Raw genomic sequence first — 72,089 nt, 5'->3', positions numbered from 1 at the left:
CCAATGCCTTTCATGACATTATTTCTGTTTATTAGGACCCACACAACCAGTGGATACTGCTATCACACTCCACAGCCCACCATCCCACCCAATTACCATGAAGTGTGCTCCTTCTCCAAAACTGCTAACGTGGCCCGTGGAGCTGTTGGGGTCCTGACCTACCAGATCCTCACAGAGGAACAGGAGTGTGTTAGGGAACTGGGCATAATGTTCTCCGTACCTTTCAACTACAACCATTACACAAACTGGTTTGCTCTTGGCTTTTTTAAACCCGATGTTCCATGTGATGATGCTCTGTTTAATCAGATGTATTATGAAGGGGGTCTATTCCAGAGGCAGAAAGGAACAGGGTGTTGCTTGTCATACTCTGACAAACAATTTGTTGTGAAGGGGACAATGTCTCCTCAAGGCAAAGCAGTGATGAAGTTGGAATTTAGAAATGTGTAGTCCTCAGTGAAACAGGCTTGTGTCCAACACGTCCTTATACCTTTATTAAAATAAACCTCAGAAATATATTGGGGTAGAAACCTACAGTAAAAATGTATTTAAAATCATCTTCTCATATTTCCAAAACTAGTTTTTGGTAATTTAGTGAAAGCTGTGGGTCAGTAAAGCAATGCAGTGGGAATTTACAGCAGAATGTACAGTATCTGCAGAACATTACATGATCAGTTCAGTGATCAAGTACATCACACCCAGTTACAGAAGAAACAACATGGGGAATGTGTGCTAAAGCAGGTACTGAGAGTTGCTTTTATATTCCAGGCTACGGTGAGGACCTGAAATAGGTCGTTTCCAAATTGCTAAATATTTCACAAGTAGTCCACACTCCCCTTAACCCAGAGTGGATGGTCTGACTGAAGTCCTTGGGGAAATAGGGAAATTAATTTTGGAGTTTATTGAGTTAGGTGCTGTGGGTCTTGTCATCCTGATTCTAGTGATTGTAAAGGTGCAGTTCATCATCAAATTTTGAGGCAATTGGTACCTAAACACCAAGTTGCATATTTACTTCATATAATCATATTTTTCTCATATACATACTCTATTTATTGCAACTGCAGTTTTTCATTTCTGTTTCTTTATTTGTAATCACTCTTGATCAAATTTATCTAACCATATTCACACTGATGTAGTTGTAACTGCTGTTTGCAAGAGCCTCCTCTGTTTTTAGAACTCAGAGTTTTAAGCTCAGCTTAGAAACATTAGTAGTTTTATTATATGTTACTAATCAAATCCTATATGCTCTTGATTATTCTCTTTGTATGATCACAGGAGGATTGTTGAAAAATGTTTTTTTTTTACTTGACAAATTTTGACTAAGGTCACTGAAACATTTCAGAGTTGTTTGTCACTTCTCTGTGTTATAACTGGTCTATAACTTGATGCTTGGGGGCATGGTGGGAGAGACTGAACAAAATGAACCTGGTAACATTTGTGTCAATAAATCCAGCTCTTTATCCTCACACTCGTGTGACTCTGTCTATTTAATTTTCAATAATTTCTTAAGTCAAACTGAGCAGAACAGGCCCCAGGACTGAACCTTGCAGGACACTTTTTGCAGTTTGAACAAATTCAGATTAAACAGTCACACACACTTCTCTCCATGAGGCATCTTCTGAAACTCTCTAAAGTGTCAGATTAGCAAGACTACCAAGAGACTCAACTACGCCATCTGCTGAATTTCACTATTAGATATGTTATATTAAACCTCATTAAACACACAGGTAAGTTTATACAATTCAGAGTTGTGAGTTTCAGTTCATTAACGATTTGAAAACCCTTACCAGTCATTTTAAAACCGTTAATGCCTGTCAGTCAGCAAACAAACATTCATAGGGTAATTTAATGATATACAATTTATCTATGAGTGTAAACATTAGAACATGAATTTCATCCAGGTACTATTGAAATATGAAAGGGAGGGACAGGTATACTGACTGTGCAGGTCTCCAGACATGGGACAGTTACAAATTCGTCAAGATAGAACTCCAATCGCACCTGCACCTGGTCCTACACACACTGCATCATTTAGCAAACTTTGGTCACCTGCAACCACTGGCTTTCAACATTCAACTTCCTGATTCCCAATTAGTTTCACTCATGCTGTACCTATACACATTCAACTGGGAAAAGACTTTGATTGTGCATATAAACATAGTATTGTAAATGCTGTTTTGGGACAGCTTCACTTCACTAAATGAAAATAAATTAAAAAAAAGATTTTCCACACTCATATGCATTTGAAAATGTAACATGCCTCTTAACAGTTTTTCCCCAAAAGTTTCCACACATTTCCAGAGACTTGGCTCAGTTTATCAAAACTCTAAACACAAGCTCAAAAGAGTTTATTAAAAACCTACAAATCTCTGGCAAAATGAAACATAGCACTCAAAACGATGTTCTCTCTCCTCAAAATGGATTCCTTTCACTAAAACACTACACAGTTGCTATATGCTTATCTCTTCAATAGAGCATCAAATATACACGTATACAACAAATTCGAAACTCCATCAAACCTTTATATGTATGCTTTTGCTTAATGAAGCCATGTTACATATTCAAATGCATGAGTGTGTCACGCCTTTGTCCTGTTGTGTCTGTTTTCTCCGCCATGTGCTCTCTCAGTTTGTTTGTTATTGTCATGCCCATGTCCCTGACAGAGTGTGTGGAAATTCCTTTTATTTTCTCATTTTAGTGAAGTGTAGGCTTCTTTATTGTATATGTAACACAAAAGTGACCCATTTTACATAGTATGTGGCAGAACAATTGAGGAACATTTCAAAAAATTTTTATTGCAAAATTCATGAAACAGGTCACGCTGCATCCTGCCTCTTTTATACTGTTACAAATGATCAGAGTCTTCTCCCAGTTGAATGTGTACAGGTGCAGCATGAGTGAGACTAGTTGGGAATCAGGAAGTTGAATGTTGAAGGCCAGTGTTTTCAGGTGACCGTAGTTTACTAAATGATGCAGTGTGTGTTTAGAGATTTGTAAAACTGTGATGTAGTGTGATATTTCAGGGAAGACAAATGGAATTGTGCTTGGAGCTTAGCAGTTAGAGTCATGTTGTTGATACATGAACTTCAAGTTTTCAGAATTTTGTTCACAGTATCATAGAATATCAAAGAATACATATACATGTTTTGAATTTGTCATATCAGTGTATATTTGATGCTCTGTAAGAGAAGCATATAACAGCTGTGTGTATTGTTTTAGTGAAAGGAATCAGTTTTGAGGAAAAAGAACATTGTTTTTAGTGCTGTGTTTCGTTTTGCCAGAAATTGTTAGGTTTTTAATAAACTGTTTTGAGTTTGTGTTTAGAGTTTTGATACATTTCTGGAAATGTGTTTAAACATTTGGTAAAAACTGTAATATCTGGCTGTAGCTAAACAGCCAAAACTCCAATGAGTAGAAAATAATCCATGAGCAAATATAAAGTAGGCTGTATGACCCCTAAACTCCTCAAGACCAAACACACAGAGAAACACAGGCAAGAAAAAGGACTCTTTACGCAACATCAGTGCCTCTTTACTAAGCTTCACACATCAAGGGATGGAGCAGTTAAGGCTAGCTCTGTGATACCCCACAAAATTACAAGACACAGGAAGCCATTCTCTGACAATTAACCACAGGCAACAATGTTTTAAAATGCTGTACAGAATGTCTTACCCATACCGGCCACTAGGTGTCAGTATGATTGTTTCATTACATAATTATTGGACTGTAATGGAGTTTTTGCAGCGTAATGTTTTGCACTTTACACTAACAACCCAACTGCTTTAAAACTGTCTGAATATAAAACACTTTTAAAACTTTTATTGTTCTTTTACATCTTTTATTTCCCATTCACTTTTTTATTCATAATTTTTACAGTCACACTGTGCAGAAGAAAATTATATAATACTACTTCAGAAAATTTAATAAAATTACTTTTATAACGTAAACAAAAGACCAGTTAAGAGTCTTTCCCTGAGGTAACTTTCAGTGGCAGGGTTTGAAGATGAATGGATTACTGCCACCTCTCACACAGCACCTGCACAGTCAAACAGAAGCAGACTTCTGCTGAAGCACTGATCATGAATTTGATAAATATATATGAGTTATTATAGCAGTAATCCACTTATTTGACCTCACCTTTAAACCAGGGGGTAGCTGGATGCTGTTGCGATACCACACTGGTTATGCTTGTTCCTGGACATCTGGATGTAGCCATTGTTTCCCCAGTCCAGACCCCAGCTACAAAACAATTTAGTTCAAAATAAGTCTTCTATAAAAGTCTGGTTAAATATCCTGTTGATTTCCTAAAAGACATGTTACAGAGACTCTGTGTATGGTCTTATTTATTAATTAATAGGTACCATTTAAATCACAAATCTAACAAATATTAAATGTAAAAAATGGCATAAGTATTGCTCAGGCTATATTTTATGTTTTATTTTATTAAATTCCACCAATAAATTGGTTAAGAAATGTGTTCTTTGCAGAAAGTTTGTTCCCATATTTTCATTCAGAAAGTCTACAAACTAAATTCATTTGTACGTCAGTACATTAAAGGAACACTATGTAATAATTTTATCTTAAAATAACAGCTTCAAAATCATTGTGATACCTTACTGACTAGTAATAGGGAGAACAGAGTCTCTGCTGTTACTACTCTGGGCTCAGCACTGTAGAAACTGCACTATGTAACTTTTGCCTGTGGGTAGGAAACCACCCCCCTCTCTCCCTCTCCCCATTGATTTCAGTACAGTGCTGTTACACTGAGTTACACTAGAGGGAGCGCCATGACCAAAAAATCTATTCCTTTAATGTATCTGTAATTCTATAAATTCTTGATTTTATGATTTTTTTTTACCTGTTCTTGACCATCCAGTAGTCCTTCCCCCCCTCAGAGCCATAACCAACAGCCAGAACCCCGTGGTCGAGGTCACTGCTGCTGCACTCTGGCTCATTGTAGATACCTGCAATCAATAATCCATCAGCCAGTTAATTAATGAAATATTTAACAATCCGTTATTTATGACTTACCTAATAACATCATTGCCTTTTCTAGAAAGATGTGAATAACTTTCCCAGCAGTGAGATTTTAACCCCTCCCTGTAACCCTCATTGCTCTCTAGCAGCTCAACAGCAGTTGTCCTGTTAATCTAACTACACTGCTACAGGGTAATAATCTATTCATCAATATATCACTAAATATAAAAGGTTTCATGATTAAGATGTACGACAAATCTATATAAATTTTTACATTAAAAACACATTTAAAAGTAATATTTAGTCTTATTAAAGAGTAATATTTTCATGTGAGTGAAGTATGATTATTGACCATCATGTACAGAAATGTAATACGTCGTAATATGAGAATCATTTTCTAATGACTTTCTATAACTTATTCTATTAAATTTAGACTTAACATCACATAATTATGAGTTAATCTTCTGTAACTGCTGCATCATGATCAGGTGCATGATGAGTTAATGCACTCACCCAGTCAGTTTCACACTCTGTGGTGTAGTATTTCAATTATAATAAAGGAGAGCACATGCTGTGTCATAGTCTAGTTTGTGATTGGTGGGTGATATTTACCAGACTCGTAGAGCTGGAAGGAGTAGTGTCCAGCATCTATAGCCACAGACACAGGTCCAACAGTGGCCACAGCTTCCTGTAGTGCCTTCTCGTCTCCACTGGGAATGTCCACATATCCAGTACAGGTGGCTCCCACAGTGGACGGATTAAACCTGCACTTTCCGTCCTGCACAGCGGTGACAGGGAAGAGTTGCAATTAATGTCCACATGGTGTAAAAAAAAGAGTATTTTTTAAAATTCTTCCTTTCTAATTTTGCAAAAACTCACACAATTCAAAACAAGCCAAACCTGGTTATTGTGGGTCCCTGTACTTTTCATTATTTTGTTTTCTGTTTCTAACCCTGCAACAGAAAAATAGAGAACCGATTCCCCATTCTGAATAATATAACCAAAGGTAAACGGACCTTTGTGTGACTTAAGCTGCACTTACTTTCTCAGTTCACAGAGCTGCAATTCAGCAGGATAACTATGGAATTTTGGTCAATTCTCTGTGTTTTTCTCTTAAAAAGAAACCATCTTTCTTACTCACTGCTGTGCCACATGGGGCAGATACTGCTGTGAAATATCCAAAATTATTTTTAGAGTGTGGTTCCAAATCCATCCTGTTGTCCAATGTCTCTCTGCACAGTGAGAGCTGTGTCTAACATACTTATCGATTAGGAATCGACTCTCAAGAAATGATTCTTTGAGCGTAGGAATCGAGATCAACACTTAGCCAATGATTCAGAGAGTCAGAACTCTGAGAGCCGCCCTGTACAGTGCACCTTAAACTTAAAGCAAACAAAGCTCTGAATCTTTTCTATAGGTATCATATCTCACTCGGATCTGACTGCACTGGAAACAGTGGATAAACCATGACTCTCTACGGAATATATCCGTTAATCTGCAGCTCTGGTTCTGTCCTGGTTAAAACACACAACAGCTCTGTAAACAAAGAGAGCCAAGTGAACACAGCTTGAACTCAGCCACAGAAAGGTCAGGGCACCTTTCATCATTAAAAACTGGGAAATGGGTCTTTCTCTGGTTTTCTGTTGCAGGATTTGAAACCAAACCATTGGGCAATCCAGCGCTTGTCTGTTTCAATCTGGTGTTTGTTTGAGGAAAACGTGAAAGTAAAGACTTGTATTAATACATTATCCTCAAGGCCACACAAAGGCAGGAGAAAAAACAAACAAATTAAAGTGAAGCCACTACATGAGGATATTCCAGAAACATTCAGAGTAACTCACGACGGCCTCATATGGGTAGGATTCCTCTGTGTCAATGCCTTGATTGTCCTTGATGTAATTAAACGCCTGGTCCATCAGTCCACCTCCACAGCCAAAGTTCCCATAGTCCCCAGAGCAGTCCACCAGCTGCTGTTCACTGAGAGACACCAGCTTTCCTGTCTTCCTGAAGGTCTGACCCTCCAGAGATCCAGTCTGAAAGCAGGAGGAAGAGTGAGAAAGGAACAAGTGGAAAAAGGAGGAGAGAAAAAGATGGTTATGGGACTTCTTTCACCGTTTCATTCACACCTTTCAACAGCTCAAAACAGAATCATTTCATAAAATGTCTGGCAAACAGACATTACAGCAAACATTCAGGGGAAAATATTGTGGGAATAATAATAATAATTTGCCAACTATTTTCTGCCACTAGGAAGTTTATAAAAAAAACCCCAGCTGCCTCTAAGTTCAGTCCTGCACAGCTTTAGAGAAAGTAACTTTCAAATTGAATATATTTTCAAATATTATAAATCAATCAGCCCCTTTCTCTTACCGCACTAAAAGCCCAACAAGAGCCACAGTTCTTCTGGTCCTTAATGTCTGTCACATAGCCCTTGTCCCTCCAGTCCACAGTGTCAGGGAGTGGAGCGCCCCCTGTCTGTCGGAGGAATGTAGTTGCACTCTGGGCCTTAGTCCTGTTGAAGGATCCCAGACATCCCTTAAACATCTCCCTGTACTCCTGGTTGTCCTGTTGGAAAGGGAGATGGCTGTGGATACAGTCACTGCACAAGGTTTATTATATAGAATCACCCAGATTCTATAAGTAATAATAAGAAACACCCAGGTGAAATGTGGATGAATATCCAGTCAGATTTTTTCTCTGTGGCATCTGAATATGGAGATAGGAAACAACCAGCTTTTCAAATTATTAACATCTGATCACCTTCAGTACAACATTAGCTGTTTTCTGTGGAGACTGTTGCGTTCAGCTACACAGTAAAAATTTTGTTGTTCTTTATAGTTCACAGTAAATTTTATTTTGTTTTAAACTACACCAAGAAGTCTGTGCCACATTAATAAAGAGATGCATGTGGTTTGAGAAGCTAAGAGAAGTTTCAGAGAGGTACCTACAGAAATCTCAGTCTCTTCTCTCCAGATACAATCTAAAGAGTAAGTGTGAAATGTTTTATGATTTTTCTCACATCTCTCCTTTTAGGTATAAACACTATCATTTAAAACATGTCTTTCTCTCACCATGTCTGCGAAGAAGTTCATGCCAAGTCTGTAGCCCTTGATTCCTTGGTCAGCCAGCATGTTGTGGACAAGGACATTTTTGCGGTTTTCCAGCCAGGTCGTTTTACGCTGAGACTCCTCTTCTGAAGAGCGATAGATTTTACCTAAGAGGAAAGATCAGGTACATAGTTAATGTTTGAATGGCACTGAAACACCAGCCTTGGCACCATCACTGTTTGGACGCAAGATTCATTCAGTTTAATGGGCTCTTATTTCCAGAAAGACAGATAAATCCAGACTCTGTGCACTGTTAACAATAACTAATCTGTCAAAGACCAGTGTAAATGTGGTGGCCCCCCAATAGGGAGCAGTGAAATGTAATGAGTGAGTAGGTGGAGTGTTTTTTGACTATGTGTGAGATTGAAAGTTTGGGTTAAAAACCAATTCCATAATGTAGTTTATCTGTTAAAAATATTATATATTGATGTAATGTGTATTTGGGCGGCACGGTGGCGCAGCAGGTAGTGTCGCAGTCACACAGCTCCAGGGGCCTGGAGGTTGTGGGTTCGATTCCCGCTCCGGGTGACTGGCTGTGAGGAGTTGGTGTGTTCTCCCCGTGTCCGCGTGTGTTTCCTCCGGGTACTCCGGTTTCCTCCCACAGTCCAAAAACACACGTTGCAGGTGGATTGGCGACTCGAAAGTGTCCGTAGGTGTGAGTGAATGTGTGTGTGTCTGTGTTGCCCTGTGAAGGACTGGCGTCCCCTCCGGGGTGTATTCCCGCCTTGCGCCCGATGATTCCAGGTAGGCTCTGGACCCCCCGTGACCCTAAATTGGATAAGCGGTTACAGATAATGGATGGATGGATGGTAATGTGTATTTATAGTCTCTTTACCAAACTTCAGTTTCCAGGCATGGAACTCCAGGTCTTCCAGAGAGACTCTGGCTGCACTGGCCATGGCCACAATGGCAGCGACAGCAAGAATCACCCTCATTCTGAAAAGAGAGAGGAAAGATGTGTGAGAATTTAGAGGTAATGTTTTGTTATTGATGTATCTGTTCCAAACATAAAAAAGTAATAAATATAATACAATTACAGCGGATTTACCTTATATTATAGAACAACTAAAAACTAATTTTACATATTGCTACAGCTTTTAGAGTTTGTGGTAATGCCTAAAAGCTTAAGAGGTTGCCAGATTTCAGCCCAGTCAGTGCTACAGTGTCATGAGATTTACACATACAGTATATGTATAAATATTATTTCAACTGCTCACCTGTCTATGTTCTCCCGGAGCTCTGATGTCCCCTGTATATGTGTCTGAGAGAGAGTTTAGAACAGAGGACTGTGTGAATGCTGTGATGTTTTATACTCCTCTACAGTCACTCTGATCAGCTGCTTGTCACACAAACACAATCATAAAGTCATCCCACACTGATTAACAACACAATTACACTCATTTATTTTACTGTAAGAGAACTGCATGGAAATTTAGTTTTTTTTTTCTTAGGTAAGAAAACACCTGACTGTAATCCAGAGATTAGGTCATTTACAAATTTTAAAATAACACATATTTAACAAGTAATTGTTATCCTACATTTTCAGCATTTAATATTTCACAAAAACCACTCATACCTCATACCTGAGGTGTTTAAAGGAGCTCCATCACTACGGAAAACACAGTTCCACTGCTCCACAGCCCAGGGCAGTGCTCTGAACCCCACTGGCAAACATTCAGCTTTGGGAATGGTGAGTTACTACTCAGGTGCAGCTGCTTCCATTTCAGTGTATTTATTGGGTTATCAGTGTTCACAGTGTGTGCTCGCTAGACCACACTTGTAGACCATTGTCTACAAACAACCTACCAACATTTCAGTTTATGTATGATTCATTTCCATAATTAATTTAAATAATGAAATGCTTACACAGCTGTTGGAAAATTTTCATGCTTTTATTATGATGCTTATCACGAGACCTGTGTGATGTAATGATGGTGCTGGTGATGGTCAGCTGTCTGCGTATAAAGTAAATAATACAGATGTGACATCCTAGCACTTAAGCCATAAAATGCAGAGGTCAGTATGACCACTGGTTCTGCAGCTGTGTTTGGTCAGTAGATGGCATTAGTCAAAGACAAAGAAGCTTTTCTTTTTTTATTTATTTTTGTATTTTAAATATTAAATTAGTTACATAATGTGTGCCACATTTACAATAAAATTTAGATATGTTTGGTTTTGTTGTTTTTTAAAACGTAAAAACTTGTTAATGTAAATAGTGAAACAGGAGTTAACAAATCTCTGTGTGTATGTATTTACCAATAAATTCATTACATTTTAAAATGTACCATGTCTTTTGCGGTGGACACATTCCTTCTTATATTTTATATCTTAACTGTAAACTAGTTAATGTCCAGAAGTGCATTTGAACACAAATGTATATGTATAGTTCATAACAACCCTGTAAATGAATCGTCAATCATTCATTCATCTTCTGTATGTGCTCACTGGCTCTGGAGTCTACATATAATTGCTGGCCACAGGGCAGGAGCACACCCTGGACACAGCACCAGTCCATCCCAGAATACCTAACACACAGAGTATAGTTTCAGTGAGAAATCAATTAAATCTAGTATGTTATTTTGGGCAAAATGACCATAGAACATTTAAAGCATAGGCAGCAGCCACCTGAACTCATGACCTCTGTCCATTCTGTGCTCCATATTTGGATTAAATTCTACTGAATACCACACCGTGAGATCTGATTTATTGAGTATCAATTAAAATCCTGTATTCCCATGATTTAGTTTACTGCATTATTTGAACTCAGGAGCTGTTCTTCAAGCTGTGTGTAAATCTCATGATGAATGGCTAATAGAAACACTCATAAATTACTCTGAATATAATATTTTTACATTGATTTCCATTGAACTTTAAGAAGGTTTTGGGTGATATAGGCTTTTCATTGGACAGAGGTGATATGTTAGCATTGCTGGATGACTTTGCATATTTCAGTGGCTGGTGTGGTCATGTGACAAGAACAGAGATAAGAACCAAATATGTTACAGTTTAGTGACTTCTGCTTTGCTGTTTGTCTTGTGATGCTTTATGGTCAGAGATGGACAATCTCAGCAATGGCACGCTATTTGACCAAAAGGGAGACAAGTTAGACGCCTATTTGTCAAAATAAATGAATACAGTGCTGTAAAATAAGGATATTAATGTACAGTTTGTCTTTCTTTGCTTCTTTACTCTTCTGGCATTCAGTCACACTAACATCAGTAAGGTCATTTATTTATGGATCACAAACACCATTCCAGCTCATCCCAAAGACACGGAATGGCATGTCATTATTTCAGATAAGACACTTACCTCTCTAGCCCATGTTTGGCACTAAGAACAACACACACAAACTAAAATCTGTCAGATTTTATTGGATAAACACAAGTCTTTACTTTAATGGGTCGTTTAACGACACTGACTTTCCTTTACATTTCAACCAGGCTCTGAAACCATACAAATACAAACCTCCTGCAGCCTAACTTTAGTACTGTGTTCTTATTTGTTCAGTTTGAGTGCTGATCTCCTGCCCTATCCTTTGCTATATCTCACTGTATGACCCTATTTATGAAACATGTAAAAGCACAAGCCTGACCTGCATCAGAAAAAACAGCTGAGTGTGCGTAACCTTGCACATGTTCCTTATTCTCTGTTCAGTTTTCCTCCTCAGTTTGGCTGTGCTCTTCTATAAGTGACAATTTTTCTCTCTGTAGGATCCCAACAAAGCTGACAGAAACTGAATACGACAAATGTAAAACATTCAGCTTTAATTTAGTACTCCTCTACTGTTCTGTACATCACTAAAGTGTATGTTTCTCTCCCAATCAAAAATCAGCCAGAAATACCTCTGCATTTTTTTTCCATTGAATTTATCAGAAACATTAACCACATATAAACTAAGTATAGTTAGTATTTATCTAGAAAATATTTTGTGCTTTTCCCCTTGATTTACAAAATTGAAAATACATTTTTAACTAAACATAAGTTGAAACATTTTATTTCAACTTCCTCAGCAGGTGTAGGCACTTATAATAGACAAAATTATTTGTATAGCGCTTTTCACAACTTATGTTGTCACAAAGCAGCTTCACAGAATTCCAGTAAGGGAAATATTTGACATGAAATGTAAAAAGAAATGTAAAAACCCTCAAGTGAGCAAGCCAGTAATAGTCTTTTGTGGAAATTTAACTCAGCATTGAACAGGGACAATCATTACACCTTTACTTATTTATGTAAAATATGTCTAATTTAGAAGAAAACACAATAAAACAAACTGACTGCAAAGCTCAATTTGTATAAAATGTGTGTGACCAGCTCTATCTTGTTTCTCTGTTCTTAAAATCACTGGGGTTTAGTAGAGGAGCAGGGAAATCTAAGTCAGTGTGTAACACTAAATCTATTGTTATACTATGTTCTTGTCTGTTAACTAATCTAATATTATTAAATAAAGAACTCTACCTATTTTAAGCTTAGTGTAATATGCAACAGTGGTTTAACAGTGGCTAAACATTATTTGAAAGATTATAACAACCTCATAAACTGGGATAGTGCCTGTTTAGTGCCTCTTTTCTCCAAATATTGATTTGTGTTTTGGGTTAAGGTGTAGGTGTGTTCTTAAGCCATTTTTGATATAGAAGTTAGCAATTTATTAATGAATTATTTATTTCAGATTATTTTATAATTTACATGATAATGCTGATTAAACTTTGTTAAACATTTGTAATTTTATTTCTCCACTTACACACATTCTTGTACATCACATTATTCTTTCCATTCATTCATTTAAAAGTGCTCAAGGGTTATTCTCAGCTACAATAGTCAGTTTTACAAACATGTAAAAGCTCATGTAGTTGTTTCTCAGGTTTCCAAGTAGAGTTAGGTCCCCACCAATCTGAAAAATAAAAAAAAATAAAAAAATAATATACCTGTATCCAAACATTTAATCTCGTAGTTGTACGACAAATTAAGCCCTGTGTTGTGGCGTTTAGACCGTGATTCTTATTTCTTATTGGTGTGTTATTTTCACTGGTATATTTTCAACTGCTTGTATTTTAACACAGTTTCATCTCTTCCAAAAGTATCTTAGAGCCAGGCTCTCCCTCTCCCTCCCTCCTAGTTAACCACGAGCCCTATAATCACTATAAAACAGGAGAAGGTTTTGTTGTTACTAAAGGAGCTGGTCCGATGTAACAATTCAAAATGTAAGTAAAAATATAAATAAACACATCTGTGGTTACATACGCTGCTTTGGTCTTAAAATCACTTCATCTGTATAGAATAAAAGTGTCCCAAAACCTTTTCACTGATTTTAATATTTTTATGCAACACTGAATATTTATTGTAAACACTGGTTATTTAAAAGCTATCATTATTGTAAACACTGGCTATTTAAAAGCTAACATTATTGTAAACACTGGATATTTAAAAGCTAACATTATTGTAAACACTGGATATTTAAAAGCTAACATTATTGGAAACACTGACTATTAAAAAAATTAACATTATTGTAAACACTGGATATTTAAAAGCTTATATTATTGTAAACACTGGATATTTAAAAGTTAACATTATTGTAAACACTGGATATTTAAAAGTTAACATTATTGTAAACACTGGATATTTAAAAGTTAACATTATTGTAAACACTGGATATTTTAAAGCTAATATTATTGTAAACACTGCTCCTTGAGAATGTTACTAACCTGTTACTGTTCAACCTCAGACCAGAGGGAAGCTGGCGGCTGTGGCTATTCCACACTGATTATTCATGTTCCTGGACATCTTGATGTAGCCCTTATTTCCCCATTCAGTGCTCCAGCTGCAAAATACACATTCATTTCAGTTCAGACTTGGCTCATTGTTATTTTTAGATCTAAAGGATATCCATGAAATGTGTGACTCAAGTTTACAAAATTATATTGCACAATCTTCTATCTGTATAAAAATATACAAAAATATGCCATAAAGCCACTCATTGCTACAGATTACTCATCCCCACTCAAGATTTATTCACCTCCCTGAGACCCACATCTTGAAGATAAGACACTATCGGTGATTGTGGATGTACAACAAAATAACTAACTCCCAGAGACCAGCAGCAATATTATAAAATTGACACTTATACATACACCCAAATATACACATGCACATGCATAAAATAACTAAATTATGCCTGCTGACATGTAGTCACAAGAACAGAGGTGCAAACAGTGAAGTAAATTCTTTTAATGGTATTACCTACTGCATAACAGGCGCCATCACAATTCTAGTGGCTTTGGTTGTCTCTGAAAGTGGCGCTCTGCCTCAGTAACACTGTGTGCCCTTGTTTTTCACTTTACGATAAAGTTCTCTATTTCAGTTACATTCAGCAAAGTTATTGTATCAAGGGATTACTAATGTGTATCTCACAGTATGGTAAGTTACACAGTTATTACACTTTATTTTTCTAAAATATCATCTTCTAAGTTATCATTACCCCTATATAAATTTAAAATCATATATATTGAAGTGTAGCATCATTCTCGATTCCTGAAAGTTAGCATCAGGTCTGAAACATTACAGAACTTTTCTTAAAACCTGGAAGTGTCTTTCTGAAGCATGGTCAGTTGTGAATGTTTATTTGTTGATTTATTTACCTGTTTTTGACCAGCCAGTAGTCCTGTCCACCCTCGGAGCTATAGCCTACAGCTAGAACACCGTGATCTAGATCTGTGCTGCTGCAAGCCGGCTCATAATAGACACCTACAACCAATCAATCAATCAATCAGTCATTAGAAAAAGTGAAGATACATATTTTTTGTGACAGTAACAACACACATTTCTTCTGTAATGATGGTGACCTTAGACTCATATTCAGCTGATTCAGAGTCTCATTTCATTTCACCTGTCTTCAGTTAAATGCTTAAGGGATACATTTAAATTTCTAAATTGAAATTTTTTGTTAAAAATATAAATGGCTTAATCTCCCTGTCTGCACAGATCCGTTTATTTTAAAAACTAATGTTTTTGTCTGTGAATTCCTCCTGTCCACAGGAACACTGCGCTGTACCTCACCGACTGTAAACAGAGGTTTTTCTAGACACTCTCTAAGGTGGAGGTCTGTGAAGACGCCATTGTCTGTTCTCGTGTGGATGAGGAAAACCGATCTTTTCTGAAACGCTGAGGTCACACAGCGTGTCTGTCTTTGTCTGAAACTCAAACAGCTCCTCACTCACTCTATAGTGAATTACATCAGTCATAAACTACACTGTACACACACAGACAGCACTAGATTTCAGAGTCACACAGATGAAGAAATATAAAATATTAGAAATCATTAGTGCATAGTTAAGACTTCAGTCATTTCACTTGTGTAGTGCAGTACAAAGGGATTATGGAGTGATTTGGGATTAAACCTATGTTTTTCTTGTGTCGTGGTGTTCTGGATGTCTCTCTAAGAAGTACTGGACTGGCATGATACTGCAGCCATTTTTCTCTTCATCGGGATGGGTATATTTTCAAAAACTGAGATAGGAAAATCTCAGATTTTAAAAATATCTGTATCCAACGGGTCCTAACTTTACACTTACATTTAAACATTGCTTATTAATCTATAAAAATGTATGTTTATATTAAAGTATATTAATGCATATTGGTGATTAATATATAATTAATCTCTGGAAGATAACTACAAATTAAATCACAACCACAGTAATATTTAGAACAGTCTCATACAGACGCTAGTAACCAGTGAGTGTTTAATGATGGTGGGTGATATTTACCAGACTCGTACATCTGGAAGGAGTAGTGTCCAGCATCTATTGCCACAGACACAGGTCCAACAGTGGCCACAGCTTCCTGCAGGGCCATCTCATCTCCACTGGGAATGTCCACGTATCCAGTACAGGTGGCTCCCACAGTGGACGGATTGAACCGGCACCGTCCATCCTGCACAGACACAGTGGGAGAGTTTAAGGCCAAAAGTGTTTCCACACATTTCTTCTGACAATAGGGAACTAGTTAGTAGTTTGTCACCTATAGATTCTCTTCTAAGGAGACTTTACACTAGATGTGACAGCATTACAGTGTGATTTTGATTACATTCAGTCACATAAACAGTAATGAGGCCAGGTCCTGATGTTGGATTATTGGTATTGGAAGCTATAGCTTATCCTAGAAGCATTGGATGGTGTGCCTTGACTACAGCTCAGGGTGGGGACGTTTTAGACTCCTCTCTCTAGAGCTTGGAAAAAGTGATTTTAAACTCATGTATAGCTGCTCAAGATTATCCCATTTTATTTCATCCTTTTCTGTGGAGGTTATAAAAGCTGTGTGTTTGTTCTGATATAAAACAATACAAAAACAGCAACTGCAAAAATGTGAATATGTAATTATAATATACTGTACTCTCACCATGCCTTCATAGGGGTAGGAGTCCTCCGTGTCCAGTCCCCTGTTCTCCTGTACGTATTCAAAGGCCTTGTCCATCCAACCGCCATTACAACCCTCATTCCCAAAAGCCCTAGAACAGTCAACCAGCTGCTGCTCACTGAGGGACACCAAAGACCCCGTCTTCCTGAACATCTGACCCTCTAGCGCTCCCGTCTGATGACAGAAGATATGGTGAAAGAAGAAAGAGATGTTAATTTTTACAGCACTGTCCTTAATCCCAGGGGGAGGATACAGAGGTTTCTACCAAAGGCCACAGGTAGACCAAAATCTTACCTACGACTCCCTTAATCACAAAATGCTACTGATAAGGGAGGGTTAAAATCAACACATTTACCCAGAGGAACCATATACGGCTTCTTTTCAAATAGCCTCCAGCAGCTCAACAGATTCAGAGGAGAGCATTAGCTGCACGGTTGTGTTAGATTAACTGATGGATTGGCCAGTTTAGCCAGAGTGATGCAGGGAGTGGAAGAGGTGGAATTCTCAATCTTCTGATGATACAAATGTTTGGAAACTTATTGGAAATCAGATAAATATCTGTGCTTCTATTTTCTGTTCCTGCTCAGAAAGAATATTTGACCCAAATGCACTTCTCTTATAGCACACATTGGGTCTGGAATCAGTCTGTCTCATCTGGCCCACACAACACTCTCCAGTTGGTCCAGAATGTGGCTGCTTGACTTTAAACAGGGACCAGGAGAAGATAAAGCATCACACCTGCTCTGTCTCTTCACTGGTTACAGGTTAAATATAGGATTGATTTTAGGATTTTATTAATGGTTTTCAAAGCTCTAAATGGTGTTGCTGCAACTTACATCTCTGACTTTTTGAGCCCAAGTTAACAACTTTGTAGGTCCTCAGATCAGCTGCTGGAGGCCACTCCTTGCTCTCAACTGAAATTTAAAGGTGTCAGTTTCTCTGTGGAATCATCCAAAGCTAATATTCCTAAATCAAACTTAAAAACCTGTGTATATTCCCTGTGTATGTTCTATGTCCAGGAAATATTTTTAAATATTATCTATACATTTTCTAGTATTATCTTAGATTTAGTTTGATGTATTTATTTTCATATCTCAGATCCTTCACTGTTTTTGTTGGGTTTTGATCGCACAGCACTTTCACATACGTCTGTGGTCTTTAGAGGTGCTTTAGAAATTAAGTTTGGCTTGTAGACTTGATTCTGCATTCTGAGAGTTTCTTACCGCGCTAAAAGCCCAGCAGGAGCCACACAACTTCTGGTCCTTAACTTCTGTCACATAACCCTTGGCTCTCCAGTCCACAGTCTCAGGGAGGTTAGCGCCTCCTGCCTGTCGGAGGAATGTAGTTGCAACTCGGGACTTTGTTTTGTTGAAGGATTGCAGACTGCCCTTCAGCATCTGTCTGTACTCATGATTATCCTGTTTGGAGAGAAATGACAAGAAGATTTATCACCTTTTATTTGCCCTCAAAAAGAAACAAACTAATAAACCGAAATCTGTCAAATTAATGCTTTTTTATGTTTCTTAACATGTGTATTGTCCAGACCAGATTATCCACTATTCCATCATTTTAGACCTCACTGTACCATTTTTGATTGTGTCTGGAATATGTTTTAAAATGATCTGCTGCTCTGTCTGTGGGCACACAACCAATGATTCTACTTTAAACTGTGTAGAAGTGTGGGAATATTTTGTCAGAAACTTGATTAAAAGCATAGTATCTCCTGAGAGTAACACGTTTTCCACCATCACTGTGGGGTTCAGCTCTCACCAGGTCTGCAAATTGGTTCATGCCGAGTCTGTAGCTTCTGATTCCTTGGTCAGCCAGCATGTTGTGGACCAGAACCAGTTTACGGTTTTCCAGCCAAATCTGTTTACGCTGAGACTCTTCTAGAGCCGAATGGTAGATTTTTCCTAAAACAGATGAGTCAGAGAAAGTGAATATATATGTGGGCTGTAACGTGATTAGAGGAGACATAAATAAGGAGTGTAAATGCGAATAACAATTTTGACAACTCATTAAAGCTATACAACTGGACTTTATGATTATTGACATATACACTGTTGCACGCGGTTTATATCTTGAACAGAAATATATCTGTTCCATTTGTTTCTGACAGATACAACACAAAATATACCTAACCAGAGGAATTCATGCTTAAAATGATATCATGGTCCCAAAGAAAGGGGCTCACTGTAAGCTGTGTGTTTCTGTTATATTCTGGTATAAATGGCTTTAAAGAACCGTGTATAAACAACTTTGAATGATGCAAAAGAAAAGTGTAAAGACTCAATATTTCATTCTGCCCACAGTTGTTCTCTCATCGGAAAAAACTGACAGATTTGAAGTACTTCAAACGTGTTTTTGTTTTTACATTATTTGAATCATTTATCTAAAGGAAAATATTGCTCACCAAACTTCAGCTTCCAGGAGTGGAACTCCAGATCCTCCAGAGAGACACTGGCAGCCCCGGCCACAGCCACAAGAGCGGCAACAGCGAGAAACACCCTCATTCTGTAAAGAGAGTCCTGTAAAATGAATAAAGGATTTTCTTGTAGTTTGACCACATAAACCCTGATGTCACGTTCCCGGACTCCAATTCACTTGATTACCAACAGGTCACACTTTCCTGTTCTCCATACACAGAGAAACCAGCTTTTTGTCACTGTCTGAGTTTCCAACATATGCTCAGCTCTTTGCCAAAATATTAAAGCATCATTTAATCTAAGTACTTATGGTTTTAATATTTATAGTTTTAATATTACAATAGTTTATTTGTGCACACAGCTTTGTGTAATCTCCACAGAATAATACTGCCTGATTGAACCGGATGTTCTAGACCAGGGCTGGGCAATCTTATCTACAAAGGGCCAGTGTGGCTGCTAGTTTTTGTTCAAACAAACCAGGAGGTCACACGATCAGCTGTTTAACTGAGACCAACTAATTAAAGAAGTGAAATCAGGGGTCCTTTGGCCTGAATAGACTAAATTCCAGCAGACACAATGGCCCTTTGGCGATAAGATTGTCCACCCCTGTTCTAGAGCCTAAGGTCATGATGTCCAATGCCAAGCCCTGACTATTACTAGTGTAATACTGAACACTGAAGAGTGTAAGAAATGTGTTCTCTGATGTGATGGAGTGACACTAGCAGAACCTACACACGCCGCCATCCTCCAGAACAAGCCTCGAATTAAAGGAATCCCTGCTCACGTACCATTGCCATCTCCACTTGACTCACCTTCGCTGTCGCTGACCGACTGAAACAGAACCCTCACTTTTACTTAAAGTAACACTAGGAAATATTTTTACCCTAAAGTTACAGCTTCAAAATTGTTGTGATGCTCCACTGATCTGTAACAGGCAGAAAAAAGCCTCTGTCACTGCTACTCTGGGCTCAGCACTGCAGAAACTTCACTACGTAACTTTTGTTGGAGGGTAGGTAAAACACCTCCATCCCTACCTCTCCCATTTGATTTCAGGACTTTGCTGTAAAAGTGAATTACACTCGTCAACTCTTTAAGAAACTGTACCTAGTGTTGCTTTAACATACTTATACTACACTAACTGTGACTCCACACACCTTCAGTCCTATGTGGTGTTGCTATTAGCATTTGATTGCATTTAGCCACAAATTTTACTGAGGTCAAGTACTGGGTGATTATAGATCACAAACCACTTTACATCTCATTCTAATAGTAAACAATGGCTAGCGTTCCACCACTGCAGACAGCGCGGTTCCACATCTTCACAGAGCTGTGCCTGGCTCTACTCCCCTCTCGCTGTCTCTTGACATTGGGTGTAGTGACACTAACCCAGTAAGCATCTGCCAGGGCTGTTTTGTGGAGGCTGTTAGTCCCAGCAAAGAAACAATCCAAAAGTATTTGTTGGTACATACCTGTTTTTTGGGATCCGTACGTCTTTCAGCTGTATGTTTGTGTGTGTGTGTGTGTGTGTGTGTGTGTGTGAGAGAGAGTGTTCATAGAGAAAAGTGTGTGTATTCTGAGTTATATATCCAAGGTACTACACGTGGAATCAGGTGCCTGTCACACAAAGCCACAAAAAACACAAGACAACCACACATTTCTCAACTGAAACATAGATTTGTTCTTCTTGTTGTGGGGAAATTACGTAATGATCTTTGCATGAGAGGAAGTTCCTCTGAAGCACAGAGTGGAAGATTCTTGTAAACAACAACACGACTTCTGATCAACTTTAGAACTTTGTTTTGGTTTGTTTTATCCTCATCAGCAAAAGGGCTGGTGAGTTTGGTTTATTATTTATGATGCTTAATGTTAATGTGCTGTAGTTCCATGAAATATGATCATTTTGTGACCTTATATAAAAGGTATATGATCAAATATTAAATACATCCTTTATTAATATTAAACGTCTTTTATAGAATATCCACAGAAACATGAAATAAATCTGGAATCACTTTAAAGCAGCTAAAAATGAGCTCAGGCCCAATGTCCAATGCCCCAACTGTCACCTGGTGATTATAACTCCTGCTTTTTTTGATTCAGTGCCTAACATCACTAATCTGTCTGAATACAAACAAATCCTCACAGAAATGTTATAACAGCTAAAGTCTGCTCAGGAGAGAGTTGGCTGTATCTGCCGTTAGAACAAAACAACTGGTTTAGAAACATTTTCAAAAACTTTACTGTCTTCTTTAACTGTTCTGTAGAGAATCACTGATCACTGGGAATGTCCTTATTTGTGTAAATGAACATGGAGCATGACGAGATCCTGGTATAAATACACATCACATCAGTTTTATTAATAATACAGGTCTGATTTTTAGGGATTAAATAACCATTAGCAGTCAGTTATTTATTTATTAAATATTATATTTGTGAGGAACCTTACACACATTACAAATATATTTAAACGGAGTGTTAGTAATGTACTCTTTAAAATAATCATCAACTCTTTATTAACTGTTTGTTAATAAAGAGTTCTGCTGTTCCACTGCTCTCTACATCATTGTGTGTCTGTTCCTGCTCAGAAGCTGTATGGGGGGGCTGTAGAGTGGTTTGATTCTTATTAATGTCTCAGTCATCCAAAGCCTGCTGCCCATGAGCACATTTGTGGAAGGATGGGCCTCTCAACACCAATGTGGTGCTCACCAGAGAGGGTGTTCCAGGTTGGTTTAGCTCTTCTGATGCAGTAAAAAGCAGTAGTTGGCTTCACGTGTCTCAGAGGAAGCTTGTGTTTCCCCTAACTCTCTCAGGCTGGGGGCACTGTGTCTGACTGGAACTGCTGACCAAGAATTATCGGGGAAAATACTGCATAGAAAAAAAGAACAAGAAGGAAGAGAAGATAATTGGCTGGTTTTTGACTGGCAGATGCACTGGCCGATTTGATTTAGCCCCAGAACTGATGATGATACATATTCGAGTCTGTGTTTTGAGTATACGAGAATTTTATTTAGTGTAAAATGGTGATGAAGCAGAATAAAAATAGAATGATGTCCAGTGAACTATGGATTTTTCACCAACTAGACAAGAAAACAAACAGCTAAAACCTAGATACTGTCACTGTGTCTCTGTTCTTAGGACATGGACATGAGCGATTTCATGCAGAGATACCTCAGTCTTGATTTCACTCCCTTCTGGCTCTGTCCACTCATTTCTCCACAAACCTGCAGCTGGTCCTGGACTCATTTCTCTGTGTAGTTATAACATGTTCTGAGCTTAATTGTGTCTTGAATTGTAGCTCCTATGTTGCCCATTGCTTTGGTTTTGGATTCTGTAAATGAACATTCACGCAGTGTAATGGTACATAATTTTGTTACTGCACCTTTAAGAATGAGGGCGGATATGGTGTCACAGAAGTGCGGGAATTTAGCAATTGGTAGTGTTTGCAAAGTTTTCGTTTTTTTTTTTTTAATATTGCAGTGGCACTAAACCACTAAAAACGTTTTGGTGCGTTTTATTTGTGCTACTTTTTGTACATGTGAATATATAAATATATTGTATTTGTTTCTTTCCCTTTATTATCTTTCATCTTATAGTTTTCATGGTGTTCATTATGTGCTTGTTCATAGAAGGAAGTAATGATATCTGTGGTCCAACAAGCTGAATAAATTCAAGTACCTGTTTTAAAGACTATCTGCATCTTATTAATCAAGGCCAAGGGCTGCTACAGTGAAAACTTGATGCTACAAGTGAGCCATTCTGCTGTTGTTCCTGTGTCCTTCTCCAAGAGATCATTGGAAGCCCAACATGGGCAATCCAGGTACAGAGTGAATGTCTTATTTGCATATGAACAAGACAAGTTCCAAAACTGACGGTACATGAAACAAACAAAAGAGGAACTAAGTGTTAATGCTACAGATGCAGTTAAAGAATTTGCCCAATGAAAGAAAGTAAAAGTGGACTGTTAAAAAAATATAAATATATATATATATATAGGGCATTTGATAGAACACTGAAAGAACAAAGAACACACCTTTTTGGACTAGATAATTAATGCATTAAAAACTATGATAACTGCAAAGACTAAGAATTAATACGAAGTGTTTAATTATTGTTGTTTTGTAAATCTGAGGAATGAAGGCTACTCAAATTCATGGAACATGATTCTTGGAATTACAAATTCTAATTTTAAAATGTAATGTCAGTTCATAAAATACTCATAAACCTAAGTTGTATTTAAAACTTTAAAAGGGAGAAATCATCTTACTGTTGTATATTCATAGCACTGTTGGTTGTGGTACTTGCTTAGTCTAGTTTGTTAAAATACTTGGTGTCTATAAATTGTAATTGTTTAGTAAAAAGTGGTATTGCTCAGTACTAGAAGTAGACCACTCTCTGAAGTTCAATTCCAAACAAAAAGTCACTTAAAGTTTGTAGTGAAACTAAACAAGCCAAAAAAATGCTGTCCCCTACTGAGGAAACAGGTAACCTTAAGGACATACAACAGGTCAGGTCAAGCTCCCGCAAAAGAAGCTTAACAGAGAAAGGCAAAGAGATGCATAATTAATTTGAATAATGAAAGTTGAAAAAATTGAAAAATTAAGTTGCATAATTATGAAGCTAAGAAACATGAGAAAGCATTTAGTAAAGCTTACGATTCTTGGAAGCAGTTAAAAAGGGAGGCAAGAACAAGATTAAAAACATTTTGTTCTTAAGATGACCTAATTAAAATCCAACAAGACATTCAAGTTAGTCACAACATTGTTTGCCAGTGTTATGAGCCCATTCGACGCAACCAAACTACTACCCCAGATATTGTTAAGAGAATGGATGCTTGTGTCGCCTTGGCAGCAGAGATCTGCAATCCTCTGACTAAGCGTCTAGAGACCATTGAAGAAGCCTTTAATGACCAAAGAAAGGTTAAGAATGGAACTAAATAAGGATGAATATGAGTCTGTCTTTGGATGCACAAATATAGAAACAGTAATTTCAGACTTATCACAGAGATCACACAGCCACTCAAATACCTCTTCCAGCGTCTCTAGTAATCGAGTAGATGCTAAAGCAGGACTTGCAGCAAAACTAGAACAAGCAAAAGCTATGCAAAAAATCCATGATCAGCAAGCAAGGCTTCATAATTGGAAAGTCAATGGGAACTACACAAGGTAAAATTGTTGGCAGAATTAAAACTAAGGAAAACAGAAAGGCTCAACTCAAGGAGGAGAGAACAAAGCTACAACAGTTACAAGCAGATGAGGAAGTTAAGGTAGCTACAGCCTGTGTAAGGGAATATGAAAATCATGAAGCTGCTCTTGATGGTAATTAGTACGAACCTGATTATAGAACCTTAAATCCAGATGCTACAACATTCCAGCCTCAACAAGCACCCAAAGAAGCATCAGCTACTCCGGAGACGCTCAGTCTAGCCCAAGCAATCGCAAACTCACTAAGCATGAATCGGTTGTCTGCTCCAGAACCTACCCAGTGTTTAGTTGTGACCCTTTAAAATTCATAGACTGGAATATGTCTTTCATGGCCCTTTCCAGCTAGTGAGAAGATGCTTTATCTGAAAAACTACCTTGCTGGAGAGGCACGTAAGGCCTTGGATGGATTCTTCTACAGAAACTCAGAGGATGCATACAAGGAAGCCTGGTCAGTTTTACAAGAAAGGTATGGAAATCCACTTATTGTTCAAAGGGCCTTTCGAGATTAACTTATAAAATGGCCCAAAATCAATGCAAATGATCCTCTGGAACTTAGAGAGTTCTTCCTACGAGGTGTTGAGGCAATTCCAAACATCAAAGGATTATCCATCTTAAATGATTGTGAGGAAAATCATAAGCTGCTTAAAAAACTACATGAATGGATAGTGTGCAGGTGGAGCAGAATTGTGGTGGACAAATTGGACAAATCTAGAGATTACCCTAGTTTTGTGCATTTCACAGAATTTGTGCAAAGGGAAGCTCGAATAACCTGTAACCCTATTGCTTCCCCATTCCTGATGATCTTTAAGGTTACAGATGAGAGAACACCCAAAAGAGCCAAGGCCTTCAACACCAGTGTTCAAGCAAAAAACTCCATGTCAGTGATGTAAAGATCATCCAAGTCAAAACTGCCTTGCTCTGTCTGTGAAGACGAAACACATGGCATTGCTACATGCCCCACATTCACAAAAAGGGCGACTGAAGAAAAGAAAGCTTTCATTTTTGAAAATAGACTATGTGGCATATACCCCATCACGGTGTGTACCACCCTAAAAAGCCAGACAGGTTGAGAGTTGTGTTTGACTGCTCAGCAAAGTTCTGTGGCGTCTCTTTGAATGATACTCTATTGACAGGCCCTGATCTAATTAACTCTCTAGTGGGAGTTCTTTGTCGCTTCAGTGTAGTGTATGTTGTGTATACACCGTGATATATATATAAATATATATATTATATATATTTATATATTGTGTTTGTAGCGTTGACCTTATCCAAACTCTTGTGATTACTGATTTTTGACTAATGATAATAATTAAAATTTTATAATTGACTTAAGTAATTAAAACGTTAACAATTAGTTTGAGAATGAATAATGGCCAAGCTAAGTGAGTTCTTCAGGATCTTCAGACTTTTAATGAACAGACTCCACACCCTGTGATTTCAAATAATGGAAATATTTATTAAAAGAAAAAGAATATTTACTTAACATAGCATGATCTTAAAATCTCACGGCATCAACGCAGGTGAAGCCGATTCGAATTGGAAGATAAGCTAGGTGATATGGCTTGTGACTAATGTGTTGCTAACTGAGATTTAATTAACATATAAACTTATCAAGAGACTTAATTCAATTTTCAGCTCTGGAAGTGCGTAGGTTTAGCTTACTTTTTCGTCGATTCTCAACTACTCGTCGGGTACAGAGGCTCTTTTGAGGTTCTGGAAGTGATGGCGTCCCGCTTAGTTCCCGCAGTTCTTCGTGGAAGTTTCAAGCTGGGTCAGCGTGGAGTCCGTTCCTCCGCTGGTCGAGTCGCCTCGGGCGTACTCAGAGCGTGGTGACGCAGGCGGCAGGATTCCCTCTGGCTCAATGTCCTGAGTAGGAGGGTCCACTATGTGGACGTAGGGACGAAAGCTTTACTGGTTCCTGCAGATCCAGAACTGAAAATCGATTCAATAGGCTTATACTTATTCTATGACTTTCTTCTATCTCGGCGATGTTTCTTACTCTGGCCACGAATAAGTTCACCTGCTTTGATCAGTCGTGAAATTAAACTTAGATGGGGCGAGAAAACGTAAACACAATAAAAAGAAAAGAAGGTATTCAATTCGCTCGACGTTATTGGTAAATTTTCTTTCACAATCTAGCTGGCGCAAGACATCTCCTGGGAAGCTGAGTGAGGTTCTTTAGAGTCTTTGTTCGTCGGCGTAAAGAAGAGAAAAACGTCTCGCTTGGAGAGGTTGAAAATTAGAGAGAGAGTGTAAAACAAAGAGAGCGCGTAAGAGCGTTCAGAAGTAAGAGAGTGAAAAATTAGTCAAAAGGAAGAGTCAAGAAGGTATCAGAGAGAGATTCAAAAAAAGAAGAGAGCGAGAATGAGTCGGCACTCTCTTTTCAAAGGTAGCGCGGTCACACCCTATTGGGAGGTGTCCTTCCTTTGATTGGATCCTGGGTCTGAGGCTCACGTGACTTGCTTCATGTTTCAGAGAGAGAAAGGGGGAGAGAGAGATACACGTTTACACAAAATTGAATATCATAGAAATTACTTATACATACTTGTGGTATAGCATAATATGTGTCCTAGATTATTAATATCAAACATCTACGTATAATTTTATTTTGGGTATGTCATGATCACATACCACTACAATATTATGTTAGAAGATATTAATTCGTTTTCTTAGTTAGAGACAGAAACTTTCTTTCATGATTGAAAACAGTAATAAACATCACTTCATTGGTTGGTAGACGTTCATCTGAGGACACAAAGAGTGACATTCATACATATCGCGTACACATATTTATTAGAATTTGATTATTTCCATTATGTATCCAGGCGACCTCAGGCGAGACGTGATTTCGCCAACGTCCACTTGGGGTCGCTGTTGGTCCATGCTGTTCGTCCTGTGCGGATGGTTACTGGGAAGTCAACCCGAGTTCAGTCAGTTTTACCATCTGCCGACCCCACACGAGATAACGTTTCGCCGTTTAGGCGCCACTCGTCATAAAATGGGATTGTTACTCATAGTTATTCCCCACTTTGTTTGTTCTCCCCTCTGCCTAAAAGCATTATAACTGGCCTGTTATCTTTCATCCTAAGGAGATGAGGGAGGGTGTCGCTGGAAAGTGTCCTGCTCAGTCTTTGATGAGAGTTTGTACGCACACACAAAATTCTGTGGAATGTGGGTTCTGTTCCAAACAAAAATCCTTGTTAAACTGGAGAGTTTTTCATTTCATCCATACTCCACTACATCAGGAAAGAAAGTGTAGCAGTAATCTGTGATTTTGAGAGGATGTTCCACCATTTCTCTGTCACTCCTGAAGGGAGAAATTCCTGAGGTTCCTCTGGTGGGAGGGAGGCGATTTGGAAAGGGAGCCACAAGTGTATAGAATGGCAGTCCACCTCTTTGGTGTCGCTTTGTCATCTGGATGTGCTAACTTTGGCATTAAGTATCTAGCACGACAACACAAAGCTGATTATCCATCTGCTTCAGCCTTCATATAGAAGAATTTCTGTGTAGATGGTGGATTAACCAGTGTTCCATCAGTTGAAGATGCTAGAAAGCTGATCATCGAATCACAGAAGCTGTGCAAAAGGGAAGGCTTACACTTCACAAATTTGACTCAAACTAGAAAAAAGTACTTTGACATCTTGGACCCTTCAGAAAGGGGAATGTCAACTAAGCCTCTAAACTTTACTTTGAATCAAATGCCAGCAGATCGTGCACTGGGTATTCAGTGGTCTATTGAAAGTGACACATTCAGTTTTGATGTTAACCGGAAAGACAAACCTTCAACATGCCGTGGCATTTTATCAGTCATCAATTTCGTTTTTGACCCTCTTGGTTTTGTCGCCCCATTCATTCTGAGTGTAAAGCGCATCCTACAGGAATTGTGCCATAGAAGTATAGGCTAAGGCTTTTCTGGAGGATCTAGAGCCACGGTGGGAGGAATGGTTAAATGGCTTTCACAAGATAAAGGAAGTGATGATACCAAGATGTTATCATCCACAAGACTTTGATAACATTGTCAGAACAGAACTATACCATGTTTCAGATGCCAGTAGTGCAGGATATGGCATATGCTCCTATCTAAGATACAAAAATGACAAGGGTGATGTTCACTGCAGCCTTGTGATGGCCAAGGCTAGTGTTGCACCCACAAAGGTTATGTGCATCCCAAGATTAGAACTTGCAGCAGCTGTGAGCTTGAGACAGACTCTCAGGTCGTGCTGGCATATGTCAACAATGAATCCCGAAGGTTCCACCTGTTTGTCGCTAATCTTGATCAACTGATAAGAGAAAATACAAATCCTAGCCAGTGGCACTATGTTGATACAGCGGTAAACCCAGCAGATCATGCCTCTAGTGGCCTCTGTGCTTCGGATATTTCTCTTCATCCATCTGGTTATCAGGACCCAAATTTCTGTGGGAACAAGAAGTGCACACAACATCTATACCCTCTAATGAGCTACTTGTTGGTGATCCTGCAGTCAAGTCAGTCCAGGCATTTACTACTATGAGGAATGATTGACATTCTTAGCTGTCTCAGTAAGTTTTCTTCTGGGAAAACTCTCCTTAAAGTGATTGCGAGAATCAAGAAGCTAGGGTCTAAACAAGAACATCATGGAGAATTTATAGCTATTGGAGAAGGTGAAAGAGCAGCCGAGGTGGTTATCAAGTTCATTCAGCAACAAGCTTTCTCTCAAGAGATGAAAATGCTTCAAAGAGGAAAAAGTCTTCCAAGTTCAAGCCCACTCTACTGCCTTGACCCTATCTTGGACAAATAACTAATTTGTGTAGGAGGAAGACTGAAACATTCATCTCTCAGTCAGGAATTAAAACATCCCGTCATCCTTCCCAAGGATCACCACATCACTGAACTCATTCTAACGCACTGTCATGCCAAGATTTGTCATCAGGGTAGATGCCAAACTCTAATGGAGTCAATGGATTTTGGGTGGTTGGAGGAAGTAAATCAGTTGCCAAGTTCATACATGGCTGTGTACAGTGAAGGAAACTTCAACGACCCACAGAAGAGCAACGTATGGCTGATCTCTCTAAAGAGCGTGTTGAAGTTTCAGCCCTGTTCATGTACTGCAACATCGATTGTTTTGGGCCATTCCTCATTACGAGGGCCTGCAAAGCATACAAAAAATAAGGCCTGATCTTCACATGCTTCTCTTCTCAAGCTGTTCACATTGACATGCTTGAGGATCCTTCAACCGACGCCTTCATTAATGCCTCAAAGTGCTTCATTAGTCTCAGAAGACCTGTTTGTCAACTCCCCTGTGATCATGGCGCAAACTTTATGAGTGTGATACCAAAGCACTCAGAGAATTTCTTGCTGAAAACCAGTGTGAATTTATTTTTAATGCACCCTCAGCATGTCATGCTGGCGGTGTCTGGGAATGCCAAATCAAGACAATTCGAAATGTGCTGAATTACGTGCTTACTTGATTTCCAAGCAGACTTGATGATGCTTCCCTTAGAACGCTGTTCTATGAAGCTATGGCCATTGTCAATAGCTACCCATTAACTGTGGATAGAATTAACGATCCTAAGTCTCTGGAGCCACTGACACCTAATCAACTCATCTTTATGTCCAAGGTCGCTGCCCCACCTCTGGGAAAATTTGTGAGAGAAGATATGTATGTGACAAAACAATGCCATTGAGTCCAACCTTTAATCGAACAGTTCTGGAGTCTTTGGAAGAAAGAATATCTCCTCAACATTTCCACCAGCCAAAAGTGGCATGTACCTCGACGCAACCTCAAAGTGAATGATATAGTCATTATCAAGGAAGACATCCTTCTAAGAAACCAGTGGCAGCTGGTTGCTCATTGAAGAAGTAATGATATCTGTGGTCCAACAAGCTGAATAAATTCAAGCACCCGATTTAAAGTCTCTCTGCGACTTATTCATCGAGGCCAAGGGCTGCTACAGATTCTACCTATTGTTTTTACATCTGTTAATATTGACCTCAAGAAAGCAGCTTGTAAATCTAATGTGCACAAGCAACCTGTCTTTCTTTAGAACTTAACTGTGCACCACTGTGCAGAACAATATGTAAGAAATTGAGAAAAAATATAACTACTTTGTGTACATTTAAAGGATATGGCTTTATCGTATATCACATTTTACTCTGTTCAAGAAGAAAGCGTCGTTCACATTTGCATTCCTCACTTTCAAGTTACGCTCTTAGGTTCTTCACTAGAACACTGTAAATGTGTGGAAGCTCTTCCACATGCTCTTTTGACTGACTGTGCCCAAAATTGCACACACACAGACATTCAGAGAAAAGCCACACAGATGAAGAACTTAATTTTTTGCCCCTCACTGACCCCTCTCTGCCTACTCTCTCAGCTCCACAGACCACACAGGAGCACTTCAAAGTTCTGTAATTACAGACTGTAAAGTTGCTCTGCATATTTTTGTTTATTATAAGAAGTTTCAGTGTTTTGTTTTATGGGAAAACCCTTCCATCTTTTACTTTTTTTTTTTGTAAACTAAATGACTGTAAAAGCCTGTTTCTGGTATATTTTATAGAGGTCACTGTAAAAGAGTCATGTTGTGTTGCACAGGCGGACCAGTCTCTCTTGGGTCAAACCCTGGTGTGTAGTCTGAGATTTACTGGAGCTCTGTCAAATGCTTGAGTGAGACTTTGCTCTTCCGCTTTGTGTAGCTCACTGCTCTTCCTCATTCTTACTCCAGGGTTAGTAAAGCCGGCCTCTTCACTGCTGTTTTGATCATGTGTCTCACAAGCAGTAAAGGGGGCTGTGTTTTGATCCCCAGTGATGTCTCAGTCATCCAAGGCCTGCTGCCCAAGAGCACTATCATCCTTGCTGCATTAGTGGAAGGATGGGCCTCTCAACACCAATGTGATGCTCACCAGAGAAGGTGTCCCAGACCTTCAAGGGGGTTTAGCCCTTATGCTGCAGTAAAAAGCAGTAGTTGGCTTCATGTGTCTCAGAGGAAGCTTGTGTTTCCCCTCACTCTCTCACGCTGGGGGCACTGTGTCTGACTGAAACTGCTGACCAAGAATTATCAGGTTAAATACTGCATAGAGAAAAAGAAACAGGAAGGAAGAGTAGATAATTGGCTGCTTGTTCAATGGCAGATGCACTGGCCGATTTCGATTTTGACTTAGCCCCAGAACTGATGATGAGTCTGTGTTTTGAGGATGCGAGAATTGCATTTAGTGTAAAATGGTGATGAAGGAGAATAAAAATAGAATGATGTTCAGTGAACTATGAATTTTCGAGCTTTATTTTGTCTTGAATTGTAGCTCCTCTGTTGCCCATTGCATTGGTTTTGGATTTTACCTGTTTTTTTTTTTTTGTTTTTTTTGACATCTGTTAGTTTTGACCTCAAGAAAGCAGCTTGTAAATGTAATCTGCACAAGCATCCGGTCTCCGTGCTTCCTTTAGAACTTAACTGTGCACCACTGTGCAGAACAATATGTAAGAAACTGAGAAAAAATGTCTTTGTGTGTGTGTGTGTGTGTGTGTGTGTGTGTGTGTGTGCGTGCATGCGGAATTAATTTTTAATTTTACATGTTAAAGTCTTGTAGAAGTGTTTAATTTGACTGTTTGTGTAGTTTTTACAGAGTGGAGATCAGTAATTTTCCTAGTGCTGATGTCTTTTAAACTTTGATGAGGTAAAAAACATAACTATTGTTTGTTCAAATCATATTATACATTTCACCATTAAAACTGACCATGGATCACTAACCCTAACTGAGCAGATGTTTACAGATGATGAATGAATGTATGAATGGTTTCTCTTAAACCAAACCCCTAAAATTATGTATAGGATTGAACTTGTAGTTAAAACTAAAGTTTAAAAAGTTGCCACTTTGGGCTCTGCCTAATTTTTAATGAGGATCTATACTGCTCTCTCTGGGTATAAATAAACTGTCAGCTGTTCTGGAGATGGTTGAATGTGCTGTAATCAACATTAATATTCACTTCTTGTCAGAGGTCAGCCTGGTGTCATTTGACCATGAGCCAAAGGTCCGCTGAGAAAAGTGCCCCATTACTGCGCAGTTAAAATAGAACATGAGTCACTGAACAGAAATAAAGGAGACATAAAGTGTGTGTTTGTATGTGAGGAAACTACTGAGCAAAAGAGTCACACATGATGTGTGTGTGTGTGTGTGTGTGTGTGTGTGTGTGTGTGTGTGTGTGTGTGTGTAAATATACAAATGGAAATTTAAATGGAACTGTATAAGAATAATTACAATCATCCTAGGACACAGCTTCATGGTAAATCACATTTTACTCTGTTCAAGAAGAAAGTGTCTTTCACATTTACATTTCTCACTTTCAAGTTACTCTTAGGTTCTTCACTACAACACTAAATGTGTGGAAGCTCTTCCACATGCTCTTTTGACTGACTGTGCCCAAAACTGCACACACACAGAGACATTCTGAGAAAAGCCACACAGATAGAGAACTTAATTTGTTTTCCATCTGTGATGGTCAGGTGTCCACATACTTTTGGGTTAATATTAAAGTGTAAAACTATGAGAAGGATAGAGTTCACTGAATATTCAAGTTCAGACAACACCTCTAGGATATGAGCTGAATCTCTGACTGATTTTTGACTCCCTACTTAATGCATTCTGTCGATTTTAAAATAAAAACACCTGGACAGAAATATGGCATTTGGTACCAACCAAAGAGCCATGTTATGCGGTTCCAAACATGCGAAAGGATCGGTTTAAAAAACTAAACTACACATATGTTACTGAAGTCTTCTCAAAAAAATAACCGAGATTTTGAATGCTCAAAATAAGACCTTACATAACTTTTATCATTTGGAGGCAATTCACAAATTTCGTATCAGTAACAATTTAAATGAAGTTATCAGTGCAGTTCACTGTAGACTCAAATATAACAGTGGAGTGTTAAAGAGTGTTTTTAAAACACAAAAAACTGCTGAATTCTAAAAGGAGGTTTGAATATTTGAGATTGGGCCTAAGCCGTTTGAGAAGAGATTCTGACACACAGTTTGAATGCAGAAGTTAGAGAGGATGAAGGAATGTGTTTTGCATTTTGAATTGAAATTTCACATTCACAGATCGGCCACTGTATCAGTGTCATTGGTGATTCAGAATCACTTTGTTGTAGCAAGTTGTTTTGTTGGAAAATGTTTGAAGGTCTTGTAAAGGAAGATAAAGACAATGGAAAAACATTTAAAAATACCTTTGCTCTCTGTTTCGGTTTCTCAGAAACAGGTTCCCGTCTTTTATCTCACATACAGCAGAAGGTCGATTGTTACATTAGTTTTCTTTCTACTCATTTACATTTAAATGACCTTAAACACTACCTTATTTTCCAATAAAACAATGGCCCAGATAGTCATTACTTAGTCAATAATTCAACACAATATTTTCTGTATTTAAATGATGTCATTACATACAGATCCAAGGAGTGTTTAAGTGCTTAACGTAGTTATAGAAAGATGAAATACCTAAGGCACATACAGTGCCCGCTGACTGTGTGGTAACAGTTTGGTTTAATTTCCAGTCTGTGACCGTGTTACTCGATTACTGGGCATTAAACAAGAAATAATGAGTCACGGGAATTTGAGCCAGAACTGTAATGTATAGTAATTACTGGGTATTTTTGTATTTTTTTCACACATTTAAACAGAAAGCACTGATCTGTAAATCCACTTCAACATGTTTCTAAATGAATGTTCCTCAAAACTGTGGCAGCGAATAATATGAAAGTTTGAAATCATTATTGGGAACCTCGGGGGAATTCCCTGAGGTTAAAGTAAAATATGTGGTTTCAGGAATTTAAGGTTTTTCACCCTCTACAGATCAGCACTGATGTGTCTTATCCACTCACACCAGCACAACAAACACTAAAACACTAAACCCCATATCAGTGTCACTGCAGCGCTGAGAATGATCCACCACCAAATCATACCTGCTGTGCGGGGGTCCTGAGAGCTGAAGGACAGGGTGATAGGGGAATAACTGTTTGTTTGTTTGTTTGTTTATTTAGAGTCATGTGGAAAAAGTTGTGTTTATCAAAGCACATAAATAGAATCGATGCATACATGTTTTTGTGGGTTTGCAGGACATAAATACATCTATCACTACCTACGGCCCACGTTCAAATTCTCACTGAGGAGAATGAGAAAAAAAAAAGCCCACAAAATATCACAGGAAAACCACTCTTTCACACCACCTCTCAAAGTTGCTTCTGTTTAAGTAAAGGTGCATTACCACAAACAAAAAATATGTGGTGAAATGACCTTAAAAAACATCCCTAAACCTTAGCATCTAAAAGAAACAAAAAATAAAGATGCAGCACAGGTGAAGTTTTTATGTTTTGAAACAGACACTATAGTGACACCTTGTGACCTGGATTTGCAGGAACCATACTTTAAATGTGGCCATACACTTAGAGAGAGGGGGCCCTTGCTATGGAGAGTAAACTGCAGAAACAACATTTCAGTCTGATTCTTCATTTCATGGGAAGTTATTATTAATTAATTAATTTAGTAATAATAATCTCTATATTGATGGCTTACCAAATAGTTCAAAGAAAGTCTGTGTAAACATTCATTCATTCATTATCTGTAACCGCTTATCCAATTCAGTGTCGCTGAGGGTCCAGAGCCTACCTGGAATCATTGGGAGCAAGGCAGGAATACACCCTGGAGGGGGCGCCAGTCCTTCACAGGGCAACACAGACACACACATTCACTCACACCTACGGACACTTTTGAGTCACCAATCCACATTCCAACATGTGTTTTTGGACTGTGGGAGGAAACCGGAGCACCCGGAGGAAACCCACGTGGACACGGGGAGAACACACCAACTCCTCACAGACAGTCTCCCGGAGCTGGAATCGAACCCACAACCTCCAGGCCCCTGGAGCTGTGTGACTGCAACACTACCTTTGCGCCACCGTGCCGCCCTCTGTGTAAACATCTACTTTTAAAATTGTTACAATGCCTTTACCAGGGAATATGCAATAAAAACAAAAATCTGTCTATTTTCTAATAGTCTTGAAAATTTATTCCACTGACAAATGTACAAAGAATAGATTTCCAGTGTTTTCACTCAACAACTTGATTGTATTTTGTAAGTCCACACTCACTGAGGTGAGTTTACCACAGTGTTACATCACGTTTCTTTTCAGTTACACTGTTCCATCATTTGAGAACAGAGGATACAAAAGTTTTCCAAGAAGACTTTCTGATTATTTCCTCAGATAAGATTATACAGGAGACAGATCTAGATGCAGGCCGATCCTGCTCATGCTGTTGGAGTATATGCAAAATGAGGACTGGCACTGTCCTGCTAAAACAACCATGGACTTCCCAGGAAAGTCTGGCCTTTTATATTCAAATGTTTACTGTGGAACATTTAAATAAGAAAACTTTGCCTACATCTCAACCTTTTTGACTATGTTTAAGTATTAAATTATAAATCTCTTTGTATATTTAGAAATTATACTTTAGAAACTTTAGAAAATTCAGGGGAAATACATTTGTGAAGGGCATCAATATGCGACTCTCATGTCATCTCAGAGACGATGATGTTGTTGTCATGTGAGTGTGTGTGTGCTATTTGGGAAGTGATCTGAATCATATTTTGGTTTCTGACATATTTTAAACTTTAATCCAATTATGCAGTTTTGTTTAAATAATTTTACACCTGACTGGAAACTACTGCCTTATGTTTGACCTTTTTAATGTTTGTGTGTGGCTTGATTTTTACAGAAATTTCTTTAGTCTATTCTCTCAGTGTGCAGTAGATATTTAGATTTTTTTTTAAAGATTTTTTCGAATTTGCTTTAATTTTTAAAAATGTTTTTGCTTTTAATGATCAAGTACTTGCTGCTCAGGCTGGATTTTCCTTTTTGCCATCTGTGAAAGAAAACAACACAATTATTTTTAAGTGATTAATTTTATAAATCTGTTTGCATTACAAGTTTACAGATAAAATTCTATAAATTTTTATACATTTCATACAAATTATAAGATATGCAAAATGTTGTTGTCTCCTAAAATAAAAAAAAAGCTTTTATTCTGAAATTAAGTGTATTATAGGAAATGTTCCTCTTTTTACAGCAGAAACAGCGTCAACATGACTGTGGATTGGCCTTAAACCAAATGTTGTAAAACTGCTGTGAGTCTGCATTCAGAAACAAGTGTGTTACTGTGGTCAGAGGCCGATGGTGGATGATTAGTTCTGGATCACAACCAAAGAAACTGTGTGGAACTGATTCTAGAGAATACAGTTCCACTGTCCCACTGCCCAAAGCTGGGGGATTTATATCTGTCATAAGAATGGTAAAGAACCTAAGAGAAGCCCATTCCACTGGCGGTGCTCTTCTACAGAGATTTAAACTGAACCAAATTTCCATTTTGTATAAATAACTAATTATAAGGGGTTTCTGGTTCAGACGTACAATTTAGACTGAAATATACCTTCACACCAGAGGGTAACTGGTCCTAGTGGCAATTCCACACTGGTTCTTCTTCTTCCTGGACATCCTAACATAACCATTTTCACCCCAGGCGTTTCCCCAGCTGCAAAACAAATTACATTCAGTTTATTACCCTGAGCTTTTAATCTCTGAATAAAAAAAGCAAGTGTTTTATAAAATGCAATTTCTCATATTAAGAAGTGCATTTCTTTACTGTCCCTGAATAAACCTGTTTATGCTCCAAAAGTGGGTCCCACCAAGTGTATGGCCAGGCTTCTCTATAGAATCCCTAATAATCATAATATTTTTGGATAGTACTTTTCATAAAAAAATCAGCTCAATTTGCTTTTCAAAGACTCATAAAATAAAAAATGATAAAATATGAAAAGCTAAATAGTGTAACAATCAAATTAGTGCAATAAAAAGAACAACATAACAACATAAACAAATAAAAAACAAAATTAGATTAAAAAAGATTTAAAGATAAGTTTATAGACATCATAGAGTTAATACAATATAAATATGATTAACATAACTTTAGAGAAATGCTGATTTAAATAAAAATGTTTTTAGATTCGTATTGAAGGTGTTCAGAGATTAAACAGCTTGCCCACTGTCAATTATTGGTGCACCATTGTGCATAGGTGGGGTGTCAATGTGTCAGTGTGGGGTGTGTCTATTTTTCTAAACCAAACACATGATGTCATGCATTGTTTATTTGAGTTTGTGTGGTTCTTTACCTGTTTTTGACCAACCAGTAATTGTCTCCACTGGTGGTAGTGCCATAACCAACAATAAGTACAGCGTGGGTCAGGTGTTTTCTGCTGCAGTACGGATCATTATACACTCCTGTAATAAATACACAGATAATCACAAATTCTGCACTATATATTTTAAAGTCTGTTGACACTTTATAACCAGTGTTCAGTGACTTTAAGAGGTAACTGCTCCACTGGTAGCAGTTACCTGAGTGATAGAGCTGGAGGTGTGAGGGTTACCTGAGTGATAGAGCTGGAGGTGTGAGGGTTACCTGAGTGATAGAGCTGGAGGTGTGAGGGTTACCTGAGTGATAGAGTTGGAGGTGTGAGTGTTACCTGAGTGATAGAGCTGGAATGTGCTGCGGGAAGAGTCTATAGCTGCAGAAATAGGTCCGATTACAGCTACGGCTTTCTGCAGATAGTGTTCATCTCCACTGGGCAGCTCTTCATACCCTTCACAGGTAGCACTGACGTTCTTAGGGTTAAACCTGCACCTCCCTTCCTACAGGAGAGAGAAGAACCAATTGGAAAGTCAATTTCACTCTACTGTCCCTGACTTTACACTCACTGTCCACTCTGGCCACTCCTGTAGTTCTACAGTTACAGACAGTGTCCTACATTTTAAAGCCCCTTCTCCCCCTGTTCTCCAACACTCAGGACCACCACAGAGAAGGTGGGATGTGGTGGTGGGTCATTCTCAGCGCTGCAGTGACACTGACGTGGTGGTGGTGTGTTAGTGTGTGTTGTGCTGGTACAGGTGGATCAGATATAGCAGTTCTGCTGGAGTCTTTAATCCCTGTGTCCACTCTGTGAGGCATTCCTACCTCATTGGTCCACTTTGTAGATGTAAAGTCAGAGACAGTAGTTCATCTGTCGTTGCACAGTTTGTGTCGGACATCCTCTGAATTTATTGAAGAACAGGGGGAAAGGGGCCTAACAAAGTATGCAGCGCAACATGTGGACTACAGTCTGTAATTGCAGAACTACAGAGTGCTCCTGTGCGGTCAGTGGCACTGAGAGAGTGGACAGTGAGAGTAAAATAGGAGATGTTTTCAATGTTATGACTGATCAGGGTATATTTTCAAGACACTGGGACATTCAGCCACTTTAAAATGTGCCAACTGTTTACATCAATGTTGCATTAGTATTTTCTCTATAAAATATATAGATTGAAGTTTCTGGTGCAGCTGCACATGAATTAAAGGTGTCATGCCAGGTCTGGGCTGGAGTGGCATAAAGAGAGACTGACCTGGGCCTCATAGGGATAAGTGAACTCTGACTGCAGGCCTCCGTTGTGCTGGATGTACTCATAGGCATACTCCATGACCCCCCCAGCACAGCCGTGATTCCCATAGAGCCAGGAGCAGTCCACCAGCTGCTGCTGGCTCAGCGACACCAACTTCCTCGTCTTTCTGAACATCTGGCCCTCTAGTGCCCCCGCCTGGACAGAGTGAGTATATTAGAGCTACTGTTTCTCCTCAGAATTTCTCCCAAATGCTGATCTACTCATCCAACTAATCCTGTAAAAGACTAAGTCTGAAACCTCTCAGCCTGAGCTAGTCTGACTGACACTTTAAACATTAAAACTACTTAAAAATCATAGACCCCAGAGTGCTATATATGTTTATTTTCAGTACAAACCAGGCAGCAGTAACCTGGGAGCAGTACAAATGTCATTCATCTATTTTTTGTTTAATTGTCTCTAATTATATACTTCTCAAATGCCTATTTTCAAAGGTGCTGATATATTTTAAAAACACATTTTAAACATTTATGAATTTATTTTTGAGCTTTGAACTTTGTAAACATGGGGGTTGGCTTCACATTGGTGTTACAGCTGGAGCTGACCCCAAAGGGTTAATCCTTGCTGGACACTTTATCAGACTCCCCTCTTTTGCTGCTAAATAATGAGACTGTGAGGCTGATGACCAGCTTGCATTAGACCTTCATTATTATGTAAATGAATGCAAATTAACAAATAAATGTTTGACCATTGAGTTAAACATCCCCACAGAGACCAGATAAAAGGTCCCTTTATCAAAAATATTAAGTTTGATCAGTTTGAATTTCATCATAAAGATATTAAGTGTTTAAATGGAGTTTCACTGAATTGCATCATTACAAAGATGAAACATCAACTAGTTCATTAATTGACAAAATGCACATTTTCCAGGGGTTCTAGGTATGGTCTAGAGACATTACTCTTGTTCAATGACTGACTGAGTCTCTGCTTGAATAATGGTCTCTAGTTGATAAACAGCTGTGGTAAATAAACATCGACCCTGATTCATCAGAATTGTACAAAATAACCCCGGATTGGACCACACTGACACTCAGACTCTTCAGTGTCTGCTTTATTAAAGTGTTACACAAGAAGCTGAAGCTCACACGTTCTCCTGCAGATGTTTTGGGATCGATTGGGAGTGATATGATGGAGTCTGTGAGGCAGTGGCTGTGCTTGTAGATGGAGTTTAAGGAAATGTTATAATGTAAAAAAAAAAATACTAAAGTAATAAACAGAACCTCTCAGATTAATATAAGTTTGCAGAATGATGGGATTGTATTGTCATTATATAAATATAAAATAAAATATTATTGAAAAGTGCATTATCACTGTGTATAACACTTTGGTGGTGTCTACAGAATGAAATAAAAGTCCAGTGGAGGAAGGGCAGTGTTTATATTAGCTTAAATGTAAAAAAATAACTCCATCCTCTTTTGTACTTGATTACCATCACGCATAATTAATATTATTAATGCAAATTCTTTTTGTTATTGCTTTACTGCTGATTTTTGATACTGATATTTTTGATGATCTGCATGCATGTCAAGGATTACTTCATGTAATTAAATTGTTGTGCTCTCATTTTCACACTCAAACCAGATGTGAATTTTCTCATGCAGATAAACCAATGATGAAACTGATGAGTATCAGAGTGGTCAGTGAAATCTGCTTAAACACACACAGCTATCATGAATAAAGGCCCCTGTTCTGGAGTAAAGTACAGTATCTGGACCTTCCTGTGATTATGACGGTGCTGTGTTCTGCAGTCACTTACCGCACTGAAGGCCCAGCAAGACCCACAGCATTTCTGTGCTTTAATTTCGGTCACATATCCAGCAGCCTTCCAGTCAACCGCTTTGGGCAGAACAGTGCCCTCTTTCAGCTGCAGGAGTGGAGGCTCTTTCTGGGCCTTAGTTCTGTTGAATGCTCCCAAACAGTTCTTAAACATCTGTTTGTACTCTTCATGGCCCTGTTATGGTGAGAGGTTGGTGAGAGAGTGAGAGTGAGAGAGAGAGAGAGAGAGAGAGAGGAGAGAGAGAGAGACAGAGAGAGAGAGAGAGAGAGAGAGAGAGAGAGAGAGGTGATATAAAAGTTTAGAGGCAGTGGAGTGTCTTCACAAGCTTCGTAACGCAAACGTGATCTTTCAAAGCTAATAATCTCAGACAGACTTAACAGAACACTGGTATAAATTGTAATGAACCTAAGTCTAAAGTGAATTATTCTATTAATCTGCAAATTACAGTCAAGAATTGGTGAACACTTTCTAATCTGTGAATTCAGAATCCGACACTGGGGTTCAAATTTGCACACACTTTTTGGATGCTCTGGAACAGCTGCACATGAGCTTAAGGTCATGTGTTAGAGAGGTATAAAGTCCCCAGCATTGGGTTGTGGTGCAGCAGAACTGCTCTCTGGAGCAATGGAACACCATCTGAATGAATTGGTGTGGTGTTTAAGGTCCAGGATAAATTTACTATTAATTTCTGAATGTAATCAAATCTTCACAACAATGTTCTAGTAAACACTCTTACATATAAAGGTGCTACTAATGATTCTTTGAGTGATGCCACTGAAGAACCATTTATGGTTCCATAAAGCACTGTGCTTGAGTGTGAAGAACCTTTTAAAGGTTTAAAAATCTTTTGTAACATATTTGTTTTTAAGAGTGTAGTGTAAAGTTTCCCAGAAAGTGCCCTGCATGGGTGTGCAGCTAAAACCTTAATATGAAGAAGGATGTCATCACTAAGTGTAAACGCAGCTCAAGTCGCACAAACCACAAACTTATATTTAACCTCCTGCTTGTTTTTCATCACACTTCACTGTGTGTATTTCCTAAGCCTCTTGTTTAACCTCAGAAATGTCACCAGCACTGAGTTGTGCATGTGTTTTCTGACCATGTCTGCGAAGTGGTTCAGGCCGAGTCTGTAGCTCTTGATTCCCTGGTCAGCCAGCAGGTTGTGTTCCAGAACTAGCTTTCGATTGTCCAGCCAGGTCATTTTACGCTGAGACTCTTCCTCTGCAGAGGAGTAACTCTTACCTGAGAGAGAAACACATTTAAACAAACACATGTTACGTTTTAAAGAATATAATGAAGAATCCTCTACATATCAGACTAGGGTTTGATTCCCAGCTGTGTTTGGAACAGTACTGTATATCTAGAGGAATCGTGAGACAAGACTCCTAACACTGCATTAATCTACATCTGGAACATGCATACATGCTGTACGTTTCTCTTAAGAGTCTGTCAGATGTCATAAATGTATCACCATTTCAGTGTACTTAAAATAATCAACACCCCTGTAGGGAACATTAATTGTTGTTATTTTAGTAGTTTTGGTTTGTTTCATATCCATCCAGAAGGAGACCAACTGGAATCCTGGCACAATCTAATGGCACATTTCCACTGCAGGGTCCCTACTCTACTCTACTCTACTACTCTACTCATCTTTTCTACTCCTCCATCAGGTAAATCTGGTCCTGGTTCTGGAAGCGGGTTCTTGTTTAGTTGCTATTCTCTCGCGGTTCAGAGCGAGCCTAGTGGGGACTAGACGGTGGCGTGTAAACCTTGCAGAGCGCTGATTGTCCAGAGAGAGTCGTCACTCTACGCCACGCAACGCAGGCGCCAAATCTCCATCTGTAAAATCTCCAGCTGCAGCAGAGATCACATTTGTTTTTATCCGACTCACGACAGCAGCTCGTAAAATTAAGCTCTGGTCTTTTGAGGAGTTTCAAACGCCCCTTGTATCGGTGGCCAACGAAAGAATCCAGCGCAGTCCAGAAACACATTTCATGTTTGTAAGCTGGAAGTGAGTGAGTGTGTGTTACGCCCTGTGTTGGACTGCCAACATGTCTAGCGTTTCTTACCAAACTTCAGTTTCCAGGAATGGAACTCCAGATCCTCCAGAGAGACACTGGCAGCACCAGCCACAGCCACAAGAGCGGCAACAGCGAGAAACATCCTCATTCCCACCTAACAAATAAACACATTGAAATTGTTTACAGGGGTTTAATGGAGGATAAATACATAAAAAATGCTTTCACGTTCCTTGGTAGAAATTGAATATTGAACATTTGACTCACCTGTGTTAGAATTTATCCTCTGCTTATTTGAGTTTATTCTTTCGCTTTTCCACTCACAAATTAAAGGAAACAGTTTGTGAGAATGGAATAGGAGTAAATGCTTTCATACATCTCCAAACCGTACAATACAGACTTCCAGACTTCTCCTGTGCTGATGGTGGCTGCTGGATGTTTAAAGATGTTCCACTACACTTTAGTAAGTTACTTTCAGCTTTACTATTACATTATTTCCCAGAGCTTTTATTGGAGTGTGACTTTAGCTAACCTTTACATCTCAGTTGATGTCCTGTTTATAAATAGATTTTCAGATATTAATCTCGCCTTGGGGCAGCACGGTGGCGCAGCAGGTAGTTTCGCAGTCACACAGCTCCAGGGACCTGGAGGTTGTGGGTTCGATTCCCGCTCCGGGTGACTCTCTGTGAGGAGTTGTTGTGTTCTCCCTGTGTACGCGTGGGTTTCCTCCGGGTGCTCCGGTTTCCTCTCACAGTCCAAAAACACATGTTGCAGGTGGACTGGTGACTCAAAAGTGTGAATGTGTGTGTGTTGCCCTGTGAAGGACTGTCCAGGGTGTATTCCCGCCTCGCGCCCAATGATTCCAGGTAGGCTCTGAACTCACCACGACCCTGAACTGGATAAGTGGTTACAGATGATGAATGAATTATATCAATCTCTCCAACGCTGCACTGCTCTACTTCCAAGTTATTCCTTGCTTTACTGATGTAACACTAATAATGTTTAAATATGCACCAGTGCTGGTTTCACTTGTGGCCATAACTACGCTGGACTCATTCATTACTAACTTAAACAGCACAGGAGAGGAATTCTCAGACCAGCTTGCAGGATAGAGTCCCAGACAGATCTGCTTGGTTCTGTTTGATTCTCTACTTCTTCAGCTACATGTCAGAACACACTCTGAAGTTTAGGGGTTTTTTGGTACCACTACATCACTGCTCGCAGTAAGAAACGTCTTTAGACAATGAAGGTTTGCTGCTGCACAGTTTGAAGGATGAATTAGATTGAACTGAATCTGTATGTAATAATAATGTTGTGGCCTGTAAGGCTATTGGTATATATTACTTGTTTGTAATATGATGGATCTACTAAAGTTAAAGCCACAACATAGTGAGTTCTGTTTCACTGAACCAAAGACCCACCCACATTTTATCTCTTGCATTTTATAAAATTTCACAACAGACTATCTGAAGCAGTTCTGCAGGAATGATATGTCATTAGAACTGTAAAAATATGAATTCCCTACTCTCTGCCTTGTTTCTGACTAGTTCTGTCTATAATAATCACTTACTGTATGATCTATAGACAGGGCTCCTGCAGTTCAGATCTGATTAAATCTTTAGTTCCTACTGATCTAGATTTACCAGAGAAGGGACTTAAACTCCAGTCATCAGCTCTTACTGGTCTGTGTTTCTGTACAGAAGGAAGTGGCTTTACCCACTGCACCAACCACAGGCTACAGTTCTCAGCCACATGAAATAAGGAGAAGTGAGTTTGTTGTGAGAGATCTGATACCGTGTAGCTTCAGTGTAATTTAACTAAAGAGAATGACCATCTTGAAACATACCACAGGATTTCAGCAGAACTGCTCTGTCTTCACTGTAATAACCTTACTATTACTGAATATGTTACATGCACAATTACTGATTAGTTATTAATCACAACTAGCAAATAAAAAGAAAAATAACATTTAATATATGGCTAAAAATGGCTGGTTGGTATTACCACATTATTACAGACTCAGTACTGGTCTGTAAAGTGCAAACAGATGTTTTTTAATGGAATTAAAGTCATGATATGATTTGAATAATTCAGATAAATGGAACTAGAATTTATCTCAGTCTGTCTCCTCACTTAGATTTTTATTTGCACATTTGCACATAAACTGAATAGCTTCTTTTCCCCAGACACATTAACCCTTCTTTCAGCTGTAAATACATGACCCCATTTACTAAAAAAAAAAAAGATATTTAAACTCCTGAATAAATATTTACCAGTAAAAGAACTCATGAGCACAGAAGTTTACATTTTACAATTTTGTTTAATGTAAACTTAAATGTAAAGTAATAAATTTGATGACTCGGAATTTATTGAAGAGATTATTGCTGTGTTCTGACTTTCTGACGTCCGTTTAAAAACACTCTCAGTATTTTTATGTTGCGCTGGGAGCTCTGCTCTGACCTTTAACTGCTTTGATGAAGCCGTGAAGCTTCCTGTGAGTTGTGAAAACTTGATATAGTGAAAAATGTCCTACCTTTTTTATAGTCTTGTTACCTCTCTGCTGCCCTTCGGTGTTTTGTGTCTGATGCTCAGCTCCAACACCTCACTGTGGGCTGAGCTCAGGAAGGAAACTGCACCACAATCTAAACAAGTAAACTGACCTGACTAACTCTGAATCACCTGCTGACATTAAATTTAATCTCCTCAAGAAAGAGTGCATCCTCGCCAAACCTAACACGCACACACCCTCAGAACCATCACAGAAAACATAATGACATTAATTGTGTTATTTTTAGCTAATTAGCCCAGTCTCACAACGCTAAGCCGGGAGGGTGAAGACTATTTTAAAAGTGTGTGGCTGAATTATGCCAGTAAATTTCAGAGATGAGTCTTTAGGGGTTTAATCAATGACTGGAGGTTGTATTTATTATGAAGCATAGCTCTTTTACATTAGTTTAGAAATCAGTTAGCACCACAGTGAAGGGGAAGAAGAAGGGCCTTCTAACCCACACTGTCACAGTATGACTTGGTACAGTGTAAGTAGTTAACACACTGTTTTGAGGTGACAGACATGGGTTCTATTCCCAGCTTAAGCAGGGACACCCTGCTGTACCAGTAGGTCCTTGGGTAGGACTCCCAATGCTGCATTCACACACCTCTGGGAATATTCATCAAATAGAAGTAGCTCTGAACGAAATATCTTCCTTAAGCCGTGAATGAACACAGAGCAGGACTGACTGAGCTCACTTTCATGTATTCATCTGTTATTCCACAAGTGTGTGTGCGTGTGTATGTGTTTATTCTGAAGATTCAAGTGCTGTGCAATAATGAGAACACTGAAATGTGTCGAAAACACGATTAAACATGAGGGCTCCTAATGCAACTATGTGTTAACCAGAAAATGCAACAAGCTTCTGAACAGAAATTTGCACATGTGGAAAAACCTGCAGACTTCTGTTCTACAAGCAGACCATAATATTTGCATAATGGTGGTCTTAATGTGTGCATGGGTTAAATTAGGAAATATGTCTCAGCGTTTATTTCAGAAAAACCACAAACTGCAGTGGGAACTTCACGAGAAGGCATCTGTGTATTAATCATTTCCTTGGTACATCATGTTCATATTTGTGTTGTTAAAAACACGTAATTATATGGTCGTTTCAGAGATTGTTTTAAGAAAGGGCTGTTTAATGAATAAAATCTTAAAAACAATGAGCTGAATAGAATTTACAATTAATCTTTTTTACTGTTTAATTTGAGCAACGTGTGTGATTCACTGATTCAGTGTAACCAGTAATTCAGTAATCAGTGTAACCAGTGATTCAGTAATCACTGATTCACTAAATCACTGAAATTATCAGTGATTTACAGTTGCCCAGCTGTAGTTTTAGTTAGTGTCAGAGCTGCAGTTGTAAACTGTGCCTTGACACACATACCTTACTCACAAACTCTGAACTGTAAATGTATTTCTTTTTGTGAACACTGAACCAGAGGTGGTTCTACAAACATGTGAATGAGTGCTCTAAGGCTCCCATCATACAGAATTTTCTAATCACATAACATCCCAATTTGTTTCTGAAAATGAGGTCTGTATGTTAGTATATATACATTGACACTGTGTATTTTTGTAAATGGAGGATTTACATTTTTTTTTCTTTGCTCAGTGTAAACGAGGGTTTTCATAACCCATTTTGATAACTAGTTTTTTTTTGTTTTAAATAGCGACATTATCCTTTCCTTCTACTCACAGTGTCAGGAACGCGGGGCGGATTGACGGAGGTGGACGCGCTTGCTAAAACACAATACTTTTATTTATACACCGCCGGCACGGGAACAGAAGCGTCCGGCTTGGCCGCCTTCGCGGGAACAGGAGCGGCGGAGGTCGCCGCCATCACTGGATCTGAAGCGGCGCAGGTCGCCGCCATCTCGGGAACAGGAGCAGCCTGGATCACCGCCATCGCTGAATCCGGAACGGCCTGGATCGTCGCCCTCGCTGGATCCAGAGCATGGACATGGACTTGAGTGGCTGTGGAAGCCGCCATCACGGGAACAGAAGCGGCGGAGGTAGCCGCCTTCTCAGGGAGAGGAGCAGAGGCAAGGTGTCACCTTTGAAAGTCATCCAGATATGCACAGAGGCTTGCAAGCTTCTCCTGGAGGTTAGGAGGGACTGCAGTGACGTCCTTGGAAGCCGGGGGCCCTGCGGCGATGTCCATGGAGGCAGGGGCTTGTTCTGCTCGCAAGACACGTGCTGGAGCTGTTGAGGGTTTAGGGGGTCTGATGGGTGCACTCATGAGGGGCTTCCTGAGGGTGCCCCTGTTAGCCTCACCTCCCATGTCCATGTGCTAGCTGTGTCGTTTTTATGGTTGGACATTCTGTCAGGAAAAAACGGACGGACTGACGGAGGCGGATGCACTTGCTAAAACACAGAATACTTTTATTTCTACAAAAGATAACAAAACATGAGACAGGATACTGAAACAAAGAAAGACCAAGACAATGAGACTTGAACAGAATGACCTGGACAGAGAGACTTTGACAGAAGGACAATACATGGAGGGCTTAACTGGGGCCTAGACAAAGAAGCTAAACAGAATAAACTTGAACACAGAAAGCTAAACAGACTAAAGACACAAACAGACCTGAGTCAAGAGAGATACAAGGACTGACTTAAAGGGAATGAGTAACAGACAAGACAGACAGACTGGAAAAAGCAAACTTAAGGTGGAATGTCCAACAAAGGAGCATGGAGACAAGGGAACTTAAATGAACACCACAGACAAGGGACACCTGGACTGATACCGAGGGGGCAGGATTACAAATGACACTGACAAGGAGGAGGAAGAAAGGCGGGACATGGACGGAGACATGGACAATAACAAACAGATCCATGTGCCAAGTGAGCACATGGCAGGGACAACAGACACTACAGCACAATGGCGTGACACACAGCAGTGCGCACTGCACTCACCCACTCAGTTCACACCCAATGAGAGTTTGGACTGAACTATTTCATGCAATCAGAGAGAGATGATCAAATCAAATGCTCTGGGTGTTTAATTCGTTTTCCAAATATGGAGAAAATGAAAATTAGATGTATTAAGGCTTTAGATAAACTATTATATGAACGATGTGATTTTAATAGTTTAAAAATGAATATAAAGTTTTAATATAGTTTAGTGCACCTCTCACTCACTGGCCCTTAGAAACATTCTTTCCCCCTATATGATGCCCCTGCATGCATCATTCATTACTATGATGTGAACCCCACTGTAAACAGTGGTTAAACCATGACGTTTATCTCTGGCTCTGGCTCTGTTGTGATTTAGACTTATAGCAGCTCTGAATAACGCAGCCTTGGTGTTACTCGGCCAGTGCTGAAGAGAACAAAAGATGCTGTTCCTGCTCAGGGTTCTAGTCCATCAAGGTCACATAAACACAGTCACACATACTAACCCAGTCACTCACACTCATACTTGTGGACAGTTTCACATGGTCTCTTCATCTACCAGTGTGTGTTTGGACTGTAGGAGGAAACTAAGACCTGGAGGAAACTCAAACAAACACAGAGAGAACACACCCCACTGCTCACAAACGGTGACCCAAGACAGGAATAACATTTGCCAGATCCCTGAAGCTGTGTGGCAGTGATCTTATCTGCAGCACCACCTGCTGCTCATGACATGCTTTAAATGATAATTTTCTCCAGTCAAAATATTTTACTAAACCTGAAATTATTATGAACAGAAATTATCACAAAAAAACATAACTTGTGCACTGCTCTATGCTTTTTTATTTATACACAATCAGATCAAATGTAGATTTCTCACCAAATTTCAGTTTCCAGGAGTGGAACTCCAGATCCTCCAGAGAGACACTGGCAGCACCAGCCACAGCCACAAGAGCGGGGACAGTGAGAAACACCCTCATTCTGGTCAGTGAAACAAAGAATGTCCAAAACCTGAGGAAAGTTCCAGTTTCATTCACAGACCGCTTCCTCCAGATCTGAACAACACTGAGCACCTTCAGTTCAACAGAGTGACCATCTCTCAGCATCACTGACTTGCATCTCTCTCTCTCTCTCTGTGTGTGTGTGGTGTGTGTGTGTGTGTTCATCTGTGTATGTGTGTGTGATTCAGCTCTTACCTATGTGTGATGTTCTGGTCTCTTTTTTTTTTTACCTGACTCTCTCCTTCCTGCGCTTGTGGTAAAGGTGAGAATGAACAAGCTCTAATCATCTCACACCCCGCAAACTTACAGGGTATTTTTCTTTAAATCTACTCATGAAAACGGGTCAGGGCAAAAACAATTACATTTAAAGCTGCCATAAAATGTTCTAAAAGAATGATTAAAAATCTTGAAGTAATCTGCTACACATGAAACATTTACACAACATAAATGCAGTTCAGATAAATAACCTAATTTAAATAACCTGATAATTTTGTAGTTGTCACACATTCTAGTGGAAAATTTAGCAGTTAGATAAACAGCCCTTTTTAAATCTTACAAAATCTTCACTAGGATTAGTTCTTCCACCTGTTTCAGGTTGCCTTGATCTTTCAAAAAATATGTATTATGTAATATGTAATATGATGACTCAAATTCACACTTGAGACTTGACTCACACCACAAGTCTTATGTAAAAAAAAGATGGTTGCATGTTAACCCTGGCTGTGTTTCAAGCAAGGCTGTGACCTAATGAAATACAATAATCTTTATTACATATTCAGAATACAGAAATTAAGTATCTGTGGTAAATTCATTTTACATTTGGAAAGGACAGCAAAGTAAATACTGTTCTACATCTACTCACTAACAGCAACAAACTGTGTGAACTAAATGGCAATGCCAACAGCAGATTTAACATATGACTTATTAAGTATGTTATAAAGGTATAATTTATATGTGACATTTTATGTGTTGTAAAGGAATCTGGACTATTTCATTGTGTTGCTCTCAAATCCATTATGTCATTTTTTGGAAACTGAGCTGTCACTAACATACTTAACAAAATGAATGAAACTTCATTTTGCCAAGTGCTGAGAGTGTGCTAGAGTACCCCTTCACTATCTATATTAGTGACAATGGAACATGCACATCCTAATGCACTATGCCAACAAAACAACTACAGTAACACAGATGGCTATTCACTTTCAGCCTGTATTACTGTTCAGACACGACAGGATCTGATTTATTTCTATTCTATTCCAGTACGTAATTGTGCTATGTTCAGTCGCAACTGATTCTTTATTCTCAGTCTTGGCTTCAGTTTTTTTATTTTAATTTTGTTTTAATAGGTTCTTACACATAGACAGCAAATTATTCAGTGTTAAATCAACACTATTACTGTTAACTTTACACTGAGAGTGTTAAATTATTACACTAATAGTTTTGATTTAACACTGGAGAATTTGCTGTGAGGGTACAAATATGTTTCAAAGTGAATGTTGTAAGTTCTTTAAAGAACACAATGCACTTTAAGAGCAATGCTGTAATTCTGTTGTATCTTTAATGATCCAAAGTGAAAGTTTTCTGTAATGTATTTATGCTTCTTTGCGATTTTTTTTCATCTAATGAGATGTACAGAGAATGGATGATAACCACTAACTCTTTTCAAATTTCCGGCTTCAAGAATTCTTGGCCTCAAGAATTTTGCAGTATGATATATAATGGATCTTTATTTGTAATTCTAGATGTAATACAGCTCCATTCATCATTCTGGATTATGATTAATAACTTTTTAATGAATCCTTGGATAACATGGGATCCTACAGAGCCTTTGGCATTTGGCAGGCGCTCTTATCCAGAGTGACTTACAAGGTTACTGGTATTACAGGTAGGCCAACACAGTGTTAGGAATCTTGCCCAAGGATTCTTATTGGTGTGGCACAGATTGATTGCCCAGACCTGGAATCAAATCTAGGTCTCTCACATGGAAGCCAATGATGTACCACCATTCTCTCAAAAGACAGCCTTTGCCTAATGGCTAGAGAAGTGGGTTTGGGTCTGGAAGGTTACTGGTTTGATTCTGATGACTAGGAGGAAATTGGGGTGGGGGAGTGAAGGAACAGCTCTGTCTCCTCCCTCAACATCTACAGCTGAAGGTCTTTTTGAGCAAGTCATCTAACTCCCAGCAACTCCCCTGGCTCTGCAGATTGTGTGTATTTTTCACAACTTTGATAAACTTAAAATTTTCCTCTTCACCTAAATTACTCTTCCCCAGGCCACACAAAATCATCAAAGTTTATTCCTCGTACAGGCAAATATATCCACCCACTCTGTTGCACCAAACATGCATCACAGCATTAAACTCACAACAAAAAAGAGGGAAAAACCAATCCAACCGATTAGAGGGGGGAAATAAATTTACTAAGAAAAATATAAAATAAAAAAAAACCCACCTCAAATCCTCTAAATATAGCTGTCTCACCTATGGTCCACAACAAAATCACTGTAAAATGCTCCCCACCAAGTCCAGCAATCTACACTCAATTCAGTACATTTCTTCAACTCTACTGCTGTTCATTCCAAGGATTTGCTCCATGTTTTGGGTATGCTGGAACCAGGGCTCAATCTGCAAATCAGAAGATTAGCAACCAACTATTGCTGTATTTTTCCTCCAAATCTGAAACACCCATGTTCTGGATGCAGTTAGAGCCATCTAAAAAATGTAAAGGAGCCATTTGAAGTTGTTTCTGCCAACAGCAATAAGACTTTTTATAAATCTTTATAAGTCTCCTGACTGCAGGGACACTACTGATCTCTGGCTGAAATATGCTGCCCCATACTCCAGCTTTCCTCAAAGTGTGAGGCACGTCCCACTAGTGGGGCGTGTGAGTTTTGCTGGTGGGCTGCAAAGAATCTGAAGAAATGAGCATTTCTTTATTAATGAGCCTGACTTTATTAATCCCTATCTGTTTTGCCTATAAAGCTTACTAAAAAGTAAAATTAAAAAGCACCCACTCACAATGGATTCATTAATAGCCCTTAAACATACTAAAAGAACATTAGATAGGAGACCAGAAAAATGTAGCTTGCCCGGAACCAAAATACGCTTTTATTTGCAAACTTTTATTTTGAAAATGCGCCACCGAGATTAGCATAGTATGTAAAGTTCCACAGTGTGTTGTTTGGGACACAGCCTCACTCTAGAATGTTAATGTTAATCAAATGCTGTTCCACATCATTATAAATGCAATATTTTACTGCCTTATCTACAAGAATCGGCTTATAGCTATCTAATATATTGGGTATGTCCCCACCAATATCAAACTCACTCCTACGCCCTTGTACCTGCCATTGCTATTTTTTGCACAGATTGAAAATGAGAAACTAAAGCAAAAAAAGTCCAAGGTGTTATTTACTACACTACCCAACCCCACAGCATTGGACGCTGGAAAGTGTTGGGGGCATTATACATGACAAAAGACATTTTCTTAACTTTGTGCACATGCTGAAGTTATGAAAGCAGTCCTTCTCAATCTTTTGTGTCTATTTGCCAATATCAGCAGGCCAAGTCCAAGTGGATATTGGCAAGTTTTTGGGCTAGTCACTCTTCAATCACAGGCAGGGGAAAGCATCTTTACGAGAACATTTAACTTTGTGTAACCCACAACAAATCACCATAAAATATCTTTCTCTTTTATCAGACCTATAGTGGCTCTCTGTGGGCTTGTGCTCTCTTTAATAAATCTACTAATTAACATATTCTGCAAAAGTGTTCACAATATTGGGGACAAAGATGAAGGGATTTGTTGATATGTCTGTATACTAGGAGGTGCCTCGCCTGTAGGTATTTAATGCAGGATCATATTAGTTCACCCAAAATCCTCCTTGTGCTCATTACACTCACTCACGTAATTCCACAGATGCACCAAGTTTTTCTTCTGCTCTTCCATCAACTCATCTTCTAAGCTGGAGAAATTGAAGGGTGTGTTTCTAGAGAGGCCATTTCTGGAAGGATTTCAATGGTCTGTATGCCCAGTTTTATCACCCCTGATTATATTACTTGTAACACCAACTCTCTATCTCTGAGCACCTGTTTAAGTGAAACACTTGCTGAGGGACAACAATCAAATGAGGATAAATAGTAAAAGGTGACCACTTGATATAATCAGTGGGCAGTTTAAAGTGCACCTGGTCCAGGTGATGTCCATCAAGTTGCTCTCCTCACATAGGAAAACACAACGTAAAATTACATGACAGTTAAAGTCTACATACTCTCCAACAGACACCAAAAAGAAAAAATAATACATCTATGGTTTCATTTCACCTCATAACATGTTCACTGTCTTTAGTGCACTAGTGTGTTTGTGTGTCTCCATTATAGATCATTATAGTTCATTATAGAGCAGCTTCATCAATAAAATGATAAATAATGTTTAGAAGGCATGAAAAGGAGTGGACAGTGTCTTTTTTAAAATCATTATTAACCGCCTAAATCAGTGACAAACTTCCAGCTTTTCTGTGGAGAATCTACAAGGTGTGTGTTTGTGTCCAGAACGGTGCACATTAAAGTAACTCATTAATTATAAAAAAAACACAAATTATAAACTAGTGAATGACAATTTATAAAACTGCTCCAGGCTCCAGTCAAAGAGAATTCTCTAATCACCATCCTTTCTCATTCTGATGTGAATATTAATATTAAAATGGTGGGGGAAAAAACTGGCACATAGTCACTTCTTACTTTTTGTGAATGCAATATCTTTTTTTATTACTTTTTGTATTTGCTCAGTGTAAATGAGGGATTTAAAACAGATTCAGAAAAGACATAAAAGTCAAAGATGAAAGTCAGAAAAGAAGTAAAAGTCAACACTAAACAGGTTTCTAAACCACTTTAATCTGTCGTGTGCTGATGAAGACGACATGGTACAGCTGCTCCTCTGATGGAAATATCCTCTCTGAAATATTCATCACAATTTTGGCTTTCACCAACCTGCAAAGACACATCATTTCAATCCATCATCGTATTTACCTCCAAAGAGCAGCAAACCATGTTTATAATCATGTTTATAATCATTTATATTAGTTATTGTTTTCACTTTTCTGTTTCGTTCTCATGAGATGAAGAATCAAATTTCTCTGTCGTTACTGAATGAAGCTGTTTATTCTCCACAGAGTGTGTCATGTTTAAAATGGGTTTAGTAAAGAATCTGATTCACTACAGCGACTGGGAGTCAGAACAGCAGCTGTAAAATCACTTGTAGAGGAATCTTGGGAGAAAATACCTGCTCATTTGATGCACTTTAAAATACTGATGTAGTTCAGTTATTATTAAACTCTACAGTCACTGAAACAGGTTTAAATTCACAAGAACATCTCTGTAATGTCTCTCCAGTCTCCACCTGCAAAGGTGTTTTTACATAACTGAGGTCAGACATCTTTATTTCTCTCTTATAAAAGATCCAGATGAAGGATGCTGGGCCTGTGCTTACAGATAGTTTATCAATAATATTATAATAATAACAGGAAAGGGTCTGAGTGACAGGGACTGGAGGTGTTTTATGTTTCTCCAGTGAAACTGTTTTATTCTGAAAACATTATAGATCATGAACAATGACAGTAATATCAACACAGGAAAGATGATAAAGGTGTATAGCATCACTGCTGAAACTAATCCCTGTATCTCCAAAACTATGCCCACAGCAGAGGCGGGAGTGTTGTTGAGCCCCACTCTGGGTGACTGTCTATGAGGAGTTTGGTATGTTCTCCCCGTGTCCACGTGGGTTTCCTCTGGGTGCTCAGATTTACTCCCACGGTCCAAAAACACACAATGGTAGATGTATTGACTACTCTAATGTGTTCATAAGTGTAAGTGTATGAGTGTGTGTTGCCCTGTGAAGGACTGGTACCCCCTCCAGGGTGTGTTACCACCTTGTGCCCAGTGATTCCGGGTAGGCTCCGGACCCACCGCCACCCTGAACTGGATAAGTGCTTACAGACGATGAATGAATTAATGAATGTTTCTGATTGTTTCTGTTCTGTGATGAAATGTTGGTAAACTGTTAACAGCAGCTGGCATTTTTTAAATTGTGTAGAAATATGACAACAAAAGAAAAAGGTTTTAAGTTGACATCAGCTGTGTATATATTTTTGACCATCTGGAATTTGGTGAATAGATGATGTATCCTGTTTCAGACATTCTTTTTTGTCAGTTTATAAATTAAATCTCTGTGGATGTGGACAGGAACTCCTATAATGAAGTTTTACCTTTAAACCACAGGGTAACTGGTGTGTGTGGCAATACCACACTGGTTCCTCTTGTTTCTGGACATCTTGATGTAGCCACCATCTCCCCATGTTTTACCCCAGCTGTAAACAAAATGGCTCTTAGTTTGTGGTATTTGGAGGAAATGTTTTCATAATAACATCTGCATTTGATCCATTTGTAGTTGTGCTGCAGTATGAACTCATATGTCAATATACTATCTCCAAGTTGTGCATCCCATAAACAAGGAACCAATGGCAAAATATATACTGTCACTGTCCAATTAAAAACCTGTATCTCCGTGTGTATAGATGTTTAGGTACTACATCATTTGAACACTGCAGCTGTTTGTGAATCTCATGATGAATGACCAATATTACATTTAAACAATAAAATATTTTAACACTGACTTCCACTGAAACTGAAAGTTTCCTTCTCCAGTAAAGTTACTGTTTTGGAGATGTTTTTAATTGGACAGCAATGATATATATATATATATATATATATATATATATATATATATATATATATATATATATATATATAAACAATGGGAATGTGCATGGACATTTCTAAATCATGTATTGATGTCTGGTATTGCCTTTTTCATGATCAATGTGTTAGGTTTTAATACAAGTGACATGCATTATGTATCTCATTCATTTGCCTCACTATGCTCCCCCCTGCAATAGTTCCACATCCCCCTCCACCACCACCATTTGGCACCCTCTGGGTTACACTGCTTACCTATTCTTGACCAGCCAGTATTCTCTGCCGTTCTCAGTGCCGTAACCAACAAGCAGAACAGCGTGATTCAACACACTTTGGCTGCAGTGTGGCTCATCGTACACACCTACAATTAATCAACACATCAGTCAGTTTATCTGATTATTAATTATTATTAAGGGGCAATTGGTTAATCGAGGGTGCAACGGTTTGTTGTGTAAATGCTATGTTTTTACTTTATAAAACATTTCCATTAAAAATTAACTACTTATTTGAAGCATGAGCACAAATATAACATATACAATGTACTGAGAAAAGGAAACTTTCTCTTCATTTCTGTTGATACTGGGTAGTGTTTCACACACACAGTCAGTCAGCTGTGGAGTAAAGACCTGATGGATAAAGATGATTAATCAGGGCACAGGATTCCTACAGGGTCCACATTCAACAAGATTATTCTTTCTTCAAAATCTGTCTGAAAGGAGAACTTTGGTGAAGAAACTACTAGTACACACACACAATAATCCAGTGATATACAGCACTCTAGAAATTTGTAATATTGTGGTGTGGTATTTTTGCTGATATCTCTGTCTGTACTGTAATGATTAATATAATGTACTATCTCTTCTGTTATTTACGGTCTTTTTGATAACTATTAGTCTGCTGATTGGTTTTTAATACCAATTAAAATGACACATTTTCTGAATGTTGGTGTCCTGCAGTGTGTGTTAAATTGTATTGAGATGGTTGTTGAAACTAGGGTTAGGTTTAGGGAAAAGGTGGCAGTGTGGCACAAACAGCGCCACCTAGAATATTTTTCAACAGCTGCCCCTGCATCCACCTCATTTCTAGCTTTTTTAATGCAGATTATAAAGTTGTCTGAGTGTACAGTAAGTGCACTTTAAAGTAGCAGAATAGATAGATTAGAGGAAATGTGGTATCAGTGTTTACATATACATACAGCCTGTTTGTTCATTCAACATCTTCATCAAGCTCTAAACACCTCAGTCATAACAGAACAAACAGACTGAGGCCAATTCAAGTAAAAAGTAAATCAGATTGAACAAGGTGGGAAATGTTACAAAGTATGTGTACATCAGAAGAGAAACAACCATGAAATAATACTTATACCATTGGGCACATGTGCAGGAGACAATTTGAGATTCAGTTTTAGACTGGACTTGTTCCTCATTGTGTCATGTTAGTTTGAGTAAGTGTACTGTGAACTGCTGTTGTGCACCACACTTCACGACACTGTATTGTTTTACGGCACGCACGAAAAGCGGGAACTTTCTGTTGCTGTGTTTTACCTGCTGCCTCGCTATCCTGTTGTGAGTTGTCAAGCCGAATAAAGTTATATTATCAAGTAAACAACTGCCCGTTCATTCTACATGGTGTCAGAAATGACCCGGACCGAACAGTTGCCATTCTACAGGGAAGAATAAGCGGACTCGGGGCCATGGCAAAGTTTAATCCTCCCACGAGCTTTCTTTTCGACAGGCCGACGGAATGGCCGGACTGGAAACAACGTTTTCAGCGCTACTGGACCGCTACTAAGCTTAACAAAGATGACAGCGAGGTGCAGGTGAGCTGCCTCATTTACGCCATGGGCAATGAAGCCGAAACCATATTTAAATCATTCTCGTTTGCGGAGGGAGAAGACCGCAATGACTTTGCAGTAGTATTAGCGAAGTTTGGTGACTATTTTTTCCCGCGGAGGAACGTCATACATGAGAGACCCTGCTTTCACCAGCGACTCCAGCGGCCGGGGGAGAAAGCAGAAAGCTTTATACGAACTTTATATCAGCTGTCTGAACACTGCGACTTTGGGGCTTCTAGAGAGGAACACATCCGCGACCGGATCGTGGTCGGGATATTGGATAAAGAACTCTCACGCAAACTACAGTTAATGTCGGACCTCACACTGAAGCTCTCGATTCAGACTGTGAGGCAATCGGAGGAGGTAGCGGCGCAAGTGAGTCTACAAGGGGATCCGGCGGCATCTGTGCAGGAATTACGAACCAAACATAAAAACACAAACCGGAGACCTCAACAACAAGCCCAGTCACAAATAAATAGAAAATGGGGAGAGAATGAAAAGAAATGCGGCAAATGTGGCAAAGCACAACACAGGAGGGACGAAAGGTGGCCAGCTTCAAAAGCTGTATGTCATAACTGTCACAAAATGGAACACTGGGCCAGGGTGTGCCCAAACCGCAGGTCTGTGAATGAAAGGTGAGCAGATGTCATATTTTCTAAGCTCAGTGTGCAAGGCAAAAGAGAACACTGAGGCATGGACTGTGGTAATTAATGTTGATTCTACACCAGTGGAATTTAAAATTAACACCGGGGCAGATGTAAATGTCATAAACGAAGACACATTCCACAAAATCACCCCTGAAAAACAATTACAACCATCAGACCTCCCTTTAAACAGCCCAGGTGGACAGCTGTTGTGTCTAGGGTGCTTTAACGCAACAGTAAGCTACAAAGGCAAAGACTATCTGTCCAAAATGTATGTAGTCAGTGGACACAGCATTAATAATCTACTCAGTTGCTCTTTGTCATTAGAAATGAATCTTGTGAGGTGAGTGGATGAGGTTACACCACACATAAGGAAATGCCAGCAGCTCTATGGGGAACATGGCACACTGAAAACAGAGCCAGTTAAAATACAGCTAAGAGAGAATGCAGAGCCTTCTGGGTAACCTACTAAATGGTGTGCCCCCATGGTTCCAGTCTTAAAAAGACACACAGGCCAGGCAAGAATTTGTGTCGACCTCACAAGGCTAAACAAGTCAGTTAAGAGAGAGCGCTATGTCCTGCCTATCTCTGATGAGATAACCTCTAAATTAAGTAGTGCATCATCCCTTGATGCTGCCAGCGGATTTTGGCAGATTCCTCTCCACCCCGACAGCTGTTTACTGACAACTTTTATAACACCTTTCGGCAGGTACTGTTTTAAAAGGTTGCCATGTGGCATAACAAGTGCACCAGAAATCTTTCAGCGAAAGATGCTGGAGACCCTGGAGGGCTTGGAAGTGTTCATGGATGGCATCTCAATCTACGGGCCACCATGGAGGAACACAGTGCTCAACTGAACAAAGTGCTATTGAGTCTCCAGGCCTCAAGCTCAACAAAGAAATGTGCTCCTTGTGGCAGAGTCAACTACGGTTCTTGGGTCTTCTGATTGACCTCTACGGGGTGAGGCCAGACCCAGAGAAAGTTTAGGCCATTCACCAGCTGCCCAACCACAAAATGTGCAAGAGCTAAAAAGACTGCTAGGCATGGTCAGTTATCTTGGCAGATACATCCCTGACCTTGCCACCATTGGCCAGCCCTTGTATGAATTGCTCAAAACGAAAAATGCATGGATCTGGGGTCAACCCCAACAGTCAGCTTTTGAGAATATTAAAAGAAGAAGAATCACTTTTTATGATATTTCAAAGCCTACCACGGTGTCTGCGGATGCCAGCAGCTATGGTCTAGGAGCTGTGTTACTTCAACGGAAAAGAGTGGAAACCGGTTGCCTACAGCTCCAGACGTCTCACTAAGGCCAAGACAAGATACGCTAGTACCACTCGTTAACAGCCAGAGCTTAGACAATGTTCCCCTGAGATGCCAACATCTCCTAATGCGGCTCATGAGATACAAAACAGAAGCTGTCTACGTGCCAGGTAAAACCCTCATAGTAGCCGACGCCTTCTCTCGTGGCCCACAGTCTTACACCAAAGAAAAGCTGATACACACAGTGAGGTGGAGTGCTACGTAGATACTGTAATGCAAGGCATTCCAGCCTCTCAGAGTCGAATATACAGCATTAAAGCAGCCACCGCAACAGATTGTGAACTACAAACTGTTATAAAGTATATAAGAAATGGATGGCCAGAATACAGAGATAAAGTCTCACTTAATGCCAGAGCATATGCAAAATTGAAAAATGAACTGTCAGAGACAAATGGCCTAGTAATACGTGGATGCAGGATTGTCATTCCAAAGTCACTAAGAGCAGAGATCCTCGAGAAAATACATGATGGACACCAAGGACTTACAAAGTGTAGAGACCAGGCAAACTCAGCAAAACCATGACACAAAGTGTTTGGGCCAGCTCTAATAATAATAAACTGAGGATTACCTGACTCATAGAACTTGAAGGACTGCCAGCGGGTATCTATGGCAACCGAAACAGGCCCGATTCTGGCCACAGCGTACTGCAGATGTATTTCATTTCCTTTGGGCAACATTGTGTAGTCCTTGCAGGTCGCCTTATTTTCCTGGTATTTATACCTGCAATGGGTTACCTGGGAAGAGACAGGAAACCTCAGAATTCATTCCAGGAAAAAGAGCATTCTGTCTTAAGGGCTAGGACACACCAGGCCAGAGAAATTTAAACTGATATTCAAATTTATAATGCACTGATTATTGCTTCATTCATTTATCTCAGCGGTTCCTGATCTAAGTCGTGGTGGTCCCAAGCCTAACATCACACACTCACCAATTCACTCACATGTGTACAGTTTCATGCAGGGGATCTGCTCTGTGGAGGAGATGCTCTTCTCTTTCAGGGACTACAACACAACCTTCCTCTCAGATGAGTTCTGCTTTATAGAAAACATTAAAATATTTATTCCCATCTCACCTCGTTCTCATAAGGATAGGATTCCTCTGTCTGCAGTCCTTTGTCCATAACGTACTTGAAGGCCCGCTCTGGAAGTCCACCATTACACCCTTTGTTTCCAAAAGAGAAAGAGCAATCAACCAGCTGCTGCACGCTGAGTTCAACCAGCTTCCCCGTCTTTTGCTTTACCTGACCCTCTAGTGCACCTACCTGAGAGATAAAAGAGGAAATAAACTGTGTTATGGATACACGATTTGTGCAGCCTGCCCTATTTGGACAGCACGTGCAGATCTTCACACATGTAGCTTATAGCAGCAAAGAGACTGTTTTCCAAAGCAAACAGGAGCTGTATCTTTAAAAGTGAGTAACTTTACACACACACACACAAACATGAGTTAGTCTTTCCTCATTGTCCTTTACAGTTTAAACAACTGGAGCAATGTGTTTATAAACAACTGCAAAGTGTGTTTATGTACAGCTGACCATATCCGGGTTGAGGTATTCTTCTGTTAAACCTTGCTGATAGTTATTAGCTATGTAGCTGATAGCTACATATTCCTTGTCTTCATCCACAATGTGATTGATGAGAAGCGTGTTACTTACATCATAATCTTAATACTTTCCATGTTTAGGCTATTTCCTGTGTTTTAACAGAAATCATTTATTAACAGTTATCAACTTCCACTATGACTATCACGTCCAACCTGTAAACAATTGTATTAATTTTGTGTTCAAGAATAATTTTAAATAGACATCTATTTTGGTTGAATGGCATGTGTCCCACATAGCTTTTTGTCATTTGTTTAAAAAAAGCGTACCTCAACATATCTACACATTACAACATTTCAGTTGTATAAAACACACTTTGTAGGGGAGGAACGACTAACTCATGTTTATGTTAGTTTAAAGATTAAGCTCCATATTGCTTTGGGATCTGATCTAGGAATATATTGTAAGCATATTTCAACCCCAGAGAATATAAGAGTACGCTGATACAAACAAAATTATTTTCTAATAAGAAAATTCATGGCAGAATACTTTTAATATCACAATATCTTCAGTACATGTATCAAATTCATAGACATCCTTCTAATCTGTGATTCCTGCCACATTAATATTCATGAAATTACAATAATAATGCCTTCTATTTAAAATATAACAGCCAAAAAAGCATTGCTTATTTTTATTATGCATCATTTTTCTATTTAAACACATGCTCACATCGAATATCTATTCAACTCCACTGCCAAAACTGGACAAACTAGCTGTGCTCAGTCTGTATTCTCTTTATAGAAAAAAGCACTGTAAATAAACAGGATTCTCTGGATTTGCTGCACATGAACTGAAGGTTTGACTAGAGGGGTACTAAGCCTTCCAGCAGTTGAAGCAGTGGAACTATGTTCTCTGGAGTGATGGAGCTTTATTTAATATCTTTGATTTGAGTTGGAGTATATTTTTGATCCAGAGCTAGTCACCAAGCATCAGTACCTGACCTCAGAAATGTTTCGCTCACTGAATACAATTAAATCCTTACAGACATTTCCAAGAATCTAATTTAAAGACTTCCCAGTTTAGTAGATGCTGTTACTTCAGTGAAGATGGGACACGTGTCAATACAAATGTCAATAAATTTGATGTGAAAGAACAGAGCGAGTGGGCGTCTGTAAACCCGTGTTTAATGTCTGCGGTGTAACTTACTGCACTGAAGGCCCAGCAGGAACCGCATTTCTTTTGGTTTCTAACTGGGGTCACTGAGTTTTTCTTTCTCCAGTCGACTTCAGGGGGCAGCTCAACTCCCGCAGGTTTCCTGAAGAATAGTGCGCCTTCTGGAATCTTTGTCCTGTTGAAGAATCCTAGACAGTCCTTAAACATCTCTCTGTACTCTTCATCGTCCTATTCATCAAGACATTAATAATAATAATAATAATAATAACAATAATAATATTATCATAAGGTTAAGGATAAGATGTAAAATATGCCATGCCAATTCATTAGCGCATCACATAGGGCCCACCATACTCTCTTCCTACCTACAGCCACAACATTTGTGTTGTTTAAATCCTACACCTAAATACTAAGATTTTTGTGGCCGTTTATGATTCAATCAGCACCCAGCTATCCTTAACAACGATGGTTACTCATTGAGCCCATCACATGAGCACCCAAACCACCCACCTGGTCAGTATTTCTCTGAATTAAGGCCACAACACCTCCAGAAAGCTCAACAGTGAAGTCTGGCGTACCAAACCTACCAGCCTCCAAGCCAGCTTTACAGTCCTACCTTACCCTTTACCATCAACTACTGTAAATCCATACTGGCCTCCCTGGTGACTAAGGTCGTACCTAGCCCCACTGGCACAGTTAATGCTCTGTGTCACCAATTCTATGCGAACATTACATCCTACATCACCAACAACCACTACAGCACATCTAAAGTGCATTTCCCCAAGTAATCGATGCTCTCCTTATCCACAACTATGGACTCGAACTTTCAGCCTTTTCTGATGCCATTTTAGGCTCTGTTTGGGGGTCGGATAGCCTAACTGCTATGGTAATTGAGGAGATGTGGTTAAAAAGGATGAGAGGATCACTTGTTACTCTTACAAGGGTTTTGTACAGAGAGAATTTAAAGAGAATTTTTCTGATGAAAGCCTGTTGCACGCACTCAATAAATCTTCCTGAATTCATCTGAACTGTTCTCGCTCCTTTTCTTCAAGAAGTCAGCCAGCTAAGGGAAACCCCATAACCTTCTAAGAAGAATAGATAACAAGACCATGCAGGCATTGTGGGTGAGTAATAGAAGAAGAAGAAATACCCTTATAGGCTTCTCTGTATTTGACCCATTTGTAGGAGAGAACACACAAACACACATTAGTTAGCTATTCTTCACACTAGAGAGTAAGGGGCTGTGACTACCTCAGCCTATGCCAAATGTGATCAGTGTTATGTAAGTGGAAAGAAAGACTTCAAAAGAAAGATTAGTGTCAAAATGTACAATGAGTTTGTGAACCACAGATGATGGTGAAACAATTAATGGGAGAGGTGAACACTTTACACTTTAGCAGTGGTTACCAAACGTTTTCTTCTGTGTCCCCTTTTTATACATGGGTATATATTTGAATTCTGCATACTTATCTTTTGGTTCCATTGTAATTTATTTTAAAACACTAACTGTAATTCATACAAAACTGCAACTTCTTACTCAACAAAACAAAATGGAGTCACATGTCCTTTACAGTGGAATGTGGAATTAATACAAGTGGCATACATTATGTATCTCATTCATTTGCCTTGCTGACAACCCCCCTAGAACTGCCCCCACCCCACCACCAACACACAAACACACTGGGAACCGTTCAGTGCTTAGCATCAGTGAATTCTGAATCTGAAATCTTTACTGCATCTTGGTCAGATACAGTTTACACAGCACTGCTGAAATTCTAATGCAGTCTGTGGTGAAACTGTAGCACAACTACTTAGAGTATATCAATCAAATTTATTTGTATAGTGCTTTTTACAATTGATGTTGTCACAAAGCAGCTTCACAGAGTTCACAGTATCACAGTACCTCATTATACTGCCATTTATTTCTAAAACTATGTGAGTGTTCTGACCATGTCTGCGAAGTGGTTCAGGCCGAGTCTGTAGCTCTTGATTCCCTGGTCAGCCAGCAGGTTGTGCTCCTGTATCAGCTTTCGATTGTCCAGCCAGGTCATTTTATGCTGAGACTCTTCCTCTGCAGAGGAGTAACTCTTACCTGAGAGAGAAAAACACTCTGCTAATTGTTTTGTTCATTACTCACATGGTTTATAGCTGTTGAGACAAAACATTGAATGTTCATCTTTGACATTAGTTAAAAAAAAACACAAGATTATTATTAATGAGGCAGAACAAATGCTCTAAACTCAAGCAGATTGAATGATGATTGGATTAGACTCTCATTCACACACTCACCAAGTCACTTACACACTCACAAAGCCACTTAACTCACACAGTCATTCACACACTCACACATTCACCCTCACACTCACCAAGTTTTGTGTTCATAGAGAAACAGATAAAATGTAGATTTCTCACCAAACTTCAGTTTCCAAGACTGGAACTCCAGATCCTCCATAGAGACCCTGTCAGCACCAGCCACAGCCACAAGAGCGGCGACAGTGAGAAACACCCTCATTCTGTAAAGAGGGAGAGGATAAAGTGGTCAGTGAAACAAAGAATGTCCAGAACCTGAGGAAAGTTCCAGTTTCATTCACAGACCGCTTCCTCTAGATCTGAACAACACTGAGCTATTATTACACTTCTAAATGATGTTTATTATTTTCAGCTTGGAACTGGATATTTGTGATTAATGGTGTGCATTGGGGCCTATAAAATAGTGATTTTAGTGATAAGTTGACATTGCAAACGTTGCGCAATAGCCTAACATTGACAATACAAATTTATATATATATATCTCTCTTTACCTGCTGCAATTGGGGTCTGTCCTCTAGAAAACTGTCCTCTGTTAATTTCATATATTTGGCAGCATCTTTTTTCAATGCCTTTCTTTTTTCTTTCTTTTTTTTTTATCCTGGCCTTTTCTGCTCCACTCCTCATGTCCTCCATCACCACCAGCTGATGCTTTGTGCTATTCTGTTGCTATATTTAATTTCACTGCTCCAGAATAGACTTATGTGCCCAATCAATTTAAACATTTGGGACGGGCGAGGTCCCTCAGATGGTAGAACCCATCTAATCTACTGCGATGTAGGGGCTGTGCTGTCAGATGAATGGAGAATAAATAGTTGAATGGAGAATGAATGCAAGAAGATTAAATAAATGTCAAAATTATTTTCCTATCCAACCGACCCAAACTCGAGATTGACAAACTTGAGCTGGCCCATCGGGAATCCTCCTGATTCTCCCAAATTGCCACCCTGGCTCTGGAGAGGTTTTTAGCCGAGATTTAAAAGCAGAAAATGAAGAGCAGAGCTGAAGACTTTGCGAGAGAATTGGGACCTTGTATGAGAGTATTGGAGCTTGGGGTCATAATACTGAATGATCTACCACCAGCAGTAGCTATTCTGAATTTCGGTTCTGAAAAAAGGCAGCTCTCAGACGACCTCGGTGATCTTGCAGAACAGTAGTGTTGTAAAAGTTTAGAAAGGTAGGCTGGCATCAGACCGAGCAGAGCTTTTAAATTCAATATGGATTGAGACAGGTAGCCAATGGAGCTGATGAAGACAGGGGTAATATGAGCTGATTTTTTTTTTTTTTTAATAAGAGAAAAGTCTAGGAGCAGAGTTCTGTAAAAAGACCGGAATTTCAGCATCCTTAAAACAAAGCAGGGGACGAAGACGAGCAATATTATGTAGATGGAAAAAGGATGTTTTGGTTAGGGCCGGTTTGAAGGAAAGAGAACTAATGTTCATTACTACATTGCACATTACTTATTCATCACTAATTACAGGAACATTATTATAAAGTAATACACCTGGGAACACATTACTAACTTTTGGTCACTGGGTAATGTATTTATTCACATATTTCTTTATTACAACATTCATTCATTCATTCATTCATTATCTGTAAGCGCTTATCCAGTTCAGGGTCGCGGTGGGTCCAGAGCCTACCTGGAATCATTGGGCGCAAGGCGGGAGTACACCCTGGAGGGGGTGACAGTCCTTCACAGGGCTTTATTACAATAGCTTTGAATAAATTTGAATGTGAACTGAACTACTTCATTACAATAATAATTGGGGCAGCCAAACAAATATATTAATGCACCAAATTGACCAGGAACTACAAAGGAATTGTCCCCAAATATATACACATGTAGAGAACCAGATCCACAAACATTAAAAATGATCCAGAATCAACAAAATAGCAACAGTCTCACAAGCACAGCACACAAGGTGTGCTCCCAGATTACAGAGATTTTCTGACCCAGACCTGTCACAACTCATTAAAAAGATCTGACCCAGGTATGTTAAATCTTTGCCTGTGATCTTCTGCGTGGCAAGCCAGTACTGTTACAGCTCTGGTTTGTAGATTTGGGCCACCACCCGATGAAGAACACAGTAACACCCTGATCATTAGTAATGACTGACCATTTGTTGCAGATAACTCCCAAAGAACAACATCTAATTCACTAACTAAAATGTACATTTACATTTGGAAGTATTTCTCTTAGAGTAAGAGGTAGAACACAACATACAGTGAACCAAATATTTCTGAGAGACCTCTCTTTAACCATATCATCCGGAAGACTTCAAAGGAGCACGGTTTGGGAATGCGTATATAGATTATAGTTCTCCAGGTGGCAGGTAAGATGTTGATGTGACCAGTGGTTAATGAGTAGTTACTCTGATGGAGACATAATTAATAAGTACTTCTCCAAGAATTACGTAAGACTCAGTATTATTGTTTACTTAATAGTGCACAACCATCATTATTAATTCACTTTTACCTCCTGAGTAATTCATCAGTCCTTGTTAGTTAATGGGAGTGATTTAGGTGTTAATGCAGCACTAACCATTAGTTTCTGCATAGCTCCTGCGTTTTTACCTATTAACTACCAAACAGTATTATAAAGTGTTAACCACCTCTGTGTGTGTGTGTGTCTGTGATTCAGCTCTTACCTGTATGTGATGTCCTGCAGCTTTGATGCTGTGTGTGTGTGTGTGTGAACAGTTAATTCTGGTTTTATACTGTATTCAGCTGTTTTTTTATATCATTGTATCTGACCTTCTGCTTCCTGTTTTTGTGGTAAAGATGTGGATAAGCAAGCTCTACTCACCACAAACACATCACTCCCAACTTAGCCGATATTCTTAGATCTTCTCATAAAAACAGGATTGGACTAAAATAGTGACCAATAGATTTATATTTATCACATTTAAGGGTTTGCACTGCAGCACAGAGAGAGCTGCTGTACTTACAGCCTTAGTTCTCAGGCGTTACTCATCCAGAATGTTATTTACAAAGACCCTGAACTTGAAAAGGGTTATAGACAATGCATGAATGAATGAAGGCATAAATTATTTTTATGGCATCTATTAAGGAAGCTGCAAACGTAATCTTGTGCAGTGATCATAGATCAAATCAAATCAATTTGTATAGCGCTTTTTACAACAGATGTTGTCATATAGCAGCTTCACAGAATTAGACAGTAAAGACAAAGATTTGACATGAAATGTAAAAAAGTTTTGTAAAGAATGTAAAAACCCCAGGTGAGTGAGGCCAGGAGCGACAGTGTCAAGGAAAAACTCACTCAGAGCTGAGAAAGAAACCTTGGGAGGAACCAAGGCTCACAAGAAGGGACCTATCTATCCTCCTCTGGTCAATCTATTGGTGATAATGGTTAGTAGTCCATGAAAACTTTAGTGTAGGGACGGCCATCTCCAAGGCAAATGGTGGTGGCTGGAGCGAGGGCAGCTGGTCAGGTGGATGGTCACTTACTCACAAAAAAGTAAAGGGATGTGTGGTGGAAAATTATGACAGAAATAAGAAAGTCTCTGAAATCAGAGTCTCTGAGTCGGCATCAAGTAAAACAAAAATTTATTTAATGGAGAGAGAATGCTACACATAGCACCGTTTCCCCTCTCCGACCGTTTCTCAAGTCTTTTATACCTGTAATCCCCCCATCATTACCATGGCGCCCTTTGAAATTACCATTTGTTTTTACATATCTATCACCAATGTATTCTGCTCTCAGTATGACTCCAAGCCTCTACCATTTGTTCTCCTCTCTGTGGTCTGGAAACAGAAGGAGTTGATTGGAAAGGTGTCAATATGCTGTTATTTGAAACACACGCACACACAAGTCTGCTGTTTCACACAGAGAATTAAGAATAAAACAATTTCAGTTACACAATCATACTTGGTCATTGCTGATTAAAAATATCTCTATTGATTATGAATCATTTTAATAAACAAATTTCATCACAGATGGAATTAGGTTTGTTCTGTTTGGGTGAATGCAAAGCAGAGACCGTGAACATTTCCAGAGTGTGGCTAATGACTCTTGCAGATCTGACTATGACAGCTTTAACTAAAAGGAGAGAACCAGAAGGACACACAGACGCGGGAGCATCCTGAAACACTGGCATCCCTCTGCTCCACCGTTAACAAACCTGAGTGATCCCGTGAAGAAGTGGGACAACAGCACCAGCGTCTCAGTTTACTATAATTCCGTGTCCATGGACCCCCCGGATCTACCGCCTTTATCTATGGGGGAACATTAGCTACCAAAAGATAAACTAAACAAATGTGTTTTTAGCCTAGATTTGAAGATTGCGACTGTGTCTGAGTCCCGAACATTTTCTGGAAGATCATTCCAGAGTTGAGGGGCTTTATAAGAAAAAGCTCTTCCCCCAGCTGAGGCCTTCTGAATTCTGGGAACTATTAAAAAGCCAGTCCTCTGTGATCTGAGTAAACGTGGAGGCTCATAATAGGAAATAATATCTTGAAGGTATTCAGGAGCGAGCTCATGTAGAGTTTTATATGCTAGTAACATAATTTTGTATTCGATACAGAATTTAATTTTACTCCATTACATAATTGTGCTACATTCCATTGCAGTCCATTTCTTCCCTTTCATCTTTATTTCAGTCTTTTATGATTATTTTTCAGTTTTAAAAGTTGTTACTAAAAAGATACAGACTGAATGCTGTGAGTTCTTTAATAAACACAATGGGCTTTAAGACCACTGCTGTAAAATAGTTTGATGAACATTTTGTGACAATGTGTTTATTCTTTAAGTTTTGCAGACTACAGAGAAACAGTGGTATACTGCCAATATTCTGTCTTTATATCTGAGTCTCTGTTTTTATCTCTCTGTTAGAGATGCCTGTAATCTCACCATACTCACCACAAACACTCCATTACTCATTTAACACTAACTTATCTACATCATCTCATGAGATGTGCAAGGAGTAGGTGTTAAACCAGTTCCAAAAAACCCTGCCCTGTAATGGTCAGTAACTAAAAGTATATGAGCGTGTTAATTAAATACTTCTTACCTTTCCTTTTCTTTCTCTGAAATACAAAGTCACTGTGTAAGACATGTGTGCCCACGTTTTTGTAATGTAAGGACAAATCTATGTTTTAAATAAGCAAAAGAATGTAGCATTAAGTGGCCAAACGGCATGAAGATCACTTGCAGAAGAGCTCAGTAACAGTGAGAATATCTACAGCAGTCGCTCTGACACTGCTTAGAAACTGGAGTCACGTCAGGACAATCTGCATTGAGAGTAAGCAATCAACCCAGTTAGCCTCTGCGTGGAAATACACTACTGCTGTGTACTCAATATAAATATAATAGACAACTACATACATACGGCACGGTGGCGCAGCAGGTAGTGGTCGCAGTCACACAGCTCCAGGGGACCTGGAGGTTGTGGGTTCGATTCCCGCTCCGGGTGACTGTCTGTGGGTTGTCCACGTGGGTTTCCTCCGGTTTGCTCCGGTTTCCTCCCACAGTCCAAAAACACACGTTGCAGGTGGATTGGCGACTCGAAAGTGTCCGTAGGTGTGAATGTGTGTGTGTCTGTGTTGCCCTGTGAAGGACTGGCGTCCCCTCCAGGGTGTATTCCTGCCTTGCGCCCAATGATTCCAGGTAGGCTCTGGACCCCCCGCGACCCTAAATTGGATAAGCGGTTACAGATAATGGATGGATGGACTACATACCGTTTCTTGTACGCAACCAGGACAATAGTCTGAGCGCTCCAGACTACCGTGGCGTTCTAAACATGCCTTTCATCAATGGCGGCACACTACGGGTTTTGAAAAGAGACTCAATATATTCGGTTTTGGTTCTCAACTCCGAAATGCTTTCTAGTTATTGTCCTAATGCCAAGGTCTAAAGTAGACTTGAACAGTGTCTATAGGCAGGTGAGGTGCAGCCCCTACAGTTTCATTTCCCTGTAAAGCAGTTGTCTGAGGCAAGTGATATGGATTGGAGTGCAGTGAACATTTACATTTTTACATTTATGCATTTGGCAGACGCTTTTATCCAAAGCGACTTACAAAAGAGGATCTAACATTCGAACTACAGCACAAATTATAAAAATACCTTGCATTGAGTGCAATATGCCAGGAAATAATAAGTACATTAAAGAAAGACTTTCAGTGCAAGAGATACTCTCGGAAGAGCTGGGTTTTCAATGATTTCTTGAATGCGGAGAGGGTTTCTGTTGCTCTGATAGTGCTTGGAAACTCGTTCCACCAGCGTGGTACCAGAGATGAGAATAGTCTCGACTGACCTGTATGGGAGGTTGGCTGTGTTAATTGGCGCTCTTTTGAGGAACGGAGAGGGCGGGCGCTAACATATGTGTGAAGCCGTTGCTCGCCCAGTTCAACGGACTAAGCTCGTCATGGCTGGGGTGACGCCTGATGAGGGAGTTTGGTTAACTACTGGGGAGGGACATCTACCTCCCCTCCCATACTCAGGTTATTAGATTAGGTTAGATTCAACTTTATTTTCATTGTGCAGAGTACAAGTACAGGGCTAATGAAATGTAGTTAGCATCTAACCAGCTGTAAAAAGTCAATAACTCTGCAACTGCAGGGCGAGCCCAGGAGCAAAAATGGCAAACCTCCCCTAGTGTTCCTGTAAACCTCTGCAGAACTGTTTCTCACCTCTCACGTGATTGAGACAGACGTTAGTTAAACTTTAGATACAGTGACACCTGGTGGCAGAATGGAAAGATTTCCATCTCAGCCCCAGTCCAGTTTAGTTTCAAGGAGGCAGCAGTTCGGTTTAAACCAAGAGACTTCAGATTTAAACAGAACTTAAACTGTACACTACAGTAAAACACTGCATTTAAGCTCCTTACACACACACACACACACAAAACTACAAATAAATATACCTATGACTTATAACAAAGGGAAACAATAATCAAAAAATTTTATTAAAAATATTTGACTGAATATACTGTAAATGAATGGTGGTCTCTGTCTATTACTTTTTGTTCATTAAATGTAATAGTTCTTTAGTTTATGAATACACCACACTTATAAAAGCCGACTCAAATTTGAACAGTGTCATGAGTAAAAAAAAATGCACAAATACATGATTAAAGCTGGAGTATCAAGGGCCATTTTTATAATATTATAAAATGGTATTAATTACAGCCAAAATAAAGGAGCACACTGTGGCATACAAAATGTCAGTAAAGATGTGTAAGCATTAGTGTAAAGAACAGGGTGGGGTTAATATTGAAGACCACCTTAGACAGCAGAGAGGATGACACTGACTGAAAATGTGGAGGCGGCCAACAGGAGGATATGACTCTGAATGATCTGGGGGTAAAATGTGAGTTCACTGTTGTCAATTTTTTTAGTGAAATTCAAAAACTGGAGGTTTTGTTAGTGGAAGCAGACTCAACACCAGCAGCAGAAAGATTTAATACTGAGTTCATTTTAAGATTGTTATATTTGGGATTAGGAACAAAAGACCTGTAAAGTTGTGTAATATAAAAAAAAACTATGAAGTTCATCTGCAACAGGTCATTTACATAAATGGGTTTACCAGTGACATGACCGGGGTTACCTGCAAATTTAATTATTTAACATTTATTATATATTTATCTTTAGCTAATGCTGTGTAAATGAAATTGTAAGTCAGATAAAGAAT

General features: G+C 39.1%; 4 protein-coding genes across 6 annotated transcripts in view; 1 reads left to right on the top strand and 3 right to left on the bottom strand.

The window, feature by feature from the left end:
• Positions 1-1,457, top strand: part of LOC136708433 (uncharacterized) — a 6,030-nt gene extending 4,573 nt beyond the window's left edge. For both annotated transcript variants that reach the window (XM_066682991.1, XM_066682999.1), the window contains exon 3: positions 36-1,457. In XM_066682991.1, the coding sequence (XP_066539088.1) occupies positions 36-447 (412 nt within the window). In that variant the 3' untranslated portion in view covers positions 448-1,457. The remainder of the gene's footprint in view (positions 1-35) is intronic.
• Positions 1,458-3,938: 2,481 nt separating this feature from the next.
• Positions 3,939-9,016, bottom strand: LOC136697736 (procathepsin L-like). The gene is made up of 8 exons (XM_066672975.1): positions 8,917-9,016; positions 8,046-8,188; positions 7,345-7,539; positions 6,816-7,007; positions 5,587-5,752; positions 4,856-4,961; positions 4,135-4,236; positions 3,939-4,033 (listed from the first exon to the last, which is right to left on the bottom strand). The coding sequence occupies exons 1-7, from the start codon at positions 9,014-9,016 to the stop codon at positions 4,137-4,139; spliced, it is 1,002 nt and encodes a 333-aa protein (XP_066529072.1). The 3' UTR covers positions 3,939-4,033; positions 4,135-4,136.
• Positions 9,017-11,471: 2,455 nt separating this feature from the next.
• Positions 11,472-20,500, bottom strand: LOC136697724 (procathepsin L-like). Of its 2 annotated transcripts, none has more exons than XM_066672953.1 (9): positions 20,383-20,500; positions 18,901-19,001; positions 18,258-18,400; positions 17,711-17,905; positions 16,470-16,661; positions 15,839-16,004; positions 14,714-14,819; positions 13,781-13,896; positions 11,472-12,969 (listed from the first exon to the last, which is right to left on the bottom strand). In XM_066672953.1, exons 2-8 carry the CDS (start codon positions 18,998-19,000, stop codon positions 13,797-13,799), a joined length of 1,002 nt encoding a protein of 333 aa, XP_066529050.1. In that variant the 5' UTR covers position 19,001; positions 20,383-20,500; the 3' UTR covers positions 11,472-12,969; positions 13,781-13,796. The 2 variants fall into 2 exon arrangements, with proteins under 2 accessions (XP_066529050.1, XP_066529059.1); XM_066672962.1 differs by having other exon boundaries at positions 18,901-19,015; positions 20,383-20,424.
• Positions 20,501-35,192: 14,692 nt separating this feature from the next.
• Positions 35,193-67,138, bottom strand: LOC136676359 (uncharacterized). Its single transcript, XM_066653347.1, has 19 exons — positions 67,090-67,138; positions 64,544-64,644; positions 64,081-64,223; positions 62,165-62,359; positions 60,488-60,676; positions 59,984-60,149; positions 55,870-55,975; positions 55,129-55,226; positions 47,057-47,169; positions 46,745-46,987; positions 44,950-44,997; positions 42,468-42,573; positions 41,498-41,640; positions 40,378-40,572; positions 38,568-38,759; positions 37,655-37,820; positions 37,301-37,409; positions 36,562-36,663; positions 35,193-35,997 (listed from the first exon to the last, which is right to left on the bottom strand). Exons 2-18 carry the CDS (start codon positions 64,641-64,643, stop codon positions 36,564-36,566), a joined length of 2,412 nt encoding a protein of 803 aa, XP_066509444.1. The 5' UTR covers position 64,644; positions 67,090-67,138; the 3' UTR covers positions 35,193-35,997; positions 36,562-36,563.
• Between the last annotated feature and the right edge of the window lie 4,951 nt (positions 67,139-72,089).

Source organism: Hoplias malabaricus, chromosome 1, assembly GCF_029633855.1.
Source record: "Hoplias malabaricus isolate fHopMal1 chromosome 1, fHopMal1.hap1, whole genome shotgun sequence".
NCBI classification, from domain to species: domain Eukaryota; kingdom Metazoa; phylum Chordata; class Actinopteri; order Characiformes; family Erythrinidae; genus Hoplias; species Hoplias malabaricus.
Note: the sequence above shows the minus strand (reverse complement) of the source record. Positions and strands in the feature narration are given on the sequence as shown.

Coding starts and splice junctions, on each gene's coding strand:
- LOC136697736 (XM_066672975.1), bottom strand. CDS start 9,016: ATGAGGGTGATTCTTGCTGTCGCTGCCATTGTGGCCATGGCCAGTGCA. Junction 5,753..6,815: donor CCTACCCATATGAGGCCGTC/GTGAGTTACTCT, acceptor ACCGCTGTGCAG/GACGGAAAGTGCAGGTTTAA. Junction 4,962..5,586: donor CTTCCAGCTCTACGAGTCTG/GTAAATATCACC, acceptor TATTGATTGCAG/GTATCTACAATGAGCCAGAG.
- LOC136697724 (XM_066672953.1), bottom strand. CDS start 19,000: ATGAGGGTGTTTCTCGCTGTTGCCGCTCTTGTGGCTGTGGCCGGGGCT. Junction 16,662..17,710: donor CCTGCTGGGCTTTTAGCGCG/GTAAGAAACTCT, acceptor TTCTGTCATCAG/ACGGGAGCGCTAGAGGGTCA. Junction 13,897..14,713: donor TACTGGCTGGTCAAAAACAG/GTAAATAAATCA, acceptor TGTATTTTGCAG/CTGGAGCACTGAATGGGGAA.
- LOC136676359 (XM_066653347.1), bottom strand. CDS start 64,643: ATGAGGGTGTTTCTCACTGTCGCCGCTCTTGTGGCTGTGGCTGGTGCT. Junction 47,170..55,128: donor CACCAGTTACCCTGTGGTTT/AAAGGTAAAACT, acceptor AACCCTCAACAG/CTCCAGCACGTGTCTTGCGA. Junction 36,664..37,300: donor TACTGGTTGGTCAAAAACAG/GTAAAGAACCAC, acceptor TTTGTTTTGCAG/CTGGGGAAACGCCTGGGGTG.